Consider the following 72,089-nt stretch of genomic DNA (forward strand, 5'->3'; position numbering starts at 1 on the left):
CTCTAGATAATCAAGAGTCAAATGCGACTAGTGCAAAGGAGCAGCACCTGGACTCGGGCAAGCAAAAGATGATGCAGCTGCTGAAGCCTCCCAAGCGGGGAGTGGCAGGGAAGAGGAGGAAATCTGAGGCCCCTCCTCAGCCCCTACTTGAGAGCCCCAACATGAAAAAGAGAAAGGTTTGTAACGAGAAAGCATGCTTCTTGAATGTAAGCTTTGATTTATATAGTGCAGTTAGAGAATGATCATAATATCCATTGTTAAATTGTTTGTTTTCTTGCATGCATGGTACTGTTATCTTTCTTTGTGAGAACTTTATAAGATAAGATGGGTTCACAGTTCTTAGCTAGGTTAGGGATACACCAAAATACTGAAGTGAAATTTGCTTTTCCAGCAGAGACAGGTCACTCACTCATCACTATGCATCGAAAAATGTACCTATTTATAAGTTTTATTTCAATAATTCAATATTTGGCAAATTTATTTGGCATCATATACTTGTATACATACTAGTCTAAATTATACTGGGTTATTCTAAATCATAGACCCATTTTAATGTATTTGTATTTATTTAAGTTTCAATTCGAAATAAATAATTTGTACGCCAATGGAAAGAAAAAAAAAAAAAAGATTAGAAGCTTTTTTCACATATTTATAAATGTTCAACACGTCCCCCTTGTGCTGCACGGCAGATATCTAAACGGTAGCCAAATTCGTCTTACACACGAGAAAGCATATCTTCTGTTACTGAGTGCACCGTAGCAGTGATACGGTTCTTCAAATCAACCAGAGTTGCTGGTGGAGGCGGGACGTAAACAGAGTTGCTGGTAAAGGCGGGACGTAAACAGAGTTGCTGGTAGAGGCGGGATGTAAACAGAGTTGTTGGTAGAGGCGAGACGTAACAGCTTCCTTAACGTAACCCCATAAGAAATAGTCACATGAGGTGAGATCAGGTGATCTTGGTGGTCAGGAGTGTAGAGCCAGGATTTTTTTTCCTATCCTACTCAACGCTCAGGAAGTGACTGATTAGAAAAGTTTCGATTCAAAAAGTTAGCTGCCGCCCAATTCCGTCTTTGAATAGGTTAAAAAAACTTGAATCGTTCTCTTTCCATTGGTGCATAAATTATTAATTTCAAATTTATACTTGAATAAGTAGGAATTTAATAAATTGGGTCCATTATTTAAAATAGCTGTGTAAAAATAAAATATTGTACTGTGTGATAAGAACTCTTATTATAGTGCATCACCAATGAAACCAGATGGTGTGTGCATCACTTCATTTACATTACTAGTGAGACTATTGGCATCACTTCACGTACTACCGAAGTACATTAATTTTTAACCAAGTAAAGAGCAGCAATGTTAGGAACTCCCCTAACAGCATTAAAGTTGAAAATGTCCACTTCACTTACTAGCACCGAAAATTTAGTTGAATAGAATAGGTCAGTCATTATCTGAAAAACAACATGCAAATTACGAGAAATAGGCAACAGTAAGAAGATAAATTCCCATCTCCTCTTGCTAAAATCTTGAATGCCATTATAATGATCTTCAAGATAGAAGAATTCAACTGACTGTTAAATAGATTTGAAGCCTTTTTTCTTGGCTTATTTTCTTCGCCAAAATTTGGACCTTTTATATTTATCAACATGTCTGCATGCACCACAATTTCTTCATACAAAGAGTTGTAACTCATTTTATTATTGTTTTATTACTGAGTGCAGACTCGCAGGAGTGCTGTGCTTGAGAACAAAAAGATGGCAACCATCTCACGCAGCCACCACAATGTTTGCAACCAGGGTCCAGTGGAGGCACCAGTGGAATGTGGTCACTCCATGTTGCTCCCTTGCTTGACGGAGCTGCAAGAGGAAGTCCAGGGCAAAGCTGATATATATGCCGTTGAACCTGTGTCAGTGGGTCCATCTGAACCCGATGCCTCTGATATCAAGACTCAAGAAAGCTCAAGTGAATCAATAAGCAATTTACCTAGCAAGCCAACCTCTTCCACTACATTAGTTGATGAAGTGAATTTGAAGCGCACCCGTTCTAGAAAATTAGTTCAGAATTCGACTACAACTACCAAAATATTGTCTTCCACGCCTGGTAAGTCTAATGTTGCACCCCGCGCTACTCGGTCATCTCTTAGTTCCAGCCTTCAAACGGTTAACGATGCAAGTCCTCGTGCCAATACTCCTGAATCAAAGGGGACCAAGTCCTATAATTTGAAGTCAGGTGCAACACTGGATGCTATCGTTGGAACTTCTGAAGTTACTGGGAGGCTCAGCTCTGATGATGGATCTCACAAGACAACAGAAACTAAACTTTTGATGAAAAAAGTTGTTACAACACCCAAGAGGTCTAGATCATCTAGATTGAGTTTTTCTAAGGTCTCAACAGTTCCAGATCTATCTACTAAAAACTCGTGCTCCGCTGGAAGCTCTGACGCTGAATTAGAAGTAAATGAGTCAAGTTGCTCAGGATCTTCGTCCACTACGTTCCACTCCTCTAAAACCACTCTTTCAACTTCAGATTCATTTGCTATAAAGTCAGACCCTGAAGTACATGGAGCAAGTGGAACTTCTGAAGTTACTGAATCAGATGCAGTCGATAGCACTACAGAAGAAACTGGAGCCACAAAAGCCCCTAGCAATGCTGCTCTCCGTGCGTCCAGATTCGAATCGACCCAAGCCCGGCGTCTGTCTGAGGCAAGACGCTTGTCGTCTCCTCGTGTCGCGCGGGTTGAGCCCACTTTTGCCAAGCCTGTCTTTGCCATTGGTCGAACTCTTGCTAAAGGCCCTGAAAATGCACCCCAACATAATGGTTAGTTGGAGCTTCTTTGCATGTGGTTTACTTTCTTTTTAAGAACTCTTTACCACCGCCTGTTTTGTTGAGAATTCACGAAAAAGTTTCGTGTAACAATTTTACCAAATTGTGTTTGTAGTTTTTCAACTAGAATCAAGTTGTGGCGCTAGGTAGTTGTCTGGAACATTCTTCATTGTCAAGATTATTTCATTATAGAGGATATCTGTGGCCTTCGAACTTTGAGGTAGTTAACTTCTCATATTCAAAGACATTAATAACGGAATGCGCTCCCTAACCGTCCAACTATTTGTTATGTGTCTTTATATTTGGATAAAGTAAGCATAACGTTGCTAAGATGTGGCCTTTTTTTAATGCTAGCTATACTTGCTGTGAATAAACAATTTTTCTGGCAGACGGCAACAAGAGCAGCGCCATCCCTCGCTTCATGGCCTATGCTCAGAAGGTCACCAAAATGCCTAATTTCAAACGCATCCACGAGAAGGCTTTCAGCAGCATGCAGACCATTGACGATTTTGTGGCGAAGAAGAAGAAACTGGGCGACTCCGTGTCTAAAGTTAGCAAGTTATTTTTTCTCTGGAGATTTATTATTAATATTGGCTACTACTAATTATTGAATGTTTTGCTATTTAAAGTTGGAGAATTTTTTGTTCGAAAAAATAAATAGCTGTCAAATTCATATATGTGAACGATAAATTTTTTTCATTTTTTTACGACGATAAATTTGTCCATGATTGCTCAAGATAACTTCTGTAGTTTGCTCAGAGTGACCGGTTAAGCTAGGCATAACTGCTACTAGTTATGACTCATGACTTGGTTTAAAAGCATCTAGTAGTCAACTATTTATTTGAATTATTTCATTGTTATGTTGTATTGGAAGGAAATGTATATGATTGCCGTCAACCTGTTTTCCATGGTAGCGAGTGCAAGCGCCTGCGCCGTTTGTGCCGAGCGTCACGGCCGTCAGCCAAGTGAAGCTAAACTTCTCAGGTGAGAGCTACAACAATACTGAAAAATATTTTTTAGAAATCAGGCCTCCCACACTCACCATTCCAACAAAAAGGGAATAATTTTATTAATTAAAAACAGGAAATGGTTCATGTCAATGATCAGGGCCCCGACCTTAACGCCTCTGATGGTGGCCTACACCGACTCCGAGGGTCACTGAGCTGTGACGCGAGCGAGGAGCGGGCCCACGTCGAACTTTTCTCAAATATATCTCAAGAACGGTCGATGCCACAGGCCTTTCTGTTCACTGCAATCCAGTTTTGGTTTTTCGGTTTATCTTTGTATTTTCTCAAGGTTAATTTAAGAAACAATTCTGATAAGTTTGCAAGCGAGTGATGATCCTGTTGTTATCATTGTGCAACGGCGTCGATTTACTGTCTCAATTCATAGTAATTCACTGGAAATCGTAAACGATACTCATATGGTGCGGTAGTAACTAAATTACTCAACAAAGTAAATTTCTTCCTTAATTACTTTTATGAAAAAAATAGATTATTACGTGATGAACTCCATGAAAAAATTTAGTTATTACGTGATTACCTCCGTTAACAAATAGTTGGTATTCCTTAAATTTCGCATGCTGGATTGTTGGAGTTACTGAAAAATCCTCCTGGTATGGTGAATGCTTATTCTAGTTATAAATTTATTTTCCAGAGAAACCTCAGGGACCAAACTCGCCAGTGGTCCAGTTCGGTGGATCAGACGAATCTGTCCCTGGAGCCCCGGGCCCTGAAGCTCCTGCTGCGGCAGCGGCTGTTAAAGCCGAGGCTGGTACTGCTAATACTGCGGCCGGCACTGCTGAGGCTGTGGTCGGCACTGCTGAGGCTGCGGTCGGCACTGCTGAGGCTGCGGTCGGCACTACTAAGGCTGCTACTGGGCCTGCTATGGCTGCTGCCGGCGCTGCTGAAGGAGCTCGTCCATCCACTGCTGTAAAATCGTACTCTTCTAGAAGATTGACTTCTCTGAAGGAAAATTTGAAGCCTGGTAAGCCCGAGTGTATCTAGCTAATGCTAATATCAAGCCAAGTGAGCTAGAAAAAGTACTTCCATTTTTGGGCGATACAAGGATAGTATACACATAACACATGCAATTCGATGTTGCTAGTATTTACAATTAAACATTTTATATGAGTGAAGAGTGCTGCAAAATGACTACATTTCTGGTTCGAATGGGTCAACATTAACTACTAGTCCTATTGAGCACTCAGCACATTCATCAGTGGGTCAACCTCAACTAGCCCAATAGATCAGTCGTAATCATGTGTTGTTTCGTCCTCCACCAGCAACAACGCCCCGTGCTTCTGTCCTGCCAACCTGGGGAGCGGGCCCCGGTCGGCGCTCGAGTGCTGTCCCGGTGACACCTGCCAGTCTCCTAAAGGCCGACAACAAACTCTCGTCGGTCAAGAGAAACAAGTCAGCAACTGTCACTAAAAAATATGGTACGAAGGACCGTCAAACTGATAACGTGCACCGGCCTGTCAGTGTCAGCAAGAGCGCTCCATGGGAAAGAAGTCAGAAACCAGACATTAAGACATCTGGAAGGAAGCTCAGCGTCAACAGAACTGTGAGCGCAGACTCAACAAAAGATGACGTCAAGAAACAGGCGGTTGGTGCCAGTAAGCTGCCTCGTTTTCAATTCACTGGTGGAGCGCCAGCGTCACAGAGCATCAAGTTGCTGGCAAGCAAGAACCCTCCTGTTATGTCAAGGTAATCCATTGACGCAGGCACATAGCCTCTTTAATTTATAGTCCTAGTTCTAGATTGTATATTCAATTCTTCTTATCTAGCATTGAACATTGAGTGTGTGAAAACTTCCAAGTGAAGCATTTTTATGTTGTTGCCTTTTTGTTTTTAATTGTGTGTAAATGAACCAGAAAATTATTGAATTTGACTATCATTGCTTATTTCACTTGTATGAACTGATTTTAAGGTCAATTTCAATATGTGTTTGAGGAGTATCTGCAGTACATCGCTTGTCATTAAATATGGAAGTGATATGCCCAGAACGTATGTAAACGACTGGTAATGCGTACTTCTCATGACAATGATAAACGAAGTAAATATTGTGACGTGCAGGGCGGACAGACGTGCCAAGGACCAGGAGTTCATAAAAGGCGTGCGCACCAACAAGCGCTTCCGCCTGCAGATGGAGCGTCGGGGCATTGACATTTGAGGCGTTGCATTCCTGCTTTGAAGAAAGCCTGCACTGCTTACAGGGCTTGTATCTTGTCTACGATACTTGGCTGTCCTCAGTTTATTTCTTCTCGCTTCAAAATTGCCAGCTCACGAATGTCACTAATTTCTCCAAAACATTACCATTTCACAGTTGCTATTGTATTCTCTGAAACTAACTTATTTAGGTAACTTCAGAACAAGGAAACGCCACCAATGAACTGCGTCTTTTAAATATGTTTTTCATTATTACAAATTGATTTGTTTCCCGTTTCATATATTATCGCCTACATGGTGGAATTCATGCTTAGCTTACGATTCACTGATATTGAAGCCGCTCATTGAAGAGTACCTTGTTAAATTTCGAATCCTGAAATAATCAAAGTGATTGAGTTTGAAAAACTGGTTCCAATATTCTAATGAGAATTGATCGTAAAAGTTTCACCTTATTTCACCCATGTGTTCTGTTCGCTCCATCTTGAAGATTGTGATCGGAGGAGAATGCGTTTCATCAGTTCAAAACTCGTTCTGCGTGTACTTTTGTTTGCTTCATTTTTTTTTATTGGTAGTGGATTTGAACTGTAATTTTTTTTTTACGCAAACATCTCGTAGTCTTCTTCATTGTGGCAAACAAAATCATTGTTTTCTTCGTAATATCCTGAGTAATCACTGCTAATATACTAATAAAAGTCATCCAATTATATAAAAATGTATTATGACATTCTGACTTTATTGGCCGTTATTTTTTCGTGCTGATTTTGAGGAGTGATGTCTTGGCGCGGTGATAGGTTAACCTTTACTGCAAGGATTTGTTACGTTCGCGCGAAGCATAATATTCGAAGCTCCTTCGCTGTTTTTTTTGCACTTGTTATTATTTGTCTTCTGTTCGTTACTTTAGTGCATGGTAGTTTATATGTTTTATATAATGCACCTAGAAACTTATCTGCTATTAGTTCTGGATCATTACACTTATTGGTGCATGTGTCCTTGACCAAGCTGCATAAGCAGCTGCGTCGACGACAGATCTATTCTAAGATGCACACATGCAAGAATTACGACATATTCTTAAACCTTTCATTTATGCCATCATCGTCAAATGACTTGAAGACTATGAAGAATGAATCAATCTGGTTGCCGATAAAATTTTTGTGCGCATTTCAGGGTTTCAGCTGGTGTTAAATTTGATGATTCACCGTTCAGCAACAGCGCTGTAACTGTCAGCTAAAGAATGGCAACGCGACTGATTCTGACACAAGTCACCGTGCGATGGAAGTATTTTGGACTTAGTCTGTTAAATGCCGTTGTATGAATGGTTCGAGGCGATTTATATTAGTGATGAACACGACTCTAGTAAATTGATATCTTTTGAGGTAGGTAATATCTGGGATGTACAAATTTAATAAAAATAATGAGTCTGTTAAATGCCGTTGTATGAATGGTTCGAGGCGATTTATATTAGTGATGAACACAACTCTAGTAAATTGATGATATCTTTTGAGGTAAATAATATCTGGGAAATACAAATTCAATGAAAATAATGAAGTGTCTCGCAATATATTATTTGTACCGATGTAAGCTCTTATGCATTACTTAACAATAGATTTGCCTGACTAAATTACACTTGACTTTTAAGGTATTACTTGATACTTTATTATAAAGTCGTGGCTGTACCTTTCTAATTCGCTATTTTCTCGCATGAAGAATGTAGCGTTTGAAATAACATGTCTCAATAATGAGAACATTCTATCTGTGTTGAGTTACATGTCCATTACTATCGCTTTGCTTTCAATATACTGGCTACTTACCTCAGTAACCTGGGTTTATTATCCATCAGGTTACACAGCAGGTTATTCTGCGCCTTTGCGTTGTCGTTATGTCTTGTTTATTTCATTCTACTGCTTAAGATATGGTTCAAGATATTACCGACCGAGTCAAGGAGCCATCGTTTTCCAACAGTTAGTTAACTCGGTATTTGGAATTGTTTCAATACGAGGTGGTGGAAGCAGCGATTATGTTCTAATGGCGCTTCGACCAAGCGTTGCAGCGCTTCAACCCAAGCGTTGGTACGTTGTAAGCACGCACATATGAAGGAAACGAGTAATTCTTGAGAAGTTATTGCACAGATCAGTCAACAGAATTTGAAGGGTATGAATGTATTCAACGAATGATTAACACGTTGGAGTGCGGCACGACCCACAGGTGGCTTGAATGGTATTTTTCCCCGAGAAATTCCGCGATTTAGTTTTTCAATTGCGATGGCTAACAAAAATTTATGATGTCTATCCTTTCTTATTACATTATAAAAGTGCGGAAGAAAAGAAAAATTAAATTTGTGCACCGGAGACAACAAATTTACCAGTATATTTCGAATTATTGGCATATTTTTGTCAGTCGTTTTTAGGCCACATGGAAGCCCTATTAGGCCAACGTGTTAAATTAAGACAAGATCTGCACGAGGGCCGCGTAAAAATCCGATGCGTTTAGCAGGTAAGTCTTCGCCGTGCTTGAAAGATCAAGTGAACAAAGTAAGCAACTCAGGAACTGATGTCGAATAGCAACTAGGGAGTTGAATCCATATTAATAATCTTGACTCTCTACTGACTCGAATTCAAAATTCAAACGCGAACAATTCTCTTGAATGTCATAATTATATTTATCAATTCTATAGCTCATTGAACACCATTTATTTTCTAATTATATGTAACCTTGTTAGCTAATATTCATCTAATTACCTCATTGTTTACTATTATGCAATTCTAAAATAATAAATAAGAAATTTTATAATTTTTTACGCATGAACAATATTAGTGTAATTTCTGAATAATAAAAATTCTGTAAACGTCATAAATACTTTGAGGTTCTAATAGGGTAATTAATTAAAACTTGCGATTTCTGTTTAGAGTGCGCCAGCGGGCAACATTATGATTAGCCAGTCGTGCCAATAATGCCTTAGCATGAAGTAGTACACATTGACCCTATGTCCTCCCCTGGCTCCCCCTAGGAAATTACTGCACACTCAGGCAACTGCTGCACACCCAAGCAGGTACTGCACACTCAGGCAGTTACTCGACACCCAGGAGACTATTGCATACCTTAGTACCATGACAGTCACTGCACACCCATGGCAGTTACAGCACACCAACAATGTCAGTTACTGCACACCAATGTCAGTTACTGCACACTAATGACAGTTACTGCACACTAATGTCATTTACTGCACACCCGTGGCAGTCACTGCTCACTCATGCAGTTTCTGGACCGCAAGACAAGGCAATCACTGCACATCCATGGCAAGCTCTGACAAAAAATTTCCTGCGCTACAGGGCTCGCATTTTTCACATTAAAAGAACAGTTAACTGTAGGGGCTTATTTGTTACTGTTACCTGCTACCCTGCATTCAAACTGCGCAATTAGAGTTCATTTATTCCTTACACTTCGTCACTGAGTGACATGAACAATTTCCGCGTTTGTTCAATCCTTGTTTGTAGTCAGGTGAAAATTCCGTTTTCTATAAATGAAGAATGATGTTTTCTTTCTGGGGTGTCTATGGAGATGCATGCATGATCAACATAAAACTTATATTCTAGGGTACAATGTACAATTATTCCACTCTCAGGTATGTGGGCTGTGGCAATAAAAAATCTATGAAAAATGCCACATACACGTCTATTTCTATTTACTATATTACCTTTCTGTTATCTATTCTTATCTTGGAATAGAAAACTGATCCGTTGCTTATGTAATCTTGGTCATTTTGGTAAGATAATTTCTTGGTACCTATATCATTCCCCGACAGGATTGATAATCAAGTAACTCGTCAACTGGATTAACTTCCTATAGTGTGCAGCAGCTGCCTAAGTGTGCAGTAATACAGTAACTGCCAGGTACTGCATTCGTCCAGCGCTGCGCCGTCAATTAGATGGCACCGCCTGAGCGGTCGTCGCCGGGAAGCGCCTGCTGACATATCAAACTCGATAACAAAGTAGCATGCATCCAACTTTTCCTTGAATTCACGGCATTCAGAGCCCACATTTCTCTTCTTTCCTGGTCCCGACATTGTCACCTGAAACACTTCCAAACTTGGGTTCACACTGGCAAGCAGACCAGGACGATAATGTTCTCCTCAATCAAAGGGTCTTGGGTGGTTCATGGCAACATTTGTAAATATTTTATCCATTTTTAGAGACACCAGTCACACCCATTTACTGTTTTTTAGTTCATGCGTAATCAGAAATAAACGCCACGCTCGATTTTTGTACACATTATGTTGATATGCGAGATACCCTCGGCGGGCCGGATGGAACCTAGCCGAGGGCCGGATCCGGCCCGCGGGCCGTAGTTTGGAGACCCCTGTTCTAGGGTACAAATGTACAATGTACGATTATTCCACTCTCAGGTATGTGGCAATAAAAAATATGTGGAAAATGCCACATACACGTCTATTACTATATTCCCTTTCTGTTATTTATTCTTATCTTGGAATCGAAAACTGATCCGTTGCTATGTAATCTTGGTCATTTTGGGAAGATAATTTCTTGGTACCTATATCATTCCCCGACAGGATTGATAATCAAGTAACTCGTCAACTGGATTAACTTTCTATAGTGTGCAGCAGCTGCATGGGTCACCCATGCAGCTGCTGGGTGTCCCCATGCAGCTGGGGTGCAGTAATACAGTAGCTGCCAGGTACTGAATTCGTCCAGCGCTGCGCCGTCAATTAGATGGCACCGCCTGAGCGGTCGTCGCCGGGACGCGCCTGCTGACGCTGACTTGTTGAGCGCCTCACGCTTAACAACTGCCTCCCCTTGCCTCTCACCACCTCCCCCCGCCTCTCATTGCCTCCTCGTGGATACCCCTGCCTGCTACTGCCTCTTCTTGATCTACTTCCTGCCTCCCTCTAACTTCCTTTGCTTTTCCCTGCCTCCTTTTAACTCAAACTGCCACCGTCAGCCTTTCGTGCCTCCTCCAAACTCAGCCTTTCCTGCCTTTTCCTTCTGCCTCCCTTTGCGTCCTTAAACCCTAAACTGTCTCATTCTGCACTCCCTCCTCCTCTCCTCTCCTCCCTCCCCCAGCCTACTACAACCTACTCCTGACTCCCCGCACTGCTCCAACCTACGTCTGTCCTCTCACAATATTTGCCGCTCACCTCGTACCGCCCTCACCGGCCTCTTCTGCTCACTTCTGCCTCCACGTCTTTAACTCCACGGATAATACTGCCAAGATTTAAGTTACTGGCGTCCGAAAATCTGCTGCAATGGTAGATTTTAGAAATCATGTTTAAGGTAACACTAAAGTTTATCAAAGGCTTATTAATACGCATTTTCATGTCGAGATATCATGTTTAAAAAGCACCGCAACTGCTGGCTGATGAGATCACACGACTAAAATTTTCTTCGCCTATGTTTCGAAATGGAAATGCTATTAATTATTGAATGCTGAAAAGTACATTTAGTGCTGACTAGTAAATTGAGCATTTAAATGATTCTTGGTAATTAAATAATTGGTGCGTTTAAACATTCTTGGCAAACAGTGAATCTAATTCTGTGCTTGGCTCTCTGTCTCTATTTCTTTTGTATCCTGTTTTACATTAACAAATATATTATTTTACTAATATAATAGCTGACTTATTTGCTACAGCAAATTTTCCCATGGTCGTAGTTTGTTTTTAACGTTCACGGGTAATAGAGAGTGAAATTACTTCCGGTAATTCTGATGCAAGTGCGCTCGCTAGCTCGTGAAATGCTGGGTAATTTTCTCTCTATTGCGGACAAAATAAATTCCGTATCAATACAAATTGATACGGTTTTCTAGACTTGGATTTTGGATTCTCCGTATTCTCTCAGTCGAAAGAACATCTTATTTGAATGACGAATAAGTTTTTTATCCGTGTGATTTCTGAATAGAGCATTTTTCATTTCATTTTGATTGTTCAAATGCAAAATAAATTTTGACTATCAACTTGATCATCCATGTATTTTCGTGTGCCAAACAAGTGATGCAGTTTGTCTCCTAAATATTTCGGATGAAATTTTGATTACCTTGGATCTTCTATTTCGAAATTTCGATTTTACAAATTAAATAAATTACGCAAGGTAGAAAGTTGAAGGTAATTTGCATATGAATTGTTTGAAGATGATTTGCAGCTAAAATGCTTGTTTGCCATGATTTTCAATGATGGTTGAATGTAATATGAATTTGAGTAAATTGTTTTGTCATGGTTGATGGTAATCAGCAGCGGTAATTATTGTTCACAATGGTTGAAGGTAATCAGCAGCAGTAATTATTGTTCACAATGGTTGAAGGTAATCAGCAGCAGTAATTATTGTTCACAATGGTTGAAGGTAATTAGCTGAGCAAACATTTCCTGTTCAGCGCTGCCTGAGGGCCTGAGGTCGCGTGCGCGGCGGCCATGAGGCGCGTGACGTACGGGACTCGCCGGGCTTACCGACCCCCGCTGATGGACGGTCATAGGGCGGCCTGGTGGTCTGATGGACGGTCATAGGGCGGCCTGGTGGTCTGATGGACGGTCATAGGGCGGCCTGGTGGTCTACTGATGCTGCGACGCCTGATGCTGCGACGCCTGATGGTCCTTGTCCAAATTCCAAGTTGAATGAACTTTCGTGAGTTGAGAGGATCTTGTAAGTCTGAATGGGGTTCTCAAATTTAGTATCTCGACTTGTAATTAGTATATTGCGTATAAAGCAATATTCAAAGTTGAAAATGCATTACAATCATTTATGATTTTTTCTAAATCTGCAGTTCTTTATGTCTGTGGCGTACCATCTTCCGTCCTGCCAGTTACAGCTGCTCTGTCAGGTCCAACTTAACCTTTCAAATTTGGCTCAATCTGTCAGTTACGCTTTCATCCGTTGGTTCCAATCAGTTATTTTTCGCTTGATTCAGTCACTTGAATTTAGCGCTGAACCCGCTACACTTGGTTCGCGCTCTCAAGTTTCAGCTTTTAACCAAGAGTTAAATCGGGCAGGCACGCAACCTAAGTTTCCCGTGAGGCGCCTTGCGTCGAAGACACAAACTTGAAGTTTTCTCCGAACTTCCCCAGAGTTGAGGGCGCGTCTGCCCTCAATCTTGGGGCTTCTTGTCAATTGCTGCGGCAAAATCAATCTCCAAATTGATTTTCGACAGCGCCGCTGAAAATAAAAGCTCAGCTGAGACAGAGAACGATCGGCTGCTCTACTGATGGAAGATCGATATTATTTTCCATCGTGCTGACGTAACAGTAAAAGTTGTTTGAAAATAATTATTTACAATTGTTGTTTACTGAATATAATATTCTATAAACTTTTATTGTGTTTGATGCGACTGTCTCGATCAGCGAGGAATGCGCCCGACTATTAAACGAATTATCTCGTATTCATAAATTATTTCTAATGTTGAACTCTACAAATCTATTTCAACGTAAGCAAAGCTGTCATCATCAATCATGCATAAATTACTTGCGCATTTTTTTGCTTCATAAAAATTAAACTAATTTTCTTATGCCGACTTCGAATTTTCTCAATATTTTTAATAATATTTAGAGAAAGGGAGAGAAAGGAGATGCCCTGGTTAACGTGAGCCAAAAACTCGAGGTTCAAGGTTATCGATCAAATTTCTTACATTCATTATATGTCTCCTATAACGTTATTTCTAGACGCAAGCTGCCTAGAAATTAGATAATTTTAACGTATTGAATGCGTCACTTTAAAAAGATTTAAACTAGCGGATATTTCGTTATAAAGTAGAAAATTTCAAGCATGACTTCACCATAGTGATTCACGCCTACGGCGCTTTATGGGATATCAATCGCATTGGCGGGCGCAATGAAGTTTATTTTGTTTAGTGAAGGGTAATGAAGTCTTGGTTCTCTTCGTCGTGAAGGGTAATTAAGTCTTGGTTCTCTTCGTCATGAAGAGTAATTAAGTCTCGCTTCTACTCGTCATGAAGGGTAATGAAGTCTCGCCTCGTCCCGCCATGAAGGGTAATGAAGTCTCGCTTCGTCTCGCCATGAAGGATAATGAAGTCTCGCCTCGTCCCGCCATGAAGGATAATGAAGTCTCGCTTCTACTCGTCATGAAGGGTAATGAAGTTTTACTCCTCCTCGTCATGAAAGGTAATGAAGTCTTGCTTCTCCTCGTCCTGAAGGGCAATGAAGTTTTACTCCTCCTCGTCATGAAGGGTAATGAAGTCTCGCTTCGTCTCGTCATGAAGGATAATGAAGTCTCGCTTCGTCGCGTCTTTGGTTGCTACACTGAAAGGAGATGAACGCATCAACAGACCAGAGTCACGGTCTACAATTCTTTTAATTAGAATCGAAGATAAGATAAGATCGATAGCTATGACAGGAATTAAAACTTTTTAGTTCAGCAAGACTTGGTCTTTATTGCCGGTACATATTCAGACTCTTCATAGAACTTATGGATAATAGAGCTCCCAAATTTGTGGGATCTGAATGCTTTTGCTTACATTTTATTTTATTATGAAATTTATTACCGAATGGAAAAGCAGAGGAATGTAAATTTCTCAGCGTTTTATTATTTCTATAAGCAGTGTGTATAAAATAATTTTAGAAAAAAAGATCAATCACTACAAACTATTGCTAAACTTCCGAATAAAGCGTACACTTATTTGAATTAGAGCACACGAGTAATATGCCAAATCAACTCGATTTATGTCAAAAATGTTTAACCATTCACCATAAACTCCCTCAAAATCTTAAACTCTGCAAATTTAGATACAAAAAGGCAGTGCAACATCAGGAGATCACTTTATGATATATATTTCATGATACTAATTAAGATAAACAACGCTCTATTTCATACAAACCATTGCGTAGCATCTGAAGCAGCAGCGGCGATAACTGGTACAAGTAACACGCTAGCACCGAGGCTAGTGTCATCGCGTGACGCCAGAGCGACAAAGTGTTCGCTCGCTCAAAACTCCTGCGCGAAAAACTTACGCGAGGCAAAAGTGCGGCGAAGAAGGCGATGATTGGCCTGGCGAGTTGACTTGGTCCTGGGGCCATCGAACAGCAATTTCCTGTTTTGTTCACTAGCTGGGGCTGGTTGCGAAAAGATCTTTATTTTCTTACAGCGGTCGTATTCGTTGAATGCAGAGTGCAGTAAATGGGTTAACAGTGGAGAATAAATAGCTCCACGTTCTGTATACTCTTATTTCAATGATGGCCATTTACTTTGTTTTTCGAACTATCTCCAGCTGAAATCTAAAAATTGTCAGACATGATAATGAAGGAGTTTCAACACGTTGATGCAACACTGAAATACTTGAGATCAAGTTTTACGTCGTAAAAAGTTGAGTATAGCATTCTGAGGTCTAACTCACTTTCTGACGACCTGACGTTCGTATCATCTTGGACGTTAAGATTGTGAGGTTTTGAGCATATTCGAGCAATCTTGATCGTTTTTTGCAAGAAAAACTAACAAATACTGACGATAGAAGCGTAATGAAGTTCTTGCTAGAACTTCTTCTTAGCTTCGAATGTGTTATACAGACAGAATAGCTCATAGCATAGAATAACATCCTTGCACAAACGATCGTCGTCGCACACATGGTTATGGTCGCACATACGATCATAATAAACTAAAATAATTCTATCTCCTGATCCGCGTGCCGGAATTTATTTAACTGTTCATATAAAACTGAAATTTTCTGCACTTGGACCACAAGAAGTCGTAGCAAGAACGCTTCACTCCTTGCGACATCAATCGCTTCGAATGCAGGTTCGTTTTTTGAGGACTNACAGCAGGTTATTCTGCGCCTTTGCGTTGTCGTTATGTCTTGTTTATTTCATTCTACTGCTTAAGATATGGTTTAAGATATTACCGACCGAGTCAAGGAGCCATCGTTTTCCAACAGTTAGTTAACTCGGTATTTGGAAAGTGACGAGGTGATGTGACGAGATGAAAGTGAAAGTGACGAGATGAAAATGACGACACTTTCAATACGAGGTGATGGAAGCATCGATTATGTTCTAATGGCGCTTCGACCAATCGTTGCAGCGCTTTCACCCCAAGCGTTGGTACGAAGTTCCATGCACGCACATATGAAGGAAAGAAATAATTCGTAGGAAGTTATTGCACAGATCACTCAACCGAGTTTGAACAGTTGGAATGTCTTAAACGAATGATTAAATGTTGGAGAGCGGCACGATCTACCGGTGGCTTGAAGGGTCTTTTTTTTCCCCCCGAGAAATTTCTCGCTTTAGGTTTTTCTATTGCGATGGCTAATAAAAATTAATGATGTCGATGCTTCCTTATTACATTAGAAAAGTACGGAAAAAAGAAGAATTAAATTTGTGCACCGGAGCCAACAAATTTACCAGTATATTATGAATTATAGGCATATTTTTGTCAGTCGTTTTTAGGCCACATGGAAGCCCTATTCGGTCAACGTGTTAAATTAAGACAAGATCTGCACGAGGGCCGCGTAAAAATCCGATCTGTTTAGCAGGTAAGTCTTCGCCGTGCTTGAAAGGTCAAGTGAACAAAGTAAGCGACTCAGGAACTGATGTCGAATAGCAACTAGGGAGTTGAATTCAGTCAGGAATTATTGGTATAAATCGTGTAAGGAAGCGTGGAGAGATTTTTCATAATTTTTTCGATTGACATTACCATAGAAGATTACCATATCATCACATTACCATAGATGACATGTGATGATGATCCATTTTAATAATCTTGACTCTCTACTGACTCGAATTCAAAATTCACGCTATCAATTCTTTTGAATTTCATAATTATTTTTATCAAATCTATAAGCTCATTAAACACCATTTATTTGTAATTATATGCAACCTTGTTAGCTAAAACTCATCTAATTGCCTCATTGTTTACTATTATGCATTTATAAAATAATAAATCTGAAATGTTAGCATTTTTTAAGCATGAACAATATTCGTGTAATTTCTGAATAATAAAACGTCAAAAATACTTTTAGGTTCACTTAGGGTCATTAAAAAATTGTGAATTCTGTTTAGAGTGCGCCAGCGGGCAACATTATGATTAGCCACCTGCCACATAGCCAGTCATGCCATATCATGAATGCCTTAGCATGGACTCAGCCTCACTCCATGGAGTAGTATTCACTCACTCTATGCCCTCATCGGGTTCCCCCTAGGAAGTTACTGCACACTCAGCCTGACTCAGGCAACTGATGCACACCCAAGCAGCTGCACACTAATGTCAATTCGGTGCTGGAGTGGCAGTTCGTGCGATGCCGGAGTGGCAGTTCATGCGATGCCGGCGTGGCAGTTGGTGCAGCGTCAGAATATCAGTCCGTTCGGCGTCAAGTTATCAGTTCGTGTAGTGTCAGAGTAGCAGCCCCTGCAACGTCAGAGTAACAGCCCCTGCAACGTCAGAGTAGCAGTTTGTGCAGCGTCAGAGTAGCAGTTTGTGCAGCACCAGAGTAGCAGTTTGTGCAGTGCCAGAGTAGCAGCCCCTACAGCGTCAGAGTAGCAGATTGTGGAGCGTCAGAGTAGCAGCTTGTGTAGGGTCAGAGTAGCAGCCCCTGCAGCGTCAGAGTAGCAGTTTGTGCAGCACCAGAGTAGCAGTTTGTGCAGTGCCAGAGTAGCAGCCCCTACAGCGTCAGAGTAGCAGATTGTGGAGCGTCAGAGTAGCAGCTTGTGTAGGGTCAGAGTAGCAGCCCCTGCAGCGTCAGAGTAGCAGCCCCTGCAGCGTCAGAGTAGCAGCTTGTGTAGGGTCAGAGTAGCAGCCTCAGCAGCGGCAGAGTATCCCTGAAAACCTGTGATATCTTTAGTTGATGTAATTCAATTCAGATGTAATTCAAAAAACTTCATCCAAACAATGAGTACTTTAGATTTTGGGAACGTTTAGCATTTTTTCTGGAAGCGACCATGCAGCCGACCGCAGCGGTACAAGGGTGGGTGTATGGGCTGCTATTCAAGGTCTTGAAATTTTTTCCTTAGTTTTGTTCTTGGTGCGAAGTCTGGTGGAGCTTGAGGCCAACTTGACCTTCTTGCAAACAACGAGAAAAAATAACTGCCTCAAATGTTTCGTGCATTTTAAGGAAGCGGAAAATAGGCTGGCTTAGCATGCGGAGCACTTAACGCGCTGAAACGCTTCATAACTGCAAATGACCTGAGGTCAGGTAGAGCTGAGTGACGTCATCGGCAGCGCTAGGGGCGGAGCTTCTAGTGTCACAGCAGGTCAGGAGGAGGACCAAGCATCAGTGAGCCCAAGTCATGGTGAGGAGAGCAGTGTGAAGCTCCCTGGGCTGAACCCTATAACAGTAACGTGATCTCATAGGTCCTTCAACTTTCCACGTGATTCAACATAAGACCATTACGTGACGGAAATAAAAGTAAAAGGGAATGCAGCAATTTTCATAAATTACAGCGTTTGGGAATGTGCTTTAACCGTCAGGGTGTAATTGAGAGCGTAATATTGCCTCGTAGATCTTAAATGACCTCAGCCTCGGCACAATTTCTGACGCTTGCACACTTCCAGCGCGAAGTCCGCGCCGCATTAGGGTAATTAGGTTCCCTTTTTATGAATAAAAGTGTTCAAAAATACAGAATACACTAGCGAATTATTGCCTGATATACTTTATACTTTGTGAACAAATTGAAAACTACCACGGTGCTTGTTAACCTATGCAGTGACAGACACGCAATTTTGGAAAACCAAATATTTTTGCGCTGTTATTTTTCTTCAGTGTTCGTTTTTTCAATTGCATGAGGAGACGAAAATACATGCCTTACGTCCAAACGGAGTTTCAGTGTGAAGAATCCAGGGTTACTAGTGTGTAGCGTGTAGCGTGAAGCTATCGAAGCTATCCGTGCTGCACGAAGCAGTCGAAAACATTCGTGCTGCGTGAAGCAGTCGATGCCATCCGTGCTGCGTGAAGCAGTCGAAAACATCGGTGCTTCGTGAAGCAGTAAAAGACATTAATGAGGCACGACGTTAGCAAAGGTGCGCGTGTAGCGTGAAGCGATGACCGCAGCTGCAGCCTGAGGAGGAGTGTCGTCGCCGCTCAGCAGCATGCAGGTTCGTTGCTATTACGGCACACTGTAATTAAAATTTCCACGCTTCAAAGGAACTAATACATTCCATGACACCCAAGGTTCCTAAATTGATAATTATTATCATCATTATTCATCAAAATTGTCGGAAAGAGAATGCCTTATGTAAATTCAAACTCGCTTTTGAAACAAATTTCAAAATGAAACGTGGTTTGTTTTTGCGTTGAACGAATGTGGCCGCCAAACCACCTGGTAATTGACAGCACCGCGGCAAATGTTTCAGTGCAGCAACCCTCCTTCTATATAGGTATTTAAAATTATGTAACTGAGTTTATCTTCACTCGCGTCACTTACTTTAGTGCTTGATCTTTTGTTTAGAGTTGTCAACCCGCCTTCCCCTCGCTGAACAGGAGCAGGTGAGTAGCTAGAATACCGAGATCCTTTTAAAGAACACCATTACCTTTTGAGGTAATAATATCAATATTAAGGTAGAATTTTTTATATTGGTCAGCTTTTTGGAGCGTTTTTCCTCCCGTATTTCTGTTTTTCAAGAATTGTCACTCACTCGGTCTTAATTAATTGAACATTTTTTTATAGAAATTATTGAATGATATCTGCAAGCGCTATCTATGTTTGGTATAGCCATGTTATGAGCAATTAATTTTGAATAGTATTTTTCTTGCACATTATGATCTATGCCATTGGGGCTATTTCTCTTATCATTCAAGGAACTTCTGATTCGAAGATTGATTCGAAAATAGACAAATTTAGGCTAATAATATTACTATTAAATTGTATGTCTTGTCTTAAATCTGCGGTTATATATACAAATGCACAGGAAGTTCACACGCCGTAAAAGTTAGCGCACTCATACATAACATCAATCATGACGTCACAACAACAACGGGAAGACAGCATCACGATGTATTCTTTATTATATACTTTTAAGGTAATAATCCGAATGCGTCTCAGTGTAAATTTATTTATTCTCATGGAACACAAATGAAGGCTAATGAATTGAGGCTCTTCCATCCAGCAGTTGATAAATTATTTATTGATCGGCGTCGATTATTTTCAAGATCCTTTATAATATTGGAACTTGCGTTAACCAGGCCATGAACAAGCTTAAAAACTAGAAAATAATAATTGATTCACATATAAATGCGAAATATATGATTAATATTGACATAAGTTATTCATGCGAGTTATATTATGTCAAGAAGAAGCGCTAGTCGGACTCGATCAGATATGGCACACTGCGAGGCTCGTAACATGTCGAGGAGCGAGAAATAGCAATAATTATTGCCGAGAACAATAATAAATTTACCCAGGGAATATTACTAGGCAGGAAATAGTGGTCAGGGCATGATGGGACGGATAGCTGGGAACAGAACGCCAGGATTGATTCGAACGAAGCAAATTAAACTCTGAAGTTCAGGATGAGCACTACGATTGTTGTCACCAGAATAGTGAAGACCAGGATAATGATCACCAGAATAGTGAAGACCAGGATAGTGAAGACCAGGATAGTGATCACCAGAATAGTGAAGACAAGGATGGTGGTCACCAGAATAATGAAGACAAGGATAATAGACGCCAGAATAAAGCAGTATGAAGTAAGGGGGCGGGGGAGGCCGTCAGTTACGCGATGACAGCGAATTTCTGCGCCGAGGAATTTATTTTAACAATATTACTAGGCTGATGATGAACCACTTAAGAGTAAGAGCTGAGTTGTTTTCATCTTTTCGAAAAGCACTCCTACACGTCACCTAAAAAAACATTCATCAAACCTGGACTTCTCTGTAATTTTCTTATTGAACTTTCCTTTTTATGTGTTTTAGACACCCAGATGAGCAACATGTTATGGTCTCACGAACTTGCACCTGACCGCTGGTCGCACATCTGAACAAAATGAAGAAGACAGAACAAGAACATCTTGCGTCTCACGTTTCTATTTTGTCAGCTTCAGAGTTAACCATTCTACTTTAAAGTTCCCATAACCATTCCCATGCTAAGCTGATGTTTTCTACTTCACCCTGAAGTTCCCTATTCCACTTTTAAGTTTTCCATTCCATTTTTAAGTTCCACCGTCTCAACTTGAAGCTCCCATTCTACCCAGAAGTTCCTCATTCCATTCCGAAGATATCAAATGCCCATTCCCCTTGAAGTTCCGAATTTCACCACAATCCCATATCATATCATAGTATTGTTGACTTGTCACCGATTCTTATACTTGTGCCATCCTTGAGTTCGCCATTGTGCACTGAAGTTCTCAACCCGCCTCAACAAGTAAAGGAGGCGCTCAGAGACCGCTTTTGAAACATGCAACGCAGCACGTATCGCCCCAAAGAATTAATCACTGAAGTAAAATTGTCCAAAGCATTATTCGGTTGCATTGTTGTGCGACCTCTTGCACCTTGCTAGAAATTATCTGCGATGTTGAGGCAGCCGTTGAATGATTAGCGGCAGGCCAGTTCAGAGGCAGCTATGGTTTATGTTCAGGATGTTATTACGGAGAAGGATTTTTTGCCAAGGCTGCAAGGACTCGTCGAGGTGATCGTGTTGATCGAGAAAAGATTTGCAGCGTCCTGAGATAATCCGCGCGCCCTGACGAACGGCACGCGGCGTCACGACAGCCGCAGTGCTAGAGGATATTTGCAGTTATTGCACCTGCAGCTGGAGCAGCTGAAGGATCTTTAGCAGCCACTGAAACTGCAGCAGGTGGAGCAGCTGAAGGACCTTCAGCAGCCACTGAATCTGCAGCAGGTGGAGCAACTGAAGGACCTTTAGCAGCCACTGAATCTCCAGCAGGTGGAGTGGATGAAGGATATTTAGCAGTCACTGAATCTTCTGCAGAGCAGATAAAGGAGATGGGCAGCTATGGGTTTTTTCCAATAGGAAAATTTTTCACAGACACTTTAGCAGGTGTGATCACTCTAGTGTTGGAATAGTTGATTCGGTGGCAGTTCGTGTTATAGATACATAGCCAAAAAATGAGCCCTTCAGATGTACAAGTTAGTGCTGCAAAGGCTCCATATATAATTATATTTATAGAAGCTCCATAGATAAAGGCGACATGTATGCGTGTTTTGTAATTATCCCGTTGATGGAAAGACTGGTAGCTGTAACTTCAACAGTTAATCTGAAGCGAATTGTTATGTGAAGCAATTTGGTCAGCTAAACCCACGGTGGGCTTCCTCCTGAGTGTGTACGACCCACTCTGCAGGGAGAGCTGCCAAGGAAGGAGCTGAGCCCTCAGAGGTGGGAAAGGGGAGCCTCTTGAAAGGATCCAGTCCCTAAACGGCACTCGACAGTGTCAACACTCACGGCCGTCGTGCGTGCCGTGACATTCGTGCTACGACATTCGTGCTGAGAGCGAATGGTGCAGCGAGTGATGATGAGGATGGTACGTCCTAGAGTATGGTGATGTGGAGTGCATGCAAGTCCCAGCGCATAGCTTATACTGCGTTTAATCAATAATCTGTTCAACACCTGGTGACACTCAGTATTTCCTTCCGTCTCCGCCTCTGCAGGTCTTCGTTCGTCCCCCACCCCTGCAGGTCTTCGTTCGTCCTCCAGCCCTACAGGTCTTCGTTCGTCCCCCACCCCTGCAGGTCTTCGTTCGTCCTCCAGCCCTATGTGCAGTTTTGCAGTAACTGCAGGGTTTTCTATACATCAGAACCTTTTGCAGTCTTGCTGTTACCGAAAGGAGTTTAAAGTACGACTAACTTGGCACTTTTGCAGTTGATGCGGCAGTTGTGCTGGAATTTCTCAGCCCTTTGTAAAGTTATTTTTTAGGTAAAATCACATTGCGCCAGGTTAAATTTTTGTCATCTCAACGTGTAACTTTGCAACTATTTCTAACAGCAGATGATGTGTTTTTCATGCTCCGCTGCAAAAATTTTTTATTTGCGGATATATGGATAATTATACTAATATTCAGGACCTCTGAGATGCACTCGTCTCGGACTCTGATCAAGATAATAGCTCGTTTTTTAAAACTACTCGTATAACTCCGTTCAAAATTTGCAAGAAGATAGTCGCCGTGCGACCACCATGACCTCGGGTCAATCAGTATGAAGTTAGACCAGGAATACAGTGTACTGAAATAGAAGAGTTTAAAAAAAATATTTCGTATAAAATATAATAAAGTCATATTTTTAATTCAAGTTAATTCGTACTTTTATCTCAGTTTAAATGTAATCCAAAACTTGAATATCACGTCAGGAAAGCTCGCATTTCTTATGCAACTGCCATTTATGAAATAAAGTCGGTTTAAGTCGCCGCCGGCAATTTGACCGAGCGAAATGGCAGGCTGAGCGTCCCGGACGCGGCCTGCAGTGCCTGTGACGTCCCAACAAAGACGGGACGCAATAACCTGCGTAAGAGCCCGCAACGGGCCAAAAAAAAAAACCCAAGAAGAAAAGAAGGCTTCAAGGGAAAAAAAAATGGAAAAAAAACCAACAAGAATAATTTTCCCCGTACTCATCCTAATTTTTCATCATCATCGTATTTTTTAAAAGTTAAACTCAATGTATTAATTTATTACCAAGGAAGGGTACAGCATTTATGGGAATGGCTTTACTATGTTTTACATCGAAGTAATGATGGGAAATTTTGCACGAAATTTTAGTTTCTATGCTCACGGGATTAAATATTTATCTTCACGATGGTGGAGTGCGCTCACTTAATGGTGGAGTGCGCTTGTATGAAGTATTTTTTTTATATTGATTACTATTTTCAGAGAATAACTTCCACACTCTTAGTGCAATGAAATATCTGTACGTTAATATCTGTAGTTATAATTAATAATATTCGTAGCGATTAAAACCAGAGACGGTCAATTAGGCGCCATTAAAACCATTAGGCCACGGCCGTCACAACGTCCGCAGACTGCAGACCGTGCCAGTTACTGACCTCGACTTCAGAAGAACCTGGAGCCAAGAACCCTCTTGTCACGAATTTACGCTCCTTTTATATATATACGCTGCAACCGCGCTCACGTATGTCTAACCCTCGAAGTGACGTCGAATTCCTCGCTTTGCCATATTTCACTCGCGATATGCAAGCCTACCTATGTAAACAAAGATCAGTCTCGAGAATAATTGAGTCTCAAACACACTACACCGTTTTAACCTACATTCCAATAACCTTCTCGACACCAAAACTTCCAATGAAATTCATAACTGAAATTCTAATTCTTCTTCGAACTACGTTCTATGTACATGCTCACTCACTTGATGGCAGAGTGCTCTCAGTCACTCGATGGTGAAGTGAGCCCAAAATCCATGCAGTGAAGTGAGCGCACTAACCTTGCAGTGAAGTGAGTGCACTAACCATGCAGTGAAGTGAGCGCACTAACCATGCAGTGAAGTGAGCGCACTAACCATGCAGTGAAGTGAGCGCACTAACCATGCAGTGAAGTGAGCGCACTAACCATGCAGTGCAGTGAGCACACTAACCATGCAGTGCAGTGAGCGCACTAACCATGCAGTGCAGTGAGCGCACTAACCATGCAGTGTAGTGAGCGCACTAACCATGCAGTGCAGTGAGCGCACTAACCATGCAGTGCAGTGAGCGCACTAACCATGCAGTATCTATATACGATGTCGTAATTCACATCTTATAAAAAATTATTTGTTAGTCTAAGCTCTCTTCCAGAATAATCCAGGCATTCTTCGGGAATCCAGACTTTCTTCATAAATTTGCCCTTAATAATTTAATCCAGACTTCTGATTGAGCTTGGACTCTTTGCAGAATTAAAGCTATTTTCGGGAATCCGGACTTACTAAAGGAATGCATGCAGTCTCCCATGAATCCAGACTTCGGCAGCAAAATTCAAATTTTTGTCATCAAGCTGCCCATTCTTCGGGAATTCAGACTTAATCCACCAAAGCTGACTTTTCTTAATAAAAGAATCCAGATTTCTATCATAATCTTTCGTTATCATATTTACTACAAAATTTAGAAATTTATCTTTCTTCAAGAATTCGTAATTTCTGCCGGAATCCAGAGTGACATGAATCTCACGCCTGCCGTACCCACAGTTCTTACTAACCGCATTTTTTCACCATACCTACTCACCGTATTCTCATGTTCTTCTTCCAAACCGTATTACCAAACATTTTGCTGCAGGATATACTACGTGTCACGCGGCTGATGACGTACGTGTGATTCACTCAAATGTACTTTAATAAGATGAATAATTAATTACGAAAAGAACCACGAATATTAAAATCAAATAATAATCTGGGTGCCATTTTTTTGAAAAAATTGCAGTGTTGATGCCGAAACGCGCTCCCTTGCTAACAGCGTGCTAGAGGAGGCATACAAACTTCATGCATATTTTATGCGCATTTTAAGCCTGGCGACCGCGTAGTCATATTCCAGTGGCGCCTTACACTCACCGACGCCTGCAAATCAAAGCTTAGCGCCTCATGCGCGCGTGCGGGTCAGGGCGCCGACCATTTCGACTGCGACGTTCACCAAAAAAGTCTGCGAAGAGGTCAAAGTTGCGGCAAAGAGATCGTAAAAGATCGTTAAGGACAGTCTTAAGGGACGTGCGCAGCACCGACTTAAGCGCTGCTCGGCTACGATGAGCCGCAGGCGCTCGTGAGCGCTTCGAGCAAAATGCGGCTGCTGGTCGTGCATGCGATGCGGTGATGATGGCGCATGGTGATGTTGTATGCGTTAACCTTATGACATTATGATGAGTTTCGGACTTATATGACGACGACAAGTCCACGGTCACGCTGATGCACCGCCTTCGTCGTCTTTCGTCTTCAAGTCGTCGGGTCCCGGATGTAACGTTGGACGTGTTCCATCTATTTGCCCTTCTTTGGACCAGCTGATGCAAGATGCTGTTTCTTGTCACTTGCTGAGAGTAGTTTCCCCATAACTGGACAATCCGGGATCTTCTTCTGAAACTTATCCAGTTGTCTCTTGAAAGTCGCAAGGGTAAACTCCCCTCCTCTCAGCACCTTTGGTAAGGCGTTAAACAGCCTTGGTCCTACCACGGACAGTGATCCCTCCGGAAAGTCTGTACTCTGGCCGCGGCTAGGTATTGAATGGGGAATCCTGCACAATCTTCCCCTCCTTTCGTCGTAATACGTTAAAATTTTTGAGGTCTCACATTCAAAGTTGAGAACTAGTCCGGTTATCATCTTCCAAGTGTACAGTATGATATACTGTACCTCTCTCGTCTCCTCTCCAGTAAGTAAAGTCCCAAGTGTTTCAGCCTTTCCCAGTAGTTAAGGTCCAGCTCCCTCATGCCGCTGATCCTGTACGTAAAGGTCCGCTGCACTGCCTCCAGCTTCCGATGATGCAGCATCGACATGGCTGAAATAGGAACAGCAATTCGTATGCAGCACTAACACGACTGATGCAGCACCAACATGTTTGATGCGGCACCAACACGTCTGATGCTGTACCAACATGTCTGATACGGCACCAACTCGTCTGATGCAGCACCAACACGTCTGCTGCAGCACCAAGACGACTGCAGTCGTGTTCGACGAGCTCAAGATTTCAATATCCTGGCGGTGGCGCGTATCGCGCTCGCCGCACCGCTCGGCTTGCGTTCCTTGTTCGCCGCGCCGTGGGCGACGCTCCTCATTTCCTGCGCGTACGCCGCGAGGGGCGTATGGGGCGTGTAGTGTGTGTACGTGCAGTGTGTGTACGTGTAGTGTGTTTGTACGTGTAGTGTGTTTACGTGTAGTGTGTTTGTACGTGTAGTGTGTTTACGTGTAGTGTGCTTATACGTGTAGTGTGTGTGCGTGTAGTGTGTGTACGTTTAACTTGTCTAATCAGTGTGGTTTGTGCAGTGCGTGTATGAACACCTTACCATCCATAACATACACAACACCGGATAGCATGGCTTTAGAAAAAATGACACATAGAGCACTCCACGAAACTCTCGCCATGAGTACAGCACAAAGAAACACCACCGACATATTGCTCCGCGATGTGGCCAAAGCCTTCGACAAGGTTTGGCACACCTGAATACTAAAGACTAAATCATCCAACTCAACCTCCACCCATCCTTCACCAAAACACTTGCAGACTACCTCACTGACAAAACAGCATCCGTAAGAATAGGCAACCACATATAGGTCCCCCACTCCAACTCCACACTAGTGTCCCCCAAGAGGCTCATCTCTCCACTAAATTATACAGCTTCTACATCACCTCCCACCACCTCTATATACCCAACACAGATTACACAGCATTTGCAGACGCTATAACACAAATAACAACAACACACTACAAACACAACTATGCTGCACAACAAACGCAACACGCCATCCAACAGATAAACGCATTCGAAAACAAATGGCTAATTACGACCAACACTACCAAGTTCAAAATCATCTTTATCACTAGACAATAAGCCTCTGACATTTTTATAGACGACACTCACTACCCATTCACAAACAACGGAACGGTCTTATGATTAAAATTTAAAACACATGGTTTTATGTCCCAAGTAACAGTTAGGAAAGCAATAGCCTTTGCAAATTCAAGTAAAATATACAGATTCTATATACCACCTCCCTTCAAACATAAAACGCACTCTATACCACACCTATGTTAGGTCAGCTCTAATTTATCCCCCACCCTACACACCCTATCCAAAACAGAAATATCCCAACTGCAGAAATTCCACAATAAAGCACTGAAACTCATCACGAACACACATTGGTCCGACTCCATTTCCTCTCATACATTACAGTTATTATGCAACATTCCCACAATAAACACAGTTCTTCACCAACAAGCACGTAAAATCTAGTTCACCATCAAAACATATGATCCCTAACCCTATAATCAACTCGCATTCGCCCAAGACGCCATAGCAAGGCAGCACCGGTCATTCCCCATACACGATTTTGCTCTTTTCATTTTTACAGGTTTTTGACCTGAGGAAGTAAACATCGAGGCTCACGTACATCCAGTTGTTTGGGCTAAAATATTTCTTGCTCCAAACATGATAGTAGTGTTACCATGCCACTTCTCTGATGACTATCACGAACACTACCTTCACCTCTATTGCCCCTAACACTAACTCGGCTACTAGCTCAACTGCCACCACTACAACAAAAGTACTGCGAGAAGTGTTGATAGAACTATCTGCAAAAATGGGCGATTCCACTTGAGCGGCTTCACCCTTTGCTTTGTCACGCGGCAATCCAGCTTAATCTGTTCAACCCCAGAGTGGCAGTTCATTCGATGCCGGAGTGGTAGTTCATGCGATGCCGGAGTGGCATTTCATTCGGTGCTGGAGTGGCAGTTCGTGCGATGCCGGAGTGGCATTTCATTCGGTGCTGGAGTGGCAGTTCGTGCGATGCCGGAGTGGCAATGCAGCGTCAGAGTAGCAGTTTGTGCAGCACCAGAGTAGCAGTTTGTGCAGCGCCAGAGTAGCAGCCCCTGCAGCGTCAGAGTAGCAGATTGTGGAGCGTCAGAGTAGCAGCCTCAGCAGCGGCAGAGTATCCCTGAAAACCTGTGATATCTTTAGTTGATGTAATTCAATTCAGATGTAATTCAAAAAACTTCATCCAAACAATGAGTACTTTAGATTTTGGGAACGTTTAGCATTTTTTCTGGAAGCGACCATGCAGCCGACCGCAGCGGTACAAGGGTGGGTGTATGGGCTGCTATTCAAGGTCTTGAAATTTTTTCCTTAGTTTTGTTCTTGGTGCGAAGTCTGGTGGAGCTTGAGGCCAACTTGACCTTCTTGCAAACAACGAGAAAAAATAACTGCCTCAAATGTTTCGTGCATTTTAAGGAAGCGGAAAATAGGCTGGCTTAGCATGCGGAGCACTTAACGCGCTGAAACGCTTCATAACTGCAAATGACCTGAGGTCAGGTAGAGCTGAGTGACGTCATCGGCAGCGCTAGGGGCGGAGCTTCTAGTGTCACAGCAGGTCAGGAGGAGGACCAAGCATCAGTGAGCCCAAGTCATGGTGAGGAGAGCAGTGTGAAGCTCCCTGGGCTGAACCCTATAACAGTAACGTGATCTCATAGGTCCTTCAACTTTCCACGTGATTCAACATAAGACCATTACGTGACGGGAATAATAGTAAAGGGAATGCCGCAATTTTCATAAATTACAGCGTTTGGGAATGTACTCTAACCGTCAGGGTGTAATTGAGAGCGTAATATTGCCTCGTAGATCTTAAATGACCTCAGCCTCGGCACAATTTCTGACGCTTGCACACTTCCAGCGCGAAGTCCGCGCCGCATTAGGGTAATTAGGTTCCCTTTTTATGAATAAAAGTGTTCAAAAATACAGAATACATTAGCGAATTATTGCCTGATATACTTTATACTTTGTGAACAAATTGAAAACTACCACGGTGCTTGTTAACCTATGCAGTGACAGACACGCAATTTTGGAAAACCGAATATTTTTGCGCTGTTATTTTTCTTCAGTGTTCGTTTTTTCAATTGTATGAGGAGACGAAAATACATGCCTTACGTCCAAACGGAGTTTCAGTGTGAAGAATCCAGGGTTACTAGTGTGTAGCGTGTAGCGTGAAGCTATCGAAGCTATCCGTGCTGCACGAAGCAGTCGAAAACATTCGTGCTGCGTGAAGCAGTCGATGCCATCCGTGCTGCGTGAAGCAGTCGAAAACATCGGTGCTTCGTGAAGCAGTAAAAGACATTAATGAGGCACGACGTTAGCAAAGGTGCGCGTGTAGCGTGAAGCGATGACCGCAGCTGCAGCCTGAGGAGGAGTGTCGTCGCCGCTCAGCAGCATGCAGGTTCGTTGCTATTACGGCACACTGTAATTAAAATTTCCACGCTTCAAAGGAACTAATACATTCCATGACACCCAAGGTTCCTAAATTGATAATTATTATCATCATTATTCATCAAAATTGTCGGAAAGAGAATGCCTTATGTAAATTCAAACTCGCTTTTGAAACAAATTTCAAAATGAAACGTGGTTTGTTTTTGCGTTGAACGAATGTGGCCGCCAAACCACCTGGTAATTGACAGCACCGCGGCAAATGTTTCAGTGCAGCAACCCTCCTTCTATATAGGTATTTAAAATTATGTAACTGAGTTTATCTTCACTCGCGTCACTTACTTTAGTGCTTGATCTTTTGTTTAGAGTTGTCAACCCGCCTTCCCCTCGCTGAACAGGAGCAGGTGAGCAACAGAATACCGAGATCCTTTTAAAGAACACCATTACCTTTTGAGAAGGATGGTGGTCACCAGAATAGTGAAGACAAGGATTGTGATCACCAGAATAGTGAAGACAAGGATGGCGGTCACCAGAATAGTGAAGACAAGGATAATAGACGCCAGAATAAAGCAGTATGAAGTAAGGGGGCGGGGGAGGCCGTCAGTTACGCGATGACAGCGAATTTCTGCGCCGCAGCTGCGCGACGCCGGCGACTTAATGAGCTGGCGACACTGGGAGTGTTGAAGGGGGCGATGAGTATTGAGGGGGTAGAGAGTATTGAGGGGAAGTGTTGAGGAGGTGGGAGTATTGAGAGGGAAGTGTTTTGGGGTTGAGAGTATTGAGAGGGAAGTGTTGAGGGGGAAGTGCGGGAGTGTTGAGAAAAGTGGGAACGTTGAGAGAGTGGGACCTTTGGGGAGCAGGAACGCTATAAGAGGGGCGAGAATGTTGAGAGGCTGGGAACGTTGAGTGAGTGGTGAAGGCTCAGTCTTGTTGGTATACGATAGTTACACACACACACAGGGCCAAGCCTCAGCTCTGTTCACGGTTCACAAGGTAAAGGGTTCAAATGGCAGCGGCCCATTGAACCTTCACTTCTAGGATCGGCGAGATGAGGGAGCTTAACTACTGGCAGAGGCTGAAATATCAGAGTTTATAGGTAACGTAGACGGTAGAGGATAGCGAGAGAAGGAGGGAGGATGAGTTGGATAATAAACATAGCGTAATTGAGTTGCTATAGTTGTTGAGTCGAATAGAGTTGCTATAGCAAAATAGAGTTGCTATAGCAAAATACAGTTGCCATAGCAAAATGGACTTGCTAAAGCAAAATTGAGTTGCTATAGCAAAATAGAGTTGCGAATTAGAGAGAGTAAGACGGGAATGTTGAGTTGTTGGGGTCACCGATACACACCAATTAACGATCGGCTAGTCAAATCGTACGGCCAACAATTAATCGTAAGGATACAAAGAATATTACTGAAAACTGTATTAATGAACAAGCTTCAAAAACAAACAATGAGAAGCACATAAAAAGTGTGCATGTTCCCTATGATCTTGTCTAAGTCGCACATACGATCATAATAAACTAAAATAATTCTATCTCCTGATCCGCGTGCCGGAATTTATTTAACTGTTCATATAAAACTGAAATTTTCTGCACTTGGACCACAAGAAGTCGTAGCAAGAACGCTTCACTCCTTGCGACATCAATCGCTTCGAATGCAGGTTCGTTTTTTGAGGACTGAAGCGTGGCATTACAGGCCGGAGTTAAGAAAAATATTGCCGTTCAGAAAAACAATTTATGATGAAGTAGAGGCCGTCATCACGAAGTAATGTGAGGTGCTGAGGCCAGATTTTAATTTGTGCGTGGCAGGACGAGTGGCGCTGAGGTACAATAATGCGGCACCGCGGGACCGCTTCCCCCCATTCCCGGCCTCGGCTCCGCAATTCCAGAATAAGAAAGCCAGGAATTCCCGGGGGCGGCCGAGCGCTGCTATTGAAATGCCGACGCTGATTGCCGCGTGCTGGGTAATGCATGCCAACGATGCTGTGGCATGGCGGTGCTGTGGCATGACGGTGCTGTGGCATGACGGTGCTGTGGCATGACGGTGCTGTGGCATGACGGTGCTGTGGCATGACGGTGCTGTGGCATGACAAAACATTAAATAAGCAGGTAGCATGTTTCTACGAGGTCACGTATAAGAGGTGACTCAAAACCTGGAATCAGAATACCAGTAACCTAAAAATTAATAAACAAAATGTACAGCACGGCGTTCCCTAACAGAGTGAGGAGGAAATGTGAAGTGAGGCGGTAGTGTTGAACCAGGAAGGAATGTTGAGAAACTGAATGTTGTTCCTTTGATCAAAAACACAATTCTCTCACAAGTGAAATTTCTGACCGCGAATATCGCATAGTAAATTCGACACCATTGCCGACAACGGAGAGTAAGAAAATGGAAATTGAAGAATAATAACAGAACGGGCGAACATATGTCCGTTCGTCCAACGAAACATATCCGACGTACAGGACATGAACGTGGCAATGTGGTCAAATGGTAAAAATAAAGAGCATCAGAATTTCAGCAGTGTTTTGTAGCTTCGATATCACCAGCCAACTGTCAAAATCGGCGTGGTTATAGCGGACGATTGAGCAATGTGAAAGTAGTGATTTGCGTTTTCGAGACTCGCAACAAACCTTGAAAATTGTGAGATATTCAGAATCGGAGACAGGTCTGATATTCTAATCTGCAGCGCTGATACCGCTATTATAATTATGCCACAGTTCGAAACTGCTACCACTTGAAAAAATTTCACTTTACACGTTTTTCTATGCATTAAGAGATTCTGAAATTCTCGGGATATCAGCCCAGCGCATAGAGCATGCATTTTCAAACCGGCACTTGTCACTGACCACGGCAAAGGCAAGTTCATCCATGCACTCGGTCTTTCATTAAAGCGCGTCTTTGATTCACGCTAGAGTTCCCTTAAATATTTTTTAGCAGCTTCACTTTATAATTTTTGTTATTTTCCTCGTCAAAGGTGAAGAGAGTGTACTCTTTATGATGTCAGACGATTTGGTTATTTCCACGCAACCTTCTCATGTTGGCTATTACCTCGAGTGTGAAATAACTTGAAATCCAAGTCTACAAACTACACCGGCAAATTGGAAGCCACCGAGTTGGCTGGCAAGTAAATTATTTTTTGTAGTTTAATTTTAGTAATTCCAATTTCGACCTCAGACTGTACTTTTTGAGATCGAAACTAATAGAGGTTGAATCTGTAGCTTGCAGAGTATTGTAGATTTCGCTTCAAATGACAAGCAATTCAAATACTTATGCACCCCGGCATTAGAATCTGCTCTACCTTTATTGCTATCGCACATGATTTGTTTACATAAGTTGTTCATCGTTAATTTTTTCAACTAGCTTTTTTCGTGAATGAGTTTTCTTCCGTTTTCTGAAATTTCTGCTTATTGCACGAGAAAATTTATTATAATTCAGGTTATAATTCAGGTTTATACTTTCGCAATGCGTCCGTATTTGATTGTGTATAACCTCCGCCCATTGGCCATATGCTCGCCAGTTCAAAATTTTAATCTTTATGGCTTTGAATTCCGGAGCATGAATAATTTATACCAGTAAGTGTTTGTACTGATGATGGACCTGGTCTGTAAAACGTGTTCTTTACGTAAGGGGATTGTTCTGTTGCGCTCTCTTTCTTATCGCATTTTTGAACAATTATCATTTCAATATACATGCCGGGAGTGTGTGGGTGAGCCACAAAGCTCACTCCGACAACACAAGCGCCCGCTCCACCGTCAATATTCAGAGGCAGCGCGTGGCCAGCGCCTACACGAATTTCTTGGCTTTTATTCGGCGCTGGCGGCGCCAATAATTTTACTTAAGTGGCAATTATCTCCTAAATCGCACAGCGGGGGCCACCGTGCGGCCAATCTTGGGGAATCTGGGGCTCGAGCAGGCCTGGATGAGCGCCTCAGGATTGGGGGGATTACTAGAGCCTGGGTGCGATCGCGCTTTAATTTCAAATGCACGTTCAAAAATTTCTTCTAAAACTTGAATTAGAAACAAAAACTCAGCAAATAAGGTCTGTGACATCGTCTATTGATACCGCCAGTAACTCATCAAAAGCAAGACAGTGCATCTTATCAGAAAGTCACGAAGTTTTGACGCTTGGTCTACGCCCCCGACGCTAATCACTTATCGTGCAAACTTCAGAGTCATGCGCCACAAAAATGAAGAGCTAAATTGTCGACGTTTTTTGTGGGACGGAGGGATAAACTGAGGACGCGGCGGTGAAGATCAAGTGGGGGATGAGGATGGAGATGAAGGTGGGGAGGAGGTTAGGAGGGGAGGAGGATGGGGATAAGTATGGAGAAGAGGTTGAGAAGGATGATGAGGAAAATGGGAGGAGTTCAATGTGTAATAAAGCAGTTCCAGAAAAACTGGTAATGAATTATTTAGCACTACTGCAACGTTACTAAAGCAACTGAGTATCTCATTCCTCAAACTATTCATGATATTCTGAATATTTCATCGAGACTCGCGCAGCACATCTCACAAATGCTTGTCAAGGCCAGACCAAGATATGATTTAAAGGTTCTCCCAAGGTCAAGGTAAAGATTGCAGAATTATACAGCCTCTCTATTGGGGACTTAAAAGGACGTAGTCTTTAGGCGCAGTTTCAATTAAATTCAAAGATACAGTTTTTCCTCGCACTTATGTTCATCTTGAACTAAACGGTGCAGCTTTAAGGTGCAGTTATGTTTAATTTAAAGTTAAAATATAACTCATTATGTTAAAATATTAGTTGAAGATGCGCGGTATTTAATCTCCCGGCGCTCACGAGGGGCGCCTGGCACGACCCTCAGGCGGGCCATCAAGGCCCGCCCGTGGCCCCGCGCCCTCAATGAAATATGGCGGGCAGTTGTGGCCCCACGCGCTGAAGGAACGTAAATGGGACAAAAGTAAAACCTTCTAAGTCCCAGACGTACGATGAATCCAGTATACTTGTTGAAGCCTACTATGGAAATAGATTAAAATTCTAGAAAAATTTCGGTTTCCTGGATACATGAAATATAGAGGGTAATAAATAAATAATACAGCGATGAAGTGAAGTAAATAAATCAACTGACGAAAATACAGTGCTGACGACAGTGAGAAGTGATCGGAATGTGTTGTAAAATCCTTTGGATTCTTTACAATGTAAACAGCTTTGAGGTCAACGAAGCCTAACTACTCTACTGACCAGCAGTTCATTCACATTATTTAATGGAGAAACATCTATACAATACTATTACTAAAATATTTTGACTGATAAATACGCCCATATTCTTTCGTTGATATTAGTTTTAGCCGATCTTTACAGAAGCTGCATTTGAAAAGTTTAGCAATCTTGTCTGTCTCTCAAGGTGCACCTCAGTCGCATGGACCAAAAGCGTGCAATGAGTTGCTGGTGTCAAGCTGTATATATGTGTACGAGTGCGGTATGTGTAAGTGGTGTGCTTATGGTGTGTTTTAGAGGGCATGAGATGTATATGGGTGTGGTGTGTGTGGCTGTAAACATTACGTGTTTGCAGTAGGTGTATTGTATGCGGGCATGAGCAACCTGCTGGGCGCGAATTAGAAGCAGTGTTCAGCAACCTCGTTTCTCATGACATAAGGATGGTGAATTTTAGAGCGAATTTCCAGATAGAGATGGCTGTGAACATTGAGTTTTTTCAATACGACACGAAGGACATGTTGTTCCGGAGGTGTAAACATTTTCAGCGCTGAGATCGACGGAGTCCCATGATGTTGTCGTTTTTGATATCCAACTCCTCGTGCTCTGGAAACTTCGTTGACAGAAAGAAATTACAAATCTCCTTAAGATTTAATTTAGGAAATTAGATAGACCCAGACCTCAACCTCATAATTAAACGAGCTTTCTGATAATTAGATTGTCGGTAAGGTTTTACAATTTACATTTCGAAAGACACTACACGGAAGAGGCTTAATTATTGTCAACACGTTTTTTCAGGTCGGCCACTAGTGTAAACCAGTTATAGAAGCTTCGAAACCGCATTGTGTTATTATTTGTGAAATGGAATATTTCGTACGATCTGGACTGAGCGAAGTTGCAAGGTGTTATGGTTGACGACTGGGAATGCAGTTCAACAGTGCTGAATTGTCAAAGTGCTGAGTGTGAAGTACTGAGATACAGAAGTGTTAAAAACTTGTGTTAGGGTAGGAGGGTTGAAGCACTCCGTAGGGTTAAGGTAGAAAATGTTGTGGGCTACAAGGCAGGACGTTCTCAAATGTGCTACTTATTTCAATTAAATTTTATGGTGGCGTTCAGCTTGAGTTTCTAAGTAACATGTAATATGCAAATTAAAATTTCTCTGAAAAGCCCTCATTGCATAACTCGAAATTGCACCGGTCTTAACGAAACCATCACCGTGAAAATCACTAACAAAGATTTTGCTATATCATGTGAAATACTCATAATGGTAATCTATGCAAGTAACAGATTTTTGCTTGACAGAGAAAAAATATTTGAGAATTATCTGCTACAATCAATAAACTGTCATAACTGTAATAATCAAATCGCTTGAATCGTAAAATAAATAAATGTCATTGCAAGATTCAATCAATGACTAAGTCTTACAGTCAGTCAGATGTTATGTGCCTCGTGTGGTATGGTCGACACAGCTCACTAGCAGGTTCTCATGTGGCGGCGAAGCATTCATGCCCTCTTTAATCTGAATTCATATATCCCTACGCACTTTTCCTTCACTCGATTCATGGACTATTCCGCGTAAAATTCTAGCCTCAACAGCTCTGGTCACGTGGTCTAAGAACAGAACAATTCCAAGCAGTTCCTTTTAAGAACTACTGTATTTCACAAGTGACGACATTCAAGGACCTATTCCTGTAGCAGTTCCAATGTCGGGGTCAAGATTTCCTCTGAAAGTTAAGGCGCTAGAACATCCATGTACTTGTTACTCATCGATAGGTGAGCAATATGATTTGGGTGATGATCTTATTCCTTGCCTCCTGCATCTTCTTAACAACATCGCCCTCTACATCACTCCCCTAACCCCTGTTCCCTCCGCCTTACTCTCTCCGTATCTTTTTCCTTCTCCTCACCTCCCTGCATCGCTTTTTTCTTCTTCCTCCTCCTCCTCCTCACCCCCATTTCATGGCTGGTTCTCTCCTCCTTCTCCTCCCTTCCCCCATCACGGGTAGTTCTCGCCTCCTCCACCGAGGCTGAACTCATCGTATCTGCCGCCTCACGGGAGACATTCATTGCCGCCTCACCACTGCAATTCCCTCTCACTTCACCCTCCCCTCCCTCATTCTTCCCTCATTCTTCCCTCATTCTCTCCCACCCTCACCCTCACTATTACTTTATGAAGGATTGTAATTTTGAAGTTATCACAGACCGTAGCTCCTACCCGCAACATCACAGACATCACTTCATTTTAATCTTAAAATCTTGCTCGAGTATTTGCCAGCACACATAAGAATACGTGTAAAATTATCTCCAGAATTTTGGTCGAAGGCATCTCACGGCTCCGTAGAAATACTTCAAATAGCTGTATTCAACAACCCCACATAACTTCGCTCAACATTTAAAAAAATCTTTGTAAAAATTCCCATTCCTTCTTGTATTCTGGGTAGCTAACTTTTGTGTTCTAGTAATTGTTGCTCGTCACATAATAATTCTGCTCTGGTCAAATAATCGTTTCTTTCTAATAATAATTATATCAATGAGTGCAGCCATGAACTTGAATCAATCTATTTCACATTTATGATGTATACATGTCGTTATAATGCTGCATTACTTTATTAAAATTTTCCTTCTAATAGATCGTTTTACAGAGGCCCAGACGCGTGTCTATCATTCTCTTTGAGAAAGGCCAACAGCTCAAAATTTTTTCGCAATTCATTCAAAGAACTCATTGTTCATTTCGGAAAACTTAATGATTTCTTCCTATCTGTGATTTCTTGGAAAAAAAAACATGCATAGGCTTAGTTAAGCCATGAACTTGAATCAATCTATTTCACATTTAACTCCCTCTCTACCAACTCCCCACAACTCCCACGCTCCCTCTCTACCAACTCCCCATAACTCCCACGCTCCCTCTCGACCAACTCCCCATAACTCCCACGCTCCCTCTCGACCAACTCCCCATAACTCCCACGCTCCCTCTCTACCAACTCCCCATAACTCCCACGCTCCCTCTCGACCAACTCCCCATAGCTCCCACACTGTATTAGTTTGAGGGCAAGAAAGTGAGGGGATTTGGTTGGGTTATTTAGCGAGCTGAGGCGCTGAGGTGACGAGGCCGCTGCAGCGGAAAATAGCGCCAATAGGCCACGCAGAATAACGTCGAGGGGCCACGCAGGAATTTGCTACAAAAGCGGCCTAAGCGAGACCCAAACTTGGCTAGGCGCGACCAATGAACGTTTGGGGGCCTTATAGGTCTAAGCTGTGGTGGTGATGGTGTTGTGGCATACTGATGGTGGTGTTATGGTGGTGGTGGTGTTATGGTGGTGGTGGTGTTATGGTGTTGGTGGTGGTGTTATGGTGGTGGTGTTATGGTGGTGGTGTTATGGTGGTGGTGGTGGTATTATGGTGAGGGTGGTGTTCTTGTGATGGTGGTGTTGTGGCATGGTAATGGTTATGGTGTTGTTGCGTCCTGGTGTTATGGCGTGCTGGTAGGTGCTGATGGTGTGGGACTGAAGTAGTAATTGCGCTGGGTTCCGCTCTAGAAAAATTCCGCTTGTGTCACTTATGGTTCGGGTGGTTCACCTATTGCTATAACTCATAAAAAAGCATTCAGTGATACCAAAAAGGCCCATTGTTATCTACTCTTGTTTTTCTTGGAAGCATCATGTATCAATTGAATTGAACTGACTAAACTACATTGAACGCACAGTGATATTGACATTTTTATCAAAAACGAATATTCGCCATAAGTATCATCTAAGTGACATGCATACAGAATTATCAATTGTTATCATCCATGAGGCATGCATCCGTGTTATCCATTGTTATCATCTATGAGGCATGCATCCGTGTTATCCATTGTTATCATCCATAAGGCATGCATCCGTGTTATCCAGTCTTATATTTTGCGCTAAAATCTTCCTCTGTTATCTGAGTGCCGTGAGTGGCGTTTACTGGCAAATCAGCCGTAAAAGGAAGGCCTTAAGGCAGTTTTTAAAGCCTCTACCGCAGTCACAGTGAGAGCCGCTGCTGGATTCATGTTCATAGGAAACACTGAAACGTCCACTAACCTGCGTCTCAAGCACGCATTTGCGACCTAACGCCACAAACTTCCAGCCATGGCCACAAATTTTGAGGTTTATCCACAAATTATTATCCACCACCCCTACACAAACTAAGAGAATTCGCCACAAATGAAAAGTTCTCACCCAAAAAATTGAATTTCTCGCTACTAAATAATCGCCCTAAAACTAAATTTGAGGCTTTCATAAAAATTTTATTTTCAGTTAAAAACTCGAAGTTTCACCCCTCAATTTACGGCAATGACATCGCAGTTACTTCTTTTTGACACGACATTTGTTGCAGTTTGTTTTCTTAATGTGACTATGGGCTAAAATTGCATTCACGTGATATGGTTGTCGACATGTGCGTCAAACCGACAATTTCATCTCGAACCGACAATACAAACAAAAAACTAATCTCATCTTTAAACAACACTAAATGTAGCTCGGGCTTAGAAAGTTGATCGCTTCTAAATGTCATTAACGACGTATTTATCGACAAAGGTCGTCGTACATTACAGGTTCTCGCTCGAAGACTAAGTTAAACGATTCTGTTCCTGTGACTCACAGGACGATCGTTTGCAATCGTGACATTCGATTGCAAACAAATGATCGTTTGTAATCGGGACAACAATGTACTGCAGGCAAGAATTACAATAATTAAAGGTACAGTGGCAGTGGTAAAGTTATAGTGCAGTAAAGGACACAGGAGAAAGCAAAGAACCGCGGGTCGCTGTAAAGAATTAAGCAAACTGATCACGACAGTTACTGCTCAAATTTGTGAGGATCATGTGACAAAATATAGAAGTGCTGTCAACATGTCAGCACAAGGCAGTGCAAGATATAGGACAACACCAAGCTTTGCAGGATAAACACATAGGATAACGTAATGCTTTGCAAGTCTCTGAATACAGCGTTTAGGTGCCCACGCAGTGCAGGCCTCGGCACCACATAAGTAGTGTCGGGTATCCATGATACAGGCCGGTTCTCCCAGTTCACGATGCCACGTCGTGCCAGCGTGCCGGAAGAGTTTCATAATTTATCACAGGTTGCCTTGTCCACAGATGTCGGCACCACGTGTGGGGCGCTGCACACTACTGCTGCTGTCCACTCTTGCTGCACTGCTGCACTGCGGTGAGAACGGGAAACTGCTTTGTGGAAAAAAGCTTTGGAAAGGGAAACTGCTGTGTGGGAAACTGCTAAGCTGTCACTTATGCACCGCAGTGCATAAGTGACAACACAGTCCCATATGCACTGCGGTGTTGTTTAATGTTTATGGTAAACAAGCATGAGTGGGGCAACAGCCACTGGTAAAATTCAGCCGCTGCAGGTGTAGGACAACCGTTGCAGTTTAAGAACAGCAGGTTCCAGTGTTAAACAACCGCCGCTGGGTCAGTGAAATGGCCGCAGTTGCAGAACAACAGCTTCAGGTGCTGAATAAAATCTACAGTTGCAGAATAACAGCTACAGGTACAGAACAACAGCTTCAGGTGCAGAACAACAGCTACAGTTGCAGAATAACAGCTACAGGTACAGAACAACAGCTGCAGGTGCAGAACAACAGCTACAGTTGCAGAATAACAGCTACAGGTACAGAACAACAGCTTCAGGTGCAGAACAACATCTACAGTTGCAGAATAACAGCTACAGGTACAGAACAACAGCCGCAGGTACAGAACAACTACGTCTGCAGTGTGACGTTCCAGGTCGCCCAACTACCGAACTTAGCCGCAGTTCACCCACTAACAATTTCCCGAAGGTTTTTTTCATCATGGAAAAGTATGAAAGGCGACGACAAAACTTGGTTCATTTTGTAAAAGTGTCTTTCATTTGCAGAAAATTGAGCGGCAGGTGTTGCCGACATAGGCCGCTTGTGACAGCTGTGGGCCAAGCTTCTTACGAACTTCACTCGTTGTTGTCGACTCCATGACTAGAATTTCCTCGCTCCAATCTTGTAGCAAAATGTATAACATAAAATGCTGTAATACTTTCGAACATGAAGACCTAAAGTAAATCTTTACTGCGTTTAAAAATTCATAAGTTATAAGTGCCCACGAGCTTAGCACGAGCAGAGAATACGGTAGATAATGAATGATTTTTATCCATTCGGGAATATTCGGCAAAGAGGCGATAAAAATTTAAATTTCAACAAAGCGTCTAGTTAGGGTACTCCATTCTCTTCAACCTTTATCATATTACAATTATTTCTATTTGAAATGAAGTGAATTTAGCTTAATTGAGGAGCAGGATTAATTTAATTAGGTAGGGCGTAGGGGGGTTAGCTTTAATTGAGGATTGCGTACAGAACAAACCCCAGAAGCATATCCCCGCTCCCCCAGGCTTGGGTCTGCGGGTGACAGCCGTGGAGGTGCCCCGTGTCGTGACGGCCGGCAGTGACGTGCGACTCTCGTGCGCATACGAGCTCAGCCGTACACGTCCTGACCCACTCTACTCCATCAAATGGTTGGTGTGTGCGGCTCTGCTCCATCAAATGGTTGGTGTGTGTGGCTCTACTCCATCAAATGGTTGGTGTGTGTGGCTCTACTCCATCAAATGGTTGGTGTGTGTGGCTCTACTCCATCAAATGGTTGGTGTGTGTGGCTCTACTCCATCAAATGGTTGGTGTGTGTGGCTCTACTCCATCAAATGGTTGGTGTGTGTGGCTCTACTCCATCAAATGGTTGGTGTGTGGCTCTACTCCATCAAATGGTAGGTGTGTGGCATGTGCGTTCATGCAGAAGAGGCGGTATGCCGGTGTTTGTATGATCTATCCTGAAGCACATTAATTAATGTTTCATACAATGAATATTTTCAGAGTATCTAAGCTGTAAAATGCACCTGTATGAGTAGTATGTATAGAGTGCAGAATGTGTACACTGTACAGCTTGTGCGGAGCGCTGTAAACACAGAGGACGACACAGTTACAAACCGCACATTTCGTTGAGGCAGTACATTTTATACATGGCTCAGTGTGCAGGTTGTACATTTTATACATGGCTCAGTGTGCAGGCCGTACCCTTTGCACACGTGCACCCTCATTTAACACTACCAAGTAGTGATGGTGCGGTTGGATAGTGAATGGTATAGGCTGCCCCAGGATCGCTCGGCTAACACTCGCCCCTCTAAGGTACCGCGGCCACGAGCAGTTCTACGAGCTCCTGCCCAGCCGAGCGCAGCCCACCAAGCGCTACAGCTTCCCGGGCATCGCCGTCGACGTGAGTACCTGCCGCTCTACCAATCTGCTACTCTACCACACTAACAGCATGCAGGCCAACATGACGGTCGTAGGTGAGGCAGCATGCAGGCCAACATGTTTCGATTTTTCACTACCGTTCAAACAAACATTTGATTGTATTCGACACACCTAATGTGTTGAGGAGGTTGATGAATTTTCAGCTAAAACTTTTGGGGCAACGGAATTTACATTCTTTCGAATAAGAAAATGTTTTCTTCATGTTAATTAATCATTTGAAAAATCCTCAAGTCTGATATAAAATGCAAATATTGCATGGTATTACCGCTAAAGTTCAGCAATACCCAGTGTATGACAACTTCTCAATTGTAGGTTATGGCTTTTCCTGTGCATGGCAGGAGAGCAGCACGTGCACGAGGTAGAGCTCGATGCGAGACAAAGCGTTTAAACTCCTAAAAATAACAAATTAATTGCATTTACTAAACAAATGAGAATTCAATTGTTTCGATCCAAAACTAGAAAATAAGAACAGCTGGTGAGTATGTTGATCGTCAAGCTTGTGTAATTAGTTGCTTCAGTAATGCCTGTAAACACAGATATGAGTAAAATTAATGGACAACTGGGACGTTTTGTCCGGTGACAGAGGTTCCATCATGGGGTCCTGTGGTTGTTGGTGTTCGGGACAACGAAGAGGTGGCAGTAGGCCACATTCTGGGCTTGAGTTGCAGTATAGCCCTCACTGAGCCACCCGCAACACTGAGCTGGCTCATCAACGGACAGTCGGCAGCGTCTCACCGCGTGCCGGCACCTGTCGTCCAGACGTACAAACACATGCACAGGCCTGAGATTAGATCAGTAAGTGATCTTATATAATAACAATATAAAGGTATCAACTTCGAATAGGCAATATAGGTCTATCAACAATTCTTAAAAATCCTGCCACCATGCCAATTTCGAACAGAAATTCCACAACTAATTCCGAGATTCTAACCTCCATCTCGCATTTCCAATTTTTGTGACTCCTAAATCACTGTAATCAGTTGGGCTCTGTGGATATTATTGTCAGACGTAGACACGCATGAGCTAGTAATAAAATAAAATCCTAATAGGTGACAAATTATTCCTAAATTAAATGAAGTAAAGGTTATCAAATACGCTGGTAATCTCTTTTAACCTACAGCTGACTTCAGTCATCTCATAGAACTTGATGAGAATGAGTGCATAGTGTGTCGCAAACCATCGGAAAAATATGTATTTTATTAAATCTGTAACAAATTTGATTATTTAATATAGAAATCCCAATAGTGTACACTTTTTCACTTCCGGTTTAGTTATTGCTTTCTCAATAGTAAAGTTCTAATAAATAAAAAAATTTGCATCGAATAGAAGGACCAAATTTACGAATGCGAATGAATATACATTGGAATGAACCATTTAAGAATTCCTTGCAATGAAACAAGCTACAGCACCTCAGTGACAGAGATGATGACATCAGTGACAGGACATCGCAGAATTCGCACAGCTTGCTGTGACTTTGAACCCGAAACGCACTGCTCCAATTTCAATACTCCGAACTTTAAGCAGTTAACTTCTTTTACACCTCTTGTCCGCAGAGATGTGAAAACTTCGTAAAAACACGACGAACGCTTGTTTTTACGTTGTTGGATTTTTTACAATTATTTCACTAGTTAAGCTTTTCTCGCCCGCATTCCAAGTTGTGTTGCAAATCATGTTGTCGTACCAAAACATGGCGTCGAAATTTTCACGCCAACCTCGAAATGAATGGCCGCGGCGGCGCTCGCCACGCAGCGCTGTATTTCTCTCAGCGCGCAGGAATAAAGTAAGAATTACAGCGCAGCGCCAATTTCCCTGGCTTCCCCAGTGAGGAAATTCGTGACAAATTGTCGACAAGGAATTCTGAGAGCTGCCGAGGGAAGTGAACCGCATGGACCTTTGACGTTTACGAGATACTTAGTTCAGCCTCGCAAGCAACGGCTTCACATTCACAAGCTTATCGACTTGAGAAGAACATGTGTGAACAAAAACGCTAACACATTAGATGATAATGATACAGTTTTTCTAGATACAATGCTAATGGTTAAAATAGTAGAACTCAACAGTAAAAATACATTTACTCGACAAATTACTGAGAGTATACAGTTTTTGTACATGAATTGCCCGTAAAAGTTTGGTAAAAGTTAATTTGTGAGCTTCACGATAACTTTAAATTTGCGTTCAGTATTTTCTGATCAATTATTCATTATTCATATTTGCGTTTTTATTAGTTCACCAGAGAGTTCTTACTAACAGCGAAGAAATCATGCACTCTCCCTAAAGTGAATGCATATTATCCAGTTATTTTAATTTCGATTTTCTGTAAAAAAAAATTTGAAATTCACTGATGCATACTTGAACTTGAAGATATGAAAACTTGAACAATTTTTATGTACAGAAGAGAGAATGAAAAAAATTATTCCAGCGGACTTAAGATAAACACTTGTCTGACACCACCAGGCCAGGCCTGATTGTTATTCTTGGTCAAGGTGAAAGATTCTATAGATAAAAGATTAAAATATGAACGCATATTGAAACCTTGGGCATTGTTTTGGGCAATAATGCTACAATTTTTTTTGTTCTTGCGCCGCACTTGCTTGGCAATCGAAGTTCACCAAAAACCGAATTTTTTTATCAGCAGTTTGCTAGTAGCGTTCAATCATGACAATTGCATTTCTGACGTATGTACGACATCGCCACTATAGCACTTGATCTTGGCATGCAAAATGCATGCAAAATCCTCGCCGGTTTCCTTGAATCAACATCACCATTTAGAATAAAAAAATGAGTCGTTGATCGCATATACTCATACTCAATAATCATAGCTTCTACCTTATTTGTTTTTAGCAGTTGTGAAAGTCTATGGTATAGTATCCAAATGAATTCGATTTAAATAAAAATTACATAAAGTAATTTCACAATTGAATCATAGTCTTATCACGCTTCCAAATCAGTCACGAACGAGAAATACCAAGCAAAATCACGGCCCAGTTACTTGCAATCACCATGTAAATACTTCAAGATTCATCTGGAAGAAAAACGTCCAGAATAACGTTGGCCTTAATTGTAATTACCGTTTCGTAGCAAGCAAGAGCAGAATGTGTCGGACTCTCACACATAAGAACTTAAAGTGTGTGTCCCATTGGCCATAACTTTGCTGTGTTTCCCAGTTGTCAATATGAGCTTCGGAAACTTTTTTAATAAGAGTGACTGGCGTGAGCGAAGACGGGCTATAGTCGATACGACGATCACTGCGCCAACGACGCCGCGCGTACTTGCCGGCTCCTGCAGTGCAAGACTCTTGGGCGCAACTGATGCGCATAACGGCGGGCATGACAGGAAATTCTGTGTGGGGATCACAGGGAAATAATGACGGAAAATTGCTAAGTCAATGGGATGTATGTTGAAGCGTTAGGTGAAACAGCAACCTATGCGAAGGGAAAGTTCTGATGGGAAACAAGAAGATCGCTGGAACCTTAAGTTGTTGGTGGAAATAAGTTGATTTGAGTCCTTGCATTTGACTTTATCTGATACAACTGTTTTAATAAATCTTTTTGAGGTTGTAGAAATTACATTTTCATCATTCGGGAGGTGATGGAAAGAAGCTAGAATTTATTTCACTGTTCCAACATGTAATAAAATTTAATTTATTATTTTGTAGTTCTTTCTTCGACGATTTGTTTTTTTCACCATAGCTGAGTTCGCAATCAAGCTCACCAGCTTTAATTCAGCTTTTTTTTACAATATTCTTTCGAAAAAAATGGCTCAACGCAACATGGATGTATACCGTTAACAATGAATGTATCCATAAAACAAGATGAATGTATCCTTACAAGTAACCTGCTACGCCCCGTACTCCAGGACGTGCGACTGTACCTGAGCGAGTCTATGTTCCAACGCGGGGCGCTGAGGCTGACGTGCCGGGCTGTCCTCGAGGACGTCTTCCTGAGGGAGGCGCGTCTCACGCTCCACGACGCCCACAAGCCCAAGCCCGCCGTCTTTGGCTGGTTCTCGTCAGGTTAGAAGCGCTCACTTGATTTACGAGTTATTTTTTTTCTAGGTATGAGACGAAATAACAAGATCATCGATTTTGCATATTTATTTTTTTTCGACTTTCCTAGGTGGCATATTTGTATTTTTATGGATAAATGTGTTGTCAGTAAATTTTTCTTATTTTGAAATGAGTTAATTAAATAATATTCTTTCTGGTTCAGTTTTATTGTTTATTTACTTATTTTTCTAAACCACTAAATAAGATTAAGCAAATAACCTGGACTAATTTGAAAATTATTTCCCTGATACTATGGAACGACACGAGACGGTGAGATAAGAAACGAGACGTATTATGATGATACGAGATATCATAGTGCCGAACGAGACTGGGCAGACTGGACGATGGGCCCTTAATGAGCAGACTAGGTGATGTAGGGCTTGATGAATAATTTTAGTGGTAAGCCTTTCTCAAATAACGAATGATATTTTATAACCTTCAAATAATCGCATCTTACGCGGACCGAACGATCCTTGGTCTTTGACACATTGTTTGTAGATGTTTGCGGCCACTTGTACAGTCATAACTAGCCGGTTGTAACACAATGTAGTCGCGTGAATGTCTTTAGACATACACACACCGCAGTGCATGTCTTTGGAGGCCTCAGTCGGACTGGTTCGGTGACAATTTGAGTCCGTGTCGTTAATATTTTGTATGCGAGCCACCCTAGTTTCTTGATTCATTCCTGAAGGTTATTATAATTAATAACCACTGAAACACAGAATTACGCGAAAAATGTGTCCTACATTGTTGATTTTAATGTAAGATGATGAAAGTAAAAGTTAAAACTTGTTTTGATATGAATTTATGCTGAATATTTAATTCTTTATTTATAGCAAATGCATCAACTGTTGCCAATGAAATTTGTATCCTAAAACCTAGCAACAAGATTTATCGTCAATTAATAGTAGTTAAGATCGTAATATAATGGAATAAGTGCAATATAAATGAGTCATAAAACTGTTGTGAAATAATAAAAAATTGTGAGTGACTTACAAAATAACTATAAAAGGGAAATAATTCAATGTAATAATCTATAACATTATTCAGAAAATAAGCTAGCAAGTTTACGTGTTATCAATTGGGACAAAGCTTTAAGGATCATTTGGTCTCAAATGAAGAAACGAAGCAGAGAAGCTTGTAATGTATGGGAATTACCTTCATTCAGAGCAATGTTGAAATAGAAGTGATTGAAGAGATGAGGTTTAGCGTTAAATTTTTTTGATCATCAACACATTGGCACCTCCATACTCTCCCTTAAATTTTCTTCAACGATGAGTCTCCGAATGAACATCCTGCTAACCTCATCGAAAAATGAAGATGTGGAGGTACACTATTCTTGTTTTACCATCAACCCGTTGATAGAATTACGAACTTCCCGACATCTTGTGGTGTGAACAAGAAATTATTGATTTGTTCTATAAGTTCTGTGAGCTTTGGCCCCAAAATCTCGCTAAGGCCCTAACATCACAAGAAGTCAATGCGACCGATTTGGTGACTTGCGATGTAGATTAACATTAGCGAAGAACTTTTCGAAATTATCGCTCGCGGAATATTGAAGCCATGTATATATTGAGAGGAACGTGCTCATTTTAACGATGTTTTTTGAGAGCAAAACATTCAGCGAGTTTTACAGCCCGTTGAGTGAAACTCTCGATACGTTTGTATTGACCAACACACAGGGTCGCACAATATGATTATCTTGCAGTCAGAATTAAAAGCCTTGTTTTTACCACAAGGCCTTTATTTTTGACAACAAGAACTATAGGCCTATAAGACGTACACGGCCCATATCAAGAACTAGGCCCACAATACGTCCCGGGCCCACAGCAGGTCCCGGGCCCTGAAGCGGTGCTCAGGGGTGGGGAGGGGGCAGGAGATCGAAGTAAAAGATCTGATGGAGCGGAAGATGAGGAAGCTTTGGCCGCCCCTCCGATGACGGCAACAAATTAATGTTTTCGAGTTGCCCACATTTACGTTCAACTTGGACGCAATTACTCACAAGTTCTGATTGTTGGTTCTTACAGCGGCAACTTGGGCTCAACATCGGCCATCAGAAGCTTTAGTTTAAAACGCGAAGAGGAAGTTAATAATTCGATAACCCTGAGTTGTGTGAAGTGGTGGTCGCAATTTTGTAGCGTTGCGATGGTCGAACTTTGCTGAAAATTTCAAAATCAATATATAACTTAATCAATTAATTTAATTTAACATATAACTAACATCTAACATATTAATTTAACATATAACTTAATTTTATTTGATAATGTGTATAACATTTCCAATGCCTTTTTCTCTTCCAGTGTTGCCACGAAAGTAAGTTAAATCCTGGTACTCATTGCCGTAGACTTCAACACGCGATGCTCTTAGCTCCGTTTGTGTCAGGTTGAGTTCTAAATTAAAGCCAATATTGTGGCTAACAGGCAATCACGCCACATCTGAGGCCCAAAATGTTCGACAAGTAAAATAAAAATTATTATTTGACCTTCCCTTGCATCAAATTAGTCGTTATATTAACGCAGGTTTCGATGCCCGTGACAGGTTGATTTCTAATCAAGACATTTATTAAGATTAAAGCGCCCGCTCTGGCCATCGGAAATGTCCAATAACAGCTCGTAACAACGGCTCAGGCATCTCGTTCTAATATGCCTGATGATATTTATAACGCCTACGTCACGTGCATGTGTTACGTCTTGCTGAGCAGCGCTGTTGACGTGCAATGAGACAGACATGCCGTCTCGTGTGATGCATGCAAAGTCTTACACGACGCGATAAAATAAACAAAATTCGTGCACGCGCTCAGCCAGCTTCGATATTTGTGGTCCTTGCAACGAAGTAGACGACATTGGAGCATCACCGAGTTAATTTAAGGTCCATATTAATTATAAAAGATCTCTCATGCTAAGCTTGGGAGAGGGATCACTGTTAACGTGCAACCATCGATATTTAGTTCACGAGCATTGACATCTAACGAACAATAATGATTCGAAAGTTTGAATGCTTAATAAGGAGCTAAGACTTATATCATTAGAAGATTTTTCGATTGACTAAAATTTTTTAATTAGTGATCTCCGAAACGTTCTCGATGAAGATATTATAAATTTATCTGCATTATTGCTTTCAAATTCTTGATAATGAACTGATCACAAAATGATGAAAAGAACTAAGCGATAAGCGTGAGAATGGAAACAGCGCTCTAAGAACTGATGGAAATATCTGAAGCAATTGAGCAAGAAGTGTGTGAATTGAAACAGAACTCAAGAAAATAAATGTTGTTTCTTTTGTGCAAAACTCGTGGTTCTTGAACGAGCCAAGAAGACAAAGAAGACAAAGAGAGAGCTGGTGGAAGGGAGCGAGCGAAAAAGAATTCTACTAATTTGGCTTCAAAGAAGAGGCGTTGATTGTCTGGCAATGAGGGTTGCGAGGAGCCATTATCAGCGGCATGTCTAATTGTCTGGCGATGAGGGCTGAGAGGAGCCATTATCAGTGGTATGTCTAATTCCCAGAGGGGAGTTAGAGGGTTCACTCAACCCCACCCACGGAAACGGACCTTTGCACGCTACTTTCCACGATAATAATGATATGGATAGCTACACGTGAAAAGCTAATATTTAGTTCATATTTTTCAAATGTTAACAGTGGATGGAATAATGGTGCTTCAATGAAACTGCCAATTTCTAAAGCGGTTACCGAGTGGAAGAAGTGAATATAACCTGGTTTACTGCTACTCATCACCCACGCTTGTACGAGAGGCTGCAACAGTTTGGCGCGTCGATAAAATGTAAATGAAAATTCAGCTGTCAATAGCTAAATGAAAATGTAAATGAAAATTACAGTAGCAGTGTTGGATCCATTGTGGCCGATGCCAAAAGACAGCCGCATAGTGGCGGGCTTCTGTGACAGGAGATTCGACGCCAGGAGATTTATAATAAGTGACTATGTCTGTCTCTTATACACATCTAGATGNGCAAGTGTAGGGTGAGGGCAAGTGTAGGGTGAGGGCAAGTGTTGGGTGAGGGCAAGTGTAGGGTGAGGGCAAGTGTAGGGTGAGGGTTCAGTTAATTACGCCCAGGTTGGCGGGACAAAACTGGCATTTTTCTGCCCAGCTTCACTAATATTAAGTCCGTCGCCGAGCATCCACAGCGCCATCGCCCTCAAACGCTCCTTAATTAATGCAAGCGTAAATCCTTTCTTTTATCCTCGGGATTTTTTGTGAATTCCTGAAGCGTTTTACTGGCTGCGCACCATTCAGTGCGCGTATTAATAGCGCAAGGAATGCGCATCAGCTCCGCTTCTGCCCTGCGTATGAGGTGGTGCAGCATCGCCCAAACTTGCACATTTTGTTCCGCCCTCATGAGAAATATCGCTAAAAATTAGACTCGTATAATAATTGGTATTGCAACCATATATCATTTTTCTTGTGGTAAGATCTTCAACTGATGCACACTCAAGGCTGCGTGAATAAAATTTGTGTTCATAATTAGATTTAAAATACTTTAAGGATGATGCTTTTTTTAATTGACGTTAGGCTTATGTCTACATAAAAGAAATTTAATCAATCGAGTTCCTCGTTGTTTGGCAACGAATGGAATTCCGCAGTCAATTTCACCCGCCACGTGTATCTTGTCATCCAGAAAAAATTTGTTCAGCCTTCAACAACAGCCTTCAAAAAAATGTTCAGCCTTCCCGAAAGTTCAGCCTTCAACAATATAGCGAGCTGTCAAAGTCACGTAGAAATTCACTTAGAAAGTCGAATCCGTGACGAACCAGTGCACGTATGACTCCTATCGCAGTGTCTTGAGTGCACCGCTTCTAGTAAGAAGTCTCAAACGAAACAAAACTGACATGCATTTGGTCCAAAGGGAGATGCTATGAGACAAGCTACAATATTGTCCTCACAGATGTTCTGTTCATTAGGCTGACAGGAAATTATTGCTGTCACAGCAGACTGGACTGCCAGCGTCACATGATAGGACGACAGGCGAACATTTTTTACAAAAGATCCCCAGCAAAGGTTGGACGCAAACACAGACCGGCAGCTGGAGGCCGATACTCACAGATATTGCTGTTTGCCCTGCGATCTGAGACGTACTGGAAGAGGCCTGATATCTCATACTTCACATTCTTATTAGTATTCCACAATTGATGGGGCTTTGGGCTTCCTATATGTCGCCAGCGCACCTCAAAACATACAAAGGATCGCAAGCTCCGATGTCTGCGAGGCTGTCATCAGCATTTGAGCGTTTATTGTTCTTGCGATAAGCATGGCTCGGAGCTAGCTTACAACGGCGAATTTCTTCATTACAGAAAATCATTATGACGGGCCTCGTCAAAATTGGGCGCATTGATAAGACCAGTATTCTCGTAACTCACTTGTTTGATATCTTTCATACTCGTCACATCATTTCAAATTACAATACTAATAGTTGAGGGTTATTGCTGAGGGCAATAACTGTAGTTAACTATATAATTGTTGATTGTTATGGCTGCTGTTTAAGTGATAGTTGTCTGGTATTGCTGATGTCTAAATGATAATTCACAGTTATTGCCGTTGCCTAACTGATAGTTGACGCTTATTGCTGATGTCTAACTGATAGTTGACGCTTATTGCTGATGTCTGCCTGATAGTTGACGCTTATTGCCGTTGCCTAACTGATAGTTGACGCTTATTGCTGATGTCTAGCTGATAGTTGACGCTTATTGCTGATGTCTAGCTGATAGTTGATGCTTATTGCTGATGTCTAGCTGATAGTTGACGCCTATTGCTGATGTCTAGCTGATAGTTGACGCCTATTGCTGATGTCTAGCTGATAGTTGACGCTTATTGCTGATGTCTAATTGATAGTTGACGCTTATTGCTGATGTCTAACTGATAGTTCAGCTCCCTAATGGCAGTTGCAAGAACTGCTTCATCAAATCTGACACTTGCAACAACTGGTCCATTAAATAAGCGGCAAGCAAGAGAGCCAGGCATGCTGGTCCCGGGGTGCGTATGGCAAAAAGATGTCGCCGATGTTAAAAAATCTTAGTTTGATGACAGCGACAAACTTTCCGCCGGCCCCTCACGAAAAACATTTCAATAAAGCGCTTCTGAAGTGGCAGAGCTCGCGGCTTATGAACAAGTGCTAACGATTCGCTTCATTCGACGACATAAATTCGTTCTGTACAATTAATTTATCAAAGTGAGCGTGTATTGTGCTTGAGTTTAATTTGGCTAAACTAATATAGCTATTTTGATGATAAATAAGAATTTTTTGTTACTCACCAAACGGGTACTTACTGCCGCCGCATGAATTTTGGATGACGACGATGAGTAATTTTCTTAATTGTCCATCTCTTCCCCCGCGCTGCCTCATATGCACCTCACGAGTGACGCTCTCATGCGCTCCAGCATAATATATTTCTTCATGCAAACATAATTTTCCGTATAGATGGAAGCCCTAATTAATCTTATTATGATTCAGAAATTATTATGCTCATATTGTAACACGCATAATTATAATTTCGTTGATTATATCAAGATTATCCACTTAATAATACATGCTTAATTATACTGAACTCCCCTCATTCCCTCGGCGAACGTGTGAGGGCTTTAACGAGGCATTCTCGGTGACTGCGTCAAGTCGACTGCTTTTTAATTAATATATATCAAGCACTCTAATTATATCCGATTATTCCAGCTAAATTCAGTTAATCGTGTGAAACGATAAGAATACTAAATTAAATTTAGAAAATGTGGTTGTGTAGTCGAAGCCATAAGCTTGAAATACTGTACAAAGATATTTTAAAAGGCGTCTCGATGTTCCTATATTCTGAAAATCTTTCATGTGTTTATAATATCGAGTACTATTTAGTGTTATTACCTTGTTTCATTAAATCTTAACTTTTTAGTCCAATTTTATTTGACTTGTCTATTATAATTTTATCTTATAGTTTAAGGGGAGCGTCTGGGGTAAAATTTATCTCGGCTATTCACGGACGGATCACTCTAAAACTTGGTACACATATGTAAAACAGAATTCTAAGACATTTTTGTTCGTGTGAATTTTTCGAAAAAAATGAAAGAAAACGTGAAATTATTAGAAAATGTGTATAAGAGACAGGTGTAGGGTGAGGGCAAGTGTAGGGTGAAGGCAAGTGTAGGGTGAGGGCAAGTGTAGGGTGAGGGCAAGTGTAGGGTGAGGGCAAGTGTAGGGTGAGGGCAAGTGTAGGATGAGGGCAAGTGTAGGGTGAGGGCAAGTGTAGGGTGAGGGCAANCGTTTACGTTACTTGCGTTTACGTTAATGGCGTTTACGTTAATGGCGTTTTCGTTAAGGGCGTTTACGTTAATGTCGTTTACGTTGATGGCGTTCACGTTAATGACGTTTACGTTACTTGCGTTTACGTCAATGGCGTTTACGTTAATGGCGTTTACGTTAATGACGTTTACGTTAATGGCGTTTACGTTAATGGTATTTACGTTAAGGGCGTTTACGTTAATAGCGTTTACGTTAAGGGCGTTTACGTCAATGGCGTTTACGTTAATGGCGTTTACGCTAATGAGGTTTACGTTAAGAGCGTTTACGTTAATGGCGTTCACGTTAATGACGTTTACGTTACTTGCGTTTACGTTAATGGCGTTTACGTTAATGGCGTTTACGTTATTGACGTTTACGTCAATGACGTTTACGTTAATGGCGTTTACGTTAATGACGTTTACGTCAATGACGTTTACGTTAATGGCGTTTACGTTAATGACGTCGTCAGTGACGTTGCTGTCAATGATGTTCTCCTAACACAAAGTTGTTCTTTACTGCAGGTTGTGAGGCTCAGAGCAGTCTGCTTACCACCTGCTCCTGCGCTGCTGCTCTGCTACTGCTTACGCTCTGAACACTCTGCTCTGGTCCTATTCACGCGCGGAACACTCTGCTCTGCTACTCACTCTCTGAACACTCTGCTCTGATACTCACGCTCTGAACACTCTGCTCTGCTACTCACGCTCTGAACACTCTGCTCTGATACTCACGCTCTGAGCACTCTGCTCTGCTACTCTTCACCTGCATAGCTGTCTGCTCTGCTGAAGTTCTAACGACACAGAACACATAGAATCTCTCTGCTCGGTAACTCTGTCTGAGAATGCAGCCAGAGCAGCTGTGTTTAGTAGCTTTGGACGATATTAGTTTGTGTATAAGGGAGCTGGAAATGTGCAGTTGTACAGGAGACCAGCTGTGAAACATCAAAACAATTGTCAGTGCATAGCTGAGGTGAGTTTATACTTACAACAGCCGGGACAGATGGTTACAGCACTGACTTTGTACGGTCAACATGTGTTGTTTTGTTGATCAGAGGCTGAGTTCGTGCAAAGTCATTCAGCGACTCTATTGACAAATAATTACCATAGTAGAGTACAGAAGCTCTACAAGTTTAAATGTCGTCGTCGATGAATTTTATCAGGATGTGCCCCATTAATCAGGATTTATCAGGATGTGTCCCAAAATGTATGATTTTCAAATCTACGACCATCGTGGGTGTCTTTACTCCTGAATACCTACGACGTTGAGCTTGATGCAATATGTCGGTCGTCATTCGATACGGTAATCGTTTGACGGGTTGAGTAACAGCGGTAATGTAGGGCCTGAAGAGAGATTGTATGGCAACTTTACGTCGTCCTAATTACTTCTGAGGTTGTGGGGTGGTGGTGTATTTCCTAGCGCTTCCATGTACTATTTTAATCCCTGTGCTGTAAAGCCAATGTACATACCTGCCCCATACATGTACATGTGTGTGCACCCAAAACCAATTGACAATAATAAATCTTAGCCTATATCTATTGTAACACATTTCAAACTTTACCTAATCAAATCGTAATATTCCAAACTTTACCTATTGCAATTGTAACCTATTTCCAATGTATCGTTTTTGCCCAATAACTCAATTAAAACAGTTAATAAAGTATTAAGTCTGACATCAAATCATGTGCTAGTACTCCTAAAATTCTTACATTTTTCCCAGGCCCAAGTTTATGAGTCTTCGTCCCTGATCCGTCAGTATAGCTCAAGACCAAATTGTTCTTGACTGTAGGACTTGTCACGGCATCGTAACTTGTTGCGAGTGTCCGACTATTGATTCATCAGTTGTATAAAGAAAGCTCGGGCAACTGTACGTTGATAAATCATGACGTCATTCCATGTATGATGTAGCATTTACGGTCTTGTGTGAAGATGACGGCCATATGAACATTATACAATACACAATGCAAACGCCAGACCAGTAGGTACAATGTAATTTCTAGTTTTGTGACCAATGTCGCTTCTTTAGTGTTTTCAGTTGCGAAATCCCAGAGAAGCAGTTCCTGTTTTTCTATTTCTAGAAAATTATGTTAACGTGTACAACGTTTAATCCATTAATACGTGCATTAACATTTCAAGGCAATGGAAAATTATGCAAATAAAATACAACTTTGAATAAGATTGCATTTACGGCACGAGTTGCCTAACTGATTCAAATTAGATAGACTGGTTCTTCATCTAAAGGAAGAAGACAAATTTTGACGACATGAATGTGCTCTGCACATAGTCTTGCATTTATGAGTATGAATGAGTCCTGGGATTAATTAACCCACTTGTTGATGGTGGATATAAAAATGATTGCTGTGACCCACTGCATTTGTTGAGGTGGCATCACAGATGCCCACCTCTTATCCTAAGCTTAAGTAGGAGTGTCGGCCACCCCCATTTTGTGTACAGTATATAACAGCGCTTCTCAGCTCCCGGGTCATGCACATTGCACATATTTTAGCACACAGAATGGGTCTCCATAGAAATAGTTCTAGCCCAAGGAAAATGCCAACGTATCGCAAGTTTTGCTGAGTCTCGTAGTTTTTACTTGCCACGTTCAGCACGAAGAAAAACCAAGTTAGTTTTGCTTGTTGCGCCAGTCATTGTTCGGAAAACACGCTGCCACAGAGTCGCGACTTGACGCGATCAAGCCCTTATGTTCAGTTAGTTTCATGTTCCTTAGCATAATAAAGATGACAATATTATTAGTTAAAATGCCAAGTGTCCTCCTGTGTAATATATGTGCTAAAATTAAATATTTTAAGCCTCGACGTCGGAGGTTAACGCTTAACACAAGAAGTTTAGTCTTCCAGAGTCGCCCTCCGCGCGAGTTCCATGGTCACTCAGCCACTCTTATGAGTCAGCTCCTTGGCCACCCAGCCACTCTCGTTAGTCAGTTCCTTGGCCACTCAGCCACTCTCGTTAGTCAGTTTCTTGACCACTCAGCCACTCTCCTTGGTCCCGCAGCCACTCTCATGACCTAGAAGCCACTCTCATCCTCGCAGCCACTCTCATCCTTGACCACTCAGCCATTCTAGTGAGTCAGTTCCTTGGTCCCTCAGCCACTCTTATGAGTCAGTTTCTTGACCACTCAGCCACTCTTATGAGTCAGTTTCTTGACCACTCAGCCACTCTTATGAGTCAGTTTCTTGGCCACTCAGCCACTCTCAGGAGTCAATTCCTTGGTCCATCAGTCACTCTTATGAGTCAGTTTCTTGGCCACTCAGCCACTCTCGTGAGTCAGTTCCTTGGTCCCTCAGTCACTCTTATGAGTCAGTTTCTTGACAACTCAGCCACTCTCAGGAGTCAGTTCCTTGGTCCATCAGTCACTTATGGGAAACAGTTCCATGTTCGTACAACATTGAACATTTCCTAGTTCTTCTCAATGTTCATACAGCACACGCCGCGGGGGATTGGTTATAGCGGAAGGAGAGCTCAATACAGCAAAGTTTTACAAGGAATTATTTAGGCTGTAATCTGTGTATTTGCTTCACTCTGCTCACTTATGAACTTGTGTATATTGTGTCTTACCAAAGCGTTACCCTATCTTATCTTCAATCGTTCTGTCCTTAACTTTAACTATCCCTTTTTCTTATTTAAACAAGACAGAAGGTGGAAGTTTTGAGCACATATTAATGAGATTGAAGGAAGGTGTTCAATTTTCTCGGCTCAGCTGATAATGGAAGATAGTGCATGCAGTGTAACTTCTCCTTACAAAATTTGTTCGTGCAAGAACTCAGGCCTCCTTAATGTCACCTCTTATACCGTTATACGTATATATTGTACCTGGAATATGGTGAAAATAATTATTCTATTTTGAGTAGTTTAATCCATTTTCCTATCACAAGGAAAACTTGTATTTCGGCTGAACTACTTGGTCAAGAAGAAAATCCGCATGCCGGTCGCATGCAATTTGATTGCAGTGCCTGCATGAGGTCGAAAAACGAACCGCGATCGTACAGCGTAACGCATTTTTCCGATCTTATAATTTGTATATCGGGATTCCAATGTGTCAGGTTATAATTTCCTTTAGATCAAAGGATTAGTGATAGCACCACTTCAGGATATTCTGAAGTTTTTAGAGCATATTAAAAGAGCTTCAAACAATTGAAGTTGTACAATGTCATGCATTTTTTCACGATAATGGATGCAAAATGAAGGAACAATTGCTGTCGCGCCAGATATTGTGTGGCGCCGGGAAGGCTGCGTGCAGATGGTGACATGACAGCTCGTTAGTGAGGGTGTCTTGAGGGACGCTTGTCCGAGGGAACTTCATGGGGCGGATGAAGAATCAAATTAGATATTTTTATTGCCAACACATATTCTCTATTCCATGTATGCTTTAGAGCGACTCAAACGTGTTGCCAACACGAAGTTACTTGTTAATCTCCGCTCGTGAGTGATTCGGTCGTGTTGCCAACACGGAGCCACTATCCCGCTTTCGATTGTGACTCAGTCGTGTCGTCAGTCACAGCTGTTGGTTCCTTCTAGACGGTAAGGTCGTGTACGCTTCATATCAAACCCACTTCATATCAAGTCGGCGTACATGTGTGCTCATTATGGCACAACGTGAATAAGAAATAATTGCATTCATTATTCAAAGGGAATTGATGTTCTTCTAAGATTTCTTTTGTTTGAATTTGATGCCGATCTATTGGCTTCAGGGAAGTTGATGCCTGTCTGTCTGCTTCACTGAAGTTGATGCCAGGCTATCTGCTTCACTGAAGTTGATGCCAGGCTGTCTGCTTCACTGAAGTTGACTGAAGTTGATGCCAGGCTGTCTGCTTCAGGGAAGTTGATGCCAGGCTGTTTGCTTCACTCTGAAGTTGATGCCAGGCTGTCTGCTTCACTGAAGTTGATGCCAGACTGTCGGCTTCACTGAATTTGCTGCTGGCTGTCTGTTTCACCGAAGTTGATGCCAGACTGTCTGCTTCACTGAAGTTGATGCCAGGCTGTCTGCTTCACTGAAGTTGATGCCAGGCTGTCTGCTTCACTGAAGTTTGAGTTTCGAAGTTTCGAAAACCTTGAATGATTTAAGAGTTTTAGAGATAGCCTTTGTATATTCGGACGTTTCGTGTGAGTTATTCTATTCATAACTGCGTTGTTTTTTTCATATATTTTAAATAGGTCAAAGTTATATTCTCAAATGCGAGGCATTTGGTCGATTGCATGGCCTTCCTAAATGATGGATTTCTTTTGATTTTTCGCTGAGGGTTGAGCTTCCAGAATCAGGCTGATGCACAGTACTACTGATCAGTGATGAGAGTATTGCTGGGTTAAGGATTTTGCAGACAGAAACTTCATTACAAAATTAAAGTTGGAAGTGCGGTCGCTTCTCCGGCGAAAATACGGAGTAAATGGATGAAAAAAATGCCGCTCCAGTCTTCCGTTGGGTATAAATATTTATTCCAGGCAGGTTATGTTACTTCAACATTGCTTTGTAACGGGTTCCACACGTACGATTGTTGTCAGTTTACCAAACAAATAAAGCTATTATATTAAGCAAACGGCTTCTTATTGTCCTGAACTCTTCATATCAACAACGTGGCTTGAGCATCCGTATAGATGTCGATGTCAAAGGGGGAATTTAGAGCTCGTAATGCTCACCATGCAGGTGCCATAGACTCAAATAGATATATACTTCTCAACCATTATTATCAAATAGAATTTAATTTACTCGGTCGAACTGTCATCCTAGTCCTAATGGTTGGTTAAAGTGGTACGTGGGGGAAAGCTTGGTACGTTGTTATGGCATTGACGTATGGTATGGTATAACTTATTCCAAGATTTTTAATTTTTTTAATTGAAAATAGTTATGAAAACAACGTCTTTATAATCTAATTAATTAATTAATTATCGTCAATTAAATTATCATAAAAAAATGATTCGCTGATATTTAAACGGAGGTTTCAAACCTTCAAAACATGAATTTATTCTCAACGCACAAGCGCAGAAACCATCGTCCAGACTCTCGTTGCTAAATTATATTTAATCGACTTAAGAATCATGCCAATGGTAGTCAATCTAGAGTATATTTTTTCAATAGGAAAAAAACTTCATCGGGTACATTCAGCTATGAAAATTTTATGCTCAAGAATGTAAAGAAAGGAATAATAAATGGATGATGGAATTAAAATAACCGCAGGAGGTAGGCGACAGATGGGGTGGATCTGGAGGACGGTCAGAACGAGAGAAGCGGAACCGATGATCACACCCTTCAGAGCCCTTGTAATACCTATCCTTGAATACTGCTGCCAGCTCTGGACCCCGTTCACACTCGGCGCAGTACGGTATAAGAGGACGTATGTTATTGTAAATATTAGATTAGTAATTTCTCTTTTAGGTTCTTAGTCACCACTGACGTGACCTCGCGTAGGAATCCACTATATCTTGTCATTCGTTTGTGCGATTCCACCACAGAGGTACGTGGTTCTTTTAGTCGTGTTTATTTTCAGTGTTGACAGTGCCCTGGTGTTTAAGTGAAGTTTTTATTGATCTTTTAGTGCATATTTGTAGTTATATTTATTCATGTATCATATATCATGTGCTATATTTCTGCGTTTACTAGTTTATTTATTTCATTAGTTCTAATTTTGTGTTTTGTTTTTGTATGTGCAGAAAGGCTCCGATATAAGAACTTGCTTCGATCATTATTGAAAATAGTTAGTCGGCCTAAAGAAAGCGCACGGTTTTGTTTTGTTTATTTATTGTTTTTGTATTCATTGATAAGTCGTTCAACACGTTGACCACGATTGCTTCATCTTGTACTATTATTTAATTTTTTGTACTGTTTTTAAACAGGGTTGCCAGACGGTCATTTTTTCCGGACAAATTCCGTGATTTAGTTTTTCTCAATTGCGTTGGCCCGCTAATATTTATGATAGGGGTAATTCCTAATTAAATTTTAAATACTGCAAAAAGAAAATAAATGGAATTTTTATAGTGGAACCTACAAATAAACTAGTATATTATGAGTTATCGGCCTTTTTTTGGCCTTTTTTGTTCTCGGATTTGGCCAATTTAAGGCAACCTGAATTATGTACCACTACGTCCTGGAGAAATACATTTCGTGGTACGCATATGTACCAGTTCGTAGTCAACGTGTTAAATTATTTTTTGTTCATTGATTCAGTTTTTATTCATCCTTCTAAATGGCGATAGGTATTACTACACGATCATAAGTGAATGTCTGAGGCCACTGACGGCTTTATTCATATATCATTTATTTATCGAATGGACCCCGACAACGGCAACTGGAAGGTGTCCAAAGAACCTTCACTTCCAGGATCAGAGGGATGGAAGAGTTGAACTACTGGGAGAGGTTAAAGCGACTGAGTCTGTACTCACTACAGAGGAGACAGGAGAGGTATGTCATTCTGTACACATGGAAGATATTAACTGGAATGGCGCCAAACTTCAAGAGCGAGACCTTCAGGATTGAGACACATCACAACGAGAGAAGGGGGGAGATGTGTACAAAATCCCACACTACTTAGCAGATTTGATGCAGATTTCAATCCCCTGTGGGAAAGATCACTTTCCGTGGCAGGGCCAAGGCTGTTCAATGCCCTACCAAAGGATCTAAGAGAAGGAGAGTTCACCCTGGAGACCTTCAAGAGACGGCTGGACGTGTTCCTGGACACAATCCCTGATCGACCTTCCCTGCAACACTACCAGCGGCGAGAAGCAAGCAACAGCATCGTGCATCAGGTGGCCCAAATGAGGGCGGAAGAACGATAACCAGAGGCGGCGATCCATCGTGGCCTGGGACTGCTATGTCCGAAACAAATACTAAGGATACCAAGGATACTAAGGATAAGGATAGTGACAAGCGGCGAGGTAAATTAGGTGCTTCATCTGCTGAGTGGAAACTGATGTGGCATTGACGGCAGCAACGATCGAAAAATCGCTAAAAATTTTGTATCAATGCGAAAAAATCATTATATATGAATCATTGAAAATAAATAACTTTAGAGACTCTAACAGTAGATACATGGCTACCCGCAAATAGACAGATGGCAGGGGTTAGTTGAATTTCAAATAATTATTTATGGTAAAAATATTTAAATGTCATGAGTAACACACATGGCATGAAACACATGTATGGTAAGTGGTTCAAAGTCGAGAAATACACTCATGATATGAGATATTTATATATGACAAGAGATTTGTGAATGGAGGAAGATACTTGAATGTTACGGGTGCTTACCGCGGACTACAGTAGTACTTTCTGGTGACTTAATGGACTTTATTATGTCTTTAATGTACAGTCAAACTGAACTGTACTATCAGTAGTCATTCAAAACTGTCAGCCGTACAGTCAGTGAGCTAATACACAAACCAGCCATGCAGATAGTGAGCTGACACGCAAACCAGCCGCACAGTCAGTGAGCTGACACACAGACCTGCAGTACAGTCAGTGAGCTGACACACAGACCTGCAGTACAGTCAGTGAGCTGACACACAGGCTTGCCGTACAGTCAGTGAGCTGACGTCACACACACATATCTGCTGTACAGTTAGTGAACTGACACCCAAGCAGCCCCAACTGTCAGCCAAGAGGCGTTCACTCCGCACTGCTTTGATGTCAGACGAGAGGTCGGCCGCGGCGACGCTGTGATCTCCCTAATGCACTCGGCTGCTGGAAAACCCGATGATTTCGTCCAGCTGACGTCAGTGCACACAATGCTGTCCAGTCAGCTGGAAGAGCTGCATGCTGTCCAGTCAGCTGGAAGAGCTGCAAGAACTTCCTTGTTACGTGTAGCCTGTGTCAGCCTCACGTGTAGCCTAACAGCGCTGTTTCACCCTAACTTGTAGCCTGACAGCGCTGTGTCAGCCTCACGCGTAGCCTAACAGCGCTGTTTCACCCTAACTTGTAGCCTGACAGCGCTGTGTCACCCTTACTTGTGATCGAGTAGGTGCCAGCGGCTCGCCCCGTGCAGCGATGGTCGCCACGATGATCTCCTTCGCGAAGGTTGGTACCATCTTCTAGATGGTATGTATGACAGTAGTAATTTTTAAACCGTTATGCTAATATTTACAATGTTGTTGCAATGTAATTTCTTCTAAATTGCCACACTGCAGCGTCCACGCGTGTTGTTACAATGCTATTCCTACCTGCATCGCCACAATGCTATTCCTACCTGAGTTGCCACAATGCTATTCCTACCAGCGTTTACATATGATCGCGCAGCAGAATTAGACGTGGTGGCGCTACAGTCCCGCGCGCAGCTGCTGGTCTTAATTAAGCCGCTGCACGTACGACTGCTGCTGCAGTTGTTGCCGCCATGACACTTACGGTAAAAACTGCTGCTATTGCTGGAGCTGTCGTAGTCTGCAGGAGCTGCAGCGGCTACAACTGCGACAGCTGCGGCTGCAACTGTAAGAATTTCAGTAGTAGTTATTAATTCTGAATTATGGCGTTGCATCATTACTACGTAGTAGCATTACTACTGCGTTACCGCATCACTCTGCGTTACCGCATCACTCTGTGTTACTGTATCACTCTGCGCTACTGCATCACTACTGCGTCATTGCATCGTTACTGCATCACTACTGCGTCATTACATCATTACTGCGTCACTCTGCGTCATTACATCGTTATTGCATCACTACTGCGTCATTACATCGTTACTGCATCACTACTGCGTCATTACATCGTTACTGCATCACTACTGCGTCATTACATTGTTGCACCATAGTTTANGCTCCCTAAGCAAGCCGCTTAGACTCAGCTCAAGCCAGGCGCCGGCTTAAGCCTGCTACTCAGGGACGCGTGTAATAGATTACGTCTTGTTAAGGCTGGCTTATCGTCGGCCACCGATAACGCGCATGTGTATATAAGCCCGCGCGCGGAATTGGAGAGGTTAGTCGATGTCGCGGCGCTAACGACTCAATTAATACCAACCCCTCCCCCCACCGCCTGGACATCATCCCAGGTAATGATGTGCGCATCATCCAAAGTGATGATAAGCACATCACTCGAGATGATGGTGTGCATATCACACGAGGCGTCGCTAATTTCTCGAAACTTCGCCAAGCATCCGTCGTAAAAATGAACGCAATTTCTTAAACAAGACCAGCAGGCCAACATGCCGACGCGTCCGTGATGGATGTGGAGAACACGCAAGACGGAAGCTGAAATTTCAAATGAGCTACTGGGATGCCGCGACGTTCGAGTTATCCGAGTAAATTCTAGCAAGTGAATGAAGAAGATGCGTAAGCTGGTTTTTCCATTCGACATTTCAAATCGAATTTTTAATTATCCTCCATTGATGCAAAAAGGATGAAATTCGAACGAGACAGTTTCTAATTATTCTCAATCATTGTAAAAGGTTGATATTCTGAACTTCTTAGAAATGGTCATGGCTGCAGGGCCTAAGATCTCAAGAATGAAATAAAGATAATCAACGTTATTAAAAACACAGGAAACAACAACAATTGCTTAATTCGGCCATACCTTCCCATTGTGTAACAGATACCCATTTAGCTTAAGGAATTGCGCAAAAGTTCAAATTCATTTTGCACAGCATGGAATGTTAAGAAAATGCAATAGCCTCTTCATAATAAAGTCTGAATATTATTCAACCTTTTGTTCATTTTGTTTCAAGTTGATTAGGACCTAAAAACTGGCATTCATATCTTCCTCATCCCGCAATTTTTAGTTTTCGCGTGGAAACTCCCTGGTATTTGATAGTGGATTTAAAACGCTATCTCAGTCTCACTGTGTGGATAATGGCAGCATGGCAGCATGGCCGTAACCATCAGCTGCAGCACCGCCGTAACCATCAGCTGCAGCACGGCCGTAACCATCAGCTGCAGCACGGCCGTAACCATCAGCTGCAGCACCGCCGTAACCNGTGATGTGCAGCTGATGTGATGTGCAGCTGATGTGATGTGCAGCTGATGTGATGTGCAGCTGATGTGATGTGCAGCTGATGTGATGTGCAGCTGATGTGATGTGCAGCTGATGTGATGTGCAGCTGATGTGATGTGCAGCTGATGTGATGTGCAGCTGATGTGATGTGCAGCTGATGTGATGTGCAGCTGATGTGATGTGCAGCTGATGTGATGTGCAGCTGATGTGATGTGCAGCTGATGTGATGTGCAGCTGATGTGATGTGCAGCTGATGTGATGTGCAGCTGATGTGATGTGCAGCTGATGTGATGTGCAGCTGATGTGATGTGCAGCTGATGTGATGTGCAGCTGATGTGATGTGCAGCTGATGTGATGTGCAGCTGATGTGATGTGCAGCTGATGTGATGTGCAGCTGATGTGATGTGCAGCTGATGTGATGTGCAGCTGATGTGATGTGCAGCTGATGTGATGTGCAGCTGATAAGATGTACTGCTGATGCGCTGCCCAACGCAGCAAACTAGAACTCTAGAAACTAGAACTAGGTCGAGAACTAGAAACTAGAAATCTTGAGAGCCCTGAAATAAATCTGCACTTCTCACCTTATTTCAGTAAGTAATGGCGCGAGGTTAAGCTTTTTCAGGCGCAGGTTAAAGACTCTCCCTTGAAGTGCGCCCCAACATTTGTCTACGTTTCCGCTCGACCGGCCGCCGTAAAGCGTTCCGGCGAGCGCTTTGTCTGCCGCCTGACGCCTGACGACTGCGGCGATTGCGGCGACGGCCGTGGCCGCACAATCGAACTGATCGCCGCAGTCTTTCGACCTGTAATGTTGGGACTTGCAGTCTTTGGACCTGCAGTGTTGAGACTTGCAGTCTTTTGACCTGTAATATTGGGACTTACAGTCTTTGGACTTGCAGTGTTGAGACTTGCAGTCTTTCGACCTGTAATGTTGGGACTTGCAGTCTTTGGACTTGCAGTGTTGAGACTTGCAGTCTTTTGACCTGTAATATTGGGACTTGCAGTCTTTGGACTTGCAGTCTTTCGACCTGTAATGTTAAGACTTGCAGTCTTTGGACTTGTAGTGTTGGGACTTGCAGTCTTTTTACCTGTAATGTTGGGACTTGCAGTCTTTGGACTTGCAGTGTTGGGACTTGCAGGCTCTTGACCTGCAATGTTTGGACTTGAAGTCATTGGACCTGTAGTATTGGGACTTGCAGTGATGGGTTCAGCAGTGCTGGGACTTGCAGTGATGGTACCTGGAGTGCTGGGATCTGGAGTGTTGGTACCTGTACTGTTCCGACAGGCGTCTGTAAAGTTGAGACGTGAGCCTGCAATGTTGCGTCCTGCTTCTTATGAAAGATAGGGCCTATTGACTGACTGAACTTATACGGCGTCCCTGAATTCTTAGGCATGTTACATTTCCGACATTTGGTCTATGCTGTGTATTTTTTCTCATATTGAAAACACACTTGTCGCTGATGGTCAGTCAAAATGAATCAAATAAGACCAGACGAAAACCGTGTGATCAATCAATGTAGGCATCATTTTGCGTCGAAACGAGTCTGAATCGTGCATGGTCCAGCAGCATCGTTCGAAGCGCATGGAGTTTGACTTGCATTGAGGCCAAGCTCTAAAAATGTTTCCAAAATCTTCACTCAATTGAAAATTTTGTTTCTTCGCTATTTTTTCCCGTTTGATTAACGGTACATAAAAGTTAGTCGAGATTGCCTCGAATTGTAAATCTATCCTATAAAAATGCGAGGACCAGATCGCGAGTACTAAACTCCCAATAAGAGACTCAATCTTTAAGAAGTCACTTCCTGAAGCAGGTTGCTAGCAATGTCAAACCTGTCGTGAGTCCCGAGTTCCAGTCTGAAGGCCTTTCATAAGGAAAAGGGGCACAAGTTGGCTGAAAAGATTTCAGAAAAAAATATGACATAATTTCTCTTCACCTACAAATGCCGTGATTCCGTTGATGCTCCAGATGGTAGGATTCGAATTTAGGTACCAGGCACCGCCGACCCCCACCTGGAGTTGACTGCCCCACACCATGCGACATTAAGCGGAGAAAGTTGCATGCTGTTTTGTACAGACGTCGCTGGTAGCGCGATGGTTGTGTCTTAGGGAGAAGAAAATGGCTTTGTCGAGCCCTGGATATTTACAGGTTGGTATAGAGGTGCAGACCTAAACCGTATGATTGGTCCATGCAGAGTCCATCTTTGGACTTGCAGTGTTGGGACTTGCAGTCTTTTGACCTGTAATGTTGGGACTTGCAGTCTTTGGACTTGCAGTGTTGGGACTTGCAGTCTTTGGACCTGTAGTGTTGGGACTTGCAGTCTTTTGACCTGTAATGTTGGGACTTGCACCGTATGATTGGTCCATGCAGAGTCCCAAAAAGTGTGGTGGGGCATGTGAAAGTTCTTAAAAGTATGGCCTGGCCGGTCAACGTAAAGTCTCAAAAGGTGTGGTCGGGCAATGGAGAGTCCCAAAAAGTATAGTCGAGCTTCAGAGAGTCTTGATGCAGAAGTTACTTTCTTACACAAAAATTGCGGAACATGGTCTAATAACAAATATGTGAATAACAGAGTGAATAACAAATATTCAAGTTGGTTCTTCATGATCGATGATGCACCAGTCTCACACTGCAACTAACTCGGGAAAAGAAAAAAGAAATCCCTACAGCATTTGCATTAGTGATACCCTCCTCCCCGTGTGCTGAATTGCGATGTTCTGTGCAGCTGATGTGAAGAACAGCTATACCTCTCATCACCTTTGCTAATTTTGTGGACCACAGCGAACAGAAGACCGCGCAGATGAGGCAGCGCAGATCAGACGGTACAAGATGCGTTCGTGGGTAAAGTAATATTTCAATAGTTATGTAAGTTATTTATTAGTTATTTTTTATGTAAGTTCAATGATGAAAATTATTCCCAATCTGAGCCGTATCTTCCCAACCCCAGTTGCAAAATACAATGAAACTTTTTTTTGGTTTAATACTCTTGCTCATGGCGATCGCACTGAACTTTTTTGCTGAAGGCGAGACATGATCGTTGATTGTTAAGGTCTGTCGTATCTCGGCTGCGACTGCGCAATCAACTGAGGACTAACAAAATTCAGTAAGGAAAAAATTAGATTAGATCAAAACCTATATATTTTTTCAAATGTAGAAGAGTTACTTGCAAAATAATGTGGGATGAAACTTGTGTGTTCATACGGGGTCAAAAGCCTCCCATGTTTCCTAACATTAAATAGAATGAAGAATTGTGCTTTAGATTACAAAGCAAATGAGAAGCTTGCGAAGAAATCTAAACTGTAAAAAAGCCGCAAGTCGCGCTAGAAACTTACGTTCATTTGTCGCGGGCTAAAAGCTGGCCTCAGGAGCGATCGATCTTAGTGAGAAATCTCCAATGGCAGGACAACGGCCGCGACCATCTCGGGCTGAGAGAAAGTGGCCAAGTACCGAGAACAATAAAATAAAAATACATTCGGCCCGAGACAGCAAGTGAAGTAAATCGAGAACTTATAAACACATAAAACATATTAAGTATTAAATGGAAACAAGTGACATAAGACACACAGCTGAAAATTAATAAATCAATGAACAGAAGAACAGAAATCAAATGACAGGAATTTACTGAAATTGGAACCTTGAGGGAAGAACTCATGAGAGAGCGGCAGCTGCGCCTTCAGCGCGCGTCTGGGGCCGCCGCCCCCTCAGCGATAACTGCAGGAGTTGACTGGAGTTGACTGGAGTTGACTGGAGTTGACTGGAGTTGACTGGAGTTGACTGGAGTTGACTGGAGTTGACTGGAGTTGACTGGAGTTGACTGGAGTTGACTGGAGTTGACTGNAGGAGTTGACTGCAGGAGTTGACTGCAGGAGTTGACTGTAGGAGTTGACTGTAGGAGTTGACTGCAGGAGTTGACTGCAGTTGACAGCCGGACATGACTAGAGGAGTTGACTGGAAGATCAAGTGTACTGGAAGAGTTGAGTATAGGAATTTACTGGAAAAGTTGATTGCAGGATCGAGTTAACTGAAGGAATTGACTGGAGAAATTCACTGATTGAGTTGACTGTAGAAGTAACTGAAGAAGTTGATTTGGGGAATTGAATGGAGGAGTTGACTGCAGGAGAAATTTAAAGATTTAAAGTAATTTCAAAGTAGGACTTGTCATGTAAATGCCTGGTACCGCTTCTCGTAACGCTTGAACAATTCGGAGGTCACTCAGTCAAGTATCTCGCACTGTGGCATAAACACAATTGCACGGCTATGAGTTTACGTCGGTCGACTGAACGAGCGTTCAGTGAGCAGGCAATGAGCAGACATGCCGCGTTCAGTGAACAGGCAATGAGCAGAACTTCAGCGTTCAGTAGGGAAGAAACAGCCTCGCCAAATTTTTTCATTCAACAAAAGAAATTTTGCGCATATTTTTAGAAGGCGACGTCCTAAGGAGGGACTAAGAGGCATGTACTTCAATAAGTTTTATAATTTAAAAAAGGCTTACTGAGACGCTAGAGTAGTGGCTTGACAAGTGGCTTGGAAAAACTGGGCTTAATGGCCAGACAAGAAGTCTTTGGGAAAATGGGCTTAGCGGCCGGAAAAGAGGCTTGGACAAAACTGGGCCTAGTGGCCAGACAAGAGGCTCGGAAAACTGGGTCTTAGTGGCCAGACTAGTGACTTTATGAAAACGGGCTTAGTGGCCGGACAAGTGGCTTGGACAAAACTAGGCTTAGTGGCCGGACAAATGGCTTAAGAAAACTGGGCTTAGTGGCCGGACAAAAGGCTTAGGAAAACTGGGCTTAGTGGCCAGACAAGAGGCTCGGGAAAACTGGGCTCATTGGCCACATGAGAAGCTTTAGGAAAACGGGCTTATAGTGGTCGGACAAGAGGGGCTTAGGGAAACTGATTATAATCACCTATTATCTTTCGTTTATATTATGATTCATTGCGAGGTATAATTTCTTTCAAACTATTAGGGGGCTAAAAATGCTGGTCACAAGGTCGGCATGCTGAAATTTTTAATACGGGAGACAGACATCGATCGCTTCTCTAATCCTCTTGGCTGCTCGCTGGTGGATCACGGGGAATGAGGAGGAGGTGGATTGTTGAGGAGGAGGGGGGGGATGGTGGGGGAAGAGAGGTAATGGGGCAATAATCCTCAAGAAGAAAGCTCTTGTATCCACCACGTCAAACTTCATTCGAATCTGGCAGGCTTGCACTGACTCCACTGGACTCAGTGGGATGCTGTGGTGTTGCTGCTACACTGCACTCAGTGGGATGCTGTGGTGTTGCTGCTCCCTCCACTGCACTCAGTGGGATGCTGTGGTGTTGCTGCTCCCCCACTGCACTCAGTGGGATGCTGTGGTGTTGATACTTCTCAGTTGAATATGGAAGGACGACGCAATGATGCTGAACATCATGAAATTTGTGTGCACAACTTTTCGTGTGCAGAGAAGATGCCGTGAAGATTGCTACCGAAATAACAGCTTGTCTCTGGTATGTTCGTTTAAATCTCTAAGATGCGCGTATTAGTGATTCTGATTTTAATATGTCGATAGATCCAGAGTATGCGACATATTTTCATTTGCCCATCTTAGCATCAAATTTACATTAAGCTCCTCCTAATTTTCTATTCATTTAAATCATTATTCATCGCAAATATTCACGCTGATGGTCAGGCCGAAGCAAATGCGCAGCACGGCGACCTCCACTCCAGGCGAGCACTCGAGAATTTTGTGTTCATAGATTGCGTCGTCCTGGATTTCATTTGTAGAGCCTGCTTTGCATACAGAGCTGTCGCCCCTGCCAGTTGTGGTGCTGCATGCAGAGCTGTCGCCTCCTGCCAGTTGTATCGCTGCATACAGAGCTGTCGCCCCCTGCCAGTTGTATCGCTGCATGCAGAGCTGTCGCCTCCTGCCAGTTGTATCGCTGCATACAGAGCTGTCGCCCCCTGCCAGTTGTATCGCTGCATGCAGAGCTGTCGCCTCCTGCCAGTTGTGGTGCTGCATGCAGAGCTGTCGCCCCCTGCCAGTTGTGGTGCTGCATGCAGAGCTGTGTAGTGAGCAACGCTGGTAAGATTGCAACGTTCAGGGAAAGTGCAGAAGTCTAGCGAGGGGGCCACTCTGACTGACTGGACTGACTGAGCTGGGCAGGACTGAGTGGTTTGACTGACTGTGAAAAGTTGAATTATTGCAGCCACTACACAGTTCAAAAGCGAATGAAGTTCTCGAGCAATGTGATATTTGTTGCTGATACATTTAATTTCGAACCGGAAAACGCATGTAGGAAACGGCTGAAGTTGAAGCTATAAAGTTATGTAAGCCAATTCTATATCAGAAGTGGCTATACGGGCACTCATGTCATTTTTAAAGTAATTTTTGCCGTTCTAAAGTTAATAAGCTCCTAGGCTTGGGGAATTTTAAAGTCGAATTTAAAAAGTTATATAAACTAATTCTATTTCAATAACGGCTGAACTAACACTACTGAAATGTGAATAGAATTTTACACGAGTAAATATATTTCTTGGATTTAAGGAATTCTCAATTAAGTTAAAGTAAAGTTTTTTCACTAATTGTATATCAGAAACGGCTAAAATGATACTCTTAAAATTCGACTAATATTTTTCGTTTTATAATGAATAAATTTCTTGGCTTTGGATAATTTTCTACTGGAATTTGAAAATTTATTCGCGCTAATTAAATTTCACACACGCCTAAACTCGTAAAAAAATTTACAGCATATTTGCCGTTTCAAAGTGAGTAAATTTCTAGATTAGGTTTAGCTGAATTTTCAAGTCTAATCTTAAATTTGTTTAATTGTTTTTGAATTTTAACTGTTGTGGAATAAAGTGACGGTGCTGGCTGCGCTGGACTGAGTGGCTGAGCTGGTTGTATTGGCTAGACCAAGGGGCGTGATTGGCTGTAGCTTAACTTAGCGGCTGGGCTTCCTAAACTGAATTTAGCGGCTGGGCTGCCTGGGCTGGACTTGCGCCTGGGCTTCCTAAACTGAATTTAGCAGCTGGGATGGCTGGGCTACACTGAGCGGCTTGGCAGGCTAGGCTGGCTGGCGGTCATGGCTGCCACTTGGTCCGGAAATTGCACTGGAAACTTGGAAGAAATTTACGCAGCCTCGCGACGCAGGAAATGTGATGGGCACGAGGCAGGGCAGCTGCGCCGCCCAGCGCGGCCAATTGCTGGGGTCGGGGCGGGGGCTGCGGCGATAAGGATGAAGATAATCGAAATGAAGGAATTACCAAGGAAGGTATTAGATATGAGCTTGCTTGGAATTAAGGCAACGAGAATAAAAATAATCGAAAGTTTTGTTGTATAGGTAGGAGTTGCTCTGTCCAAACGTAGGGGCATTTTGGGACAAGGGTATTATGACTGCCGGATATCGAAACTGAGACAAATGTATTAGCAGTAGAGGTAATGGTAAGAAGGGTAAAATAATGAATGAAAATAATCAATAATAATGAAATGTATAGGGGTAAATAATGAATAATGAATAAATAAAATAATAATAATGAATAATAACCTCATCCGCAGAAATAATACTCATTTACGCGACTGAAGTACAGAACTCAAAGAATTACAGTAAGATTACGTAGAAAATGATGTTTAACCTCAGAGCATTGTCCGTGATTCTCATGT

At 42.3% G+C, this 72,089-nt stretch overlaps 2 protein-coding genes across 2 annotated transcripts in view; both read left to right on the forward strand.

Annotated features, from left to right (window-relative positions):
* LOC108678759 overlaps positions 1–7,805 on the forward strand; it is a gene marked incomplete at its 5' end in the record, with an annotated part of 9,718 nt that extends 1,913 nt beyond the window's left edge. The window contains 7 exon segments of the mRNA XM_018167226.2: positions 7–176; positions 1,722–2,817; positions 3,213–3,373; positions 3,738–3,807; positions 4,480–4,809; positions 5,108–5,531; positions 5,901–7,805. Of these exon segments, the coding sequence (XP_018022715.1) occupies positions 7–176; positions 1,722–2,817; positions 3,213–3,373; positions 3,738–3,807; positions 4,480–4,809; positions 5,108–5,531; positions 5,901–5,997 (2,348 nt within the window).
* A 21,150-nt stretch (positions 7,806–28,955) lies between these two features.
* LOC125179318 lies at positions 28,956–58,338 on the forward strand. The gene is made up of 7 exons (XM_047884947.1): positions 28,956–29,756; positions 40,038–40,107; positions 41,313–41,436; positions 42,101–42,261; positions 42,810–43,021; positions 46,082–46,238; positions 54,067–58,338. Exons 1-7 carry the CDS (start codon positions 29,751–29,753, stop codon positions 54,135–54,137), a joined length of 801 nt encoding a protein of 266 aa, XP_047740903.1. The 5' UTR covers positions 28,956–29,750; the 3' UTR covers positions 54,138–58,338.
* Positions 58,339–72,089: the final 13,751 nt, after the last annotated feature.

The sequence above is a fragment of the Hyalella azteca genome, unplaced genomic scaffold (genome assembly GCF_000764305.2).
Source record: "Hyalella azteca isolate HAZT.00-mixed unplaced genomic scaffold, Hazt_2.0.2 contig16582, whole genome shotgun sequence".
Classification (NCBI taxonomy): Eukaryota; Metazoa; Arthropoda; class Malacostraca; order Amphipoda; family Hyalellidae; genus Hyalella; species Hyalella azteca.

Bases quoted from the DNA above. Each gene is read 5' to 3' on its own strand.
- LOC125179318 (XM_047884947.1), top strand. The intron at 41,437-42,100 runs GTTGGTGTGTGC...CGCCCCTCTAAG, and splicing joins CCACTCTACTCCATCAAATG to GTACCGCGGCCACGAGCAGT. The intron at 43,022-46,081 runs GTAAGTGATCTT...CCCGTACTCCAG, and splicing joins ACAGGCCTGAGATTAGATCA to GACGTGCGACTGTACCTGAG.